Consider the following 72,089-nt stretch of genomic DNA (forward strand, 5'->3'; position numbering starts at 1 on the left):
TCACCCTGAGGACTACACCTGCTCACATGTTCTAATAGGTCATGAGTTGTTTTAATGATGATTTGACTTTAAAGAGGACCATTCTCCAACTTCCAACATATCTGTTTTACTAAATAATTGTATTTCCCATGAAAACTCTGGAGCTTCTGTTCTCATGGCTCTATGTTTTGTAATTTTTGTTATTCCTATAAAGTTTATGGATACATTAAAGTGATATGTACAAAAAACTGACATATCAACAGTGACAAAAGGGAAAATGTCCTGTAACCATGTTCTGGGCAGTGGTTTCCTTTCCCACCAGGCCTTTGAAGGCTGAGGTGGAGGCTGAGCATCAGAAGGAGATTCCCAAACTCTCCACCTAAATAAGAGGCAGGGTTATATATTTCTGGGCTGTTGTGTAATCTGCCCCCACCCTAAATCCACCCACATTGTTATAAAACCATGTACTTACAACACTGGGTATACTGGTCGGATACTATAGACCATATTTACTACGACATGTTACTGGTGCTCTTTAGAAACTGGAGTAAATGAAGTGAAGTTGCCCGTAGCAACCAATCAGGTGGCTTTAAAGAGATAAGAGCTGGAATCTGATTGGTTGCTATCGGCAGCTCCTCCACTATTCATTCCACCAGTTTTGATATTTCTCACGATATCTCTATGACTTGATCCCTATGGGATGCTTTTGTCAGTAACATGGGGTACTATGACAAAAAGGTACACGATGTCCTCCTACCTGTGCTGTCCACCATATTGATGTGGCTGGGTCCCGGGAGTTCATCTAAACTTCTCTTTTCTTGGATGGAAGTTCTTCTCCTCCTATGCCCAGCAATCCTTGCCCAGGTTTTCTGCAGGCGCGCTAAGAACCGGTTCTTTCTTGGTTTCTCAGCTTTACCTGGCTTCTCCTGGACATCATCACCACCATTCTTTTCTTCCTCCTTCTTCTCTCCTTCATCTAAATGTTTTCTCTTCTTTTTTGCCTTCATTTTTTGGCAAAGGCAAAAGAATCGAAGATAAAATCCGCAAGGGATGGCGCTCACAAGTGTCTCCGCTGGCTGCAGCAAGTGAATGCAAAGATTCTTACCTGTGCAGCTGCCTAGGTAGCCACTGTGATGTCACCAGCCATTGTGATGTCATCGACCAAATATGGTGCCTTTTCTGAACACACCATCAGCCTTTGTGATGTCATCGACCAAATATGGTGCCTTTTCTAAACACATCACCAGCAATTGTGATGTCATCAACCATATAAGGCACTTCTTCTAAACACATTTAGGGTCATTTATTAAACTGGTGTAAAGTACAACTGGCTTAGTTGCCCATAGCAACCAATCAGATTCTACCTTTCATTTTCCAAAGAAGCTGTCAAAAATGAAAGGAAGCATTTTATTGGTTGCTATGGGCAACTAAGCCAGTTCTACTTTACACCAGTTTGATAAATGACCCTAATAATTTCTCATTATAGTTCCACTAAACAACTGTCCTGAATACATTGATACATCTCCATTATACAGCTATAAACTTTCTGATTCCCTTAACACATCACATGATAATACTGGCTATCTTCAGTCACCACTAGAGGGCCCTCCATATGAATTTATACACTTTCTACTTTATATGATACAGTTTATTACAGTGTAATGATAGTACAGTAGTAATCATGGTGATACCAATTTGTATGGGACAAGCCAGCGCTGTACGGGAATGATGATTTTAAGTAGCTGTACTATCATGAATGTTGGATTCCTTTTTAAGTTGCAAAACTACATAATTTATTAATAAAGTGTATCACAAAAAATATTTTGGGGCTATTTAGAAGAGTTTAAAAGCAACTTTTATAAAAGTTTAGTTACTCTTCAGTTATTTCATTTCAAGTCAAGACATTGAACAAAGGGGGTCATTTATTAAACAGAAATACGCCAGTCTTAATAAATGTGCCTCAAAGTCTTTATTTCAAGTCAGGACACTGAACAAATTCCAAAAATCATCTATATCAGAAAGAAAAAGGAAAAATGCCAATATTCTACACACCAATATTTTTATTGCAAAGTCGGCCAGGAGAGAGAACATATCCAGCAACCCCATATGTTCGCCCATTGTTATAACCAATCTGTTAGAGGTCTGGGTGAGGTCAGCATACAATTGTCTCTGGATTTGACCATTTTTGGTCTGGAACAGTCTGAATTTGCTGTGATTGTCTCTGTAAATTAGAGACAGATCCTGTAAATTTGGAACTGTTGGTTACTATGTACCACCACTGACACTGCCATACAATGAACATCCTGTCATCAGTTATGTCCGGACTCTGCTAGCACCTCCTTGTCAACTCTCCCAGAACATCCTGGAGGTTCCTGGAAGAGGAAGATCTCTTGGACTTCTGGAAGGGTTGGAAAATCTCCCGGGACAATCATGGAGGACTGCTTTCTCCCAAAAAGACAGCCATCCATGTATTGTAACTGCATGTCTCCCAACTGTCCCAGAAATGGCGGGACACTTGACAGTCCTGGATTTTAGTCACTATCTCCCATCTCTGGACGGCTGTGGCCTAATCCCACAGTTCAACTGTATCTGTATCCTGAGATAAAGCAGAAAACTGTCAGCTCCCTGGTTTAACCATTAGCCCAGCAGGCAGGCAGTATACAGTGAGGCAATACTTCTATAAGGAAGAGGGGGGGGGGGGGGGGCTAAGGGGGCAGCCCTAGTAAGGGGGCACTAATGGGGCAGTACTACTGTTAAGGGATACCAAAGGGGCAGCACTTACTGTGAAGGGGCATTAAGGGGCAGCACTTTTATAAGGGCAGTACTAAGGGGGCAGCATTATTGTGATTGGGGCACTAAAGGGGCTTTCCACTGTGATGGGGCACTAAAGGGGAAATAACCACTGTGTGGGAGCATATAGGTTACAGGGCCATGATAGGCATGTATAGATAGACATGGGGAGGTTAGAGGCGTTTTTACTTAAAGGGAACCTGTCACCAGTTTTATGGTCTCCTAACTAAGGGCAATATAAAAAAGTGACTGATTCTCTTAGCAAAATGCTGGCTCGCTTTCTTTAATTGACGCAGTCAATCTGCCATCATCTTGTATTGAAAAGCTCCAGCTGATAATGATGAGTCATGAATATTCATGAGCTCCTGACTCTCCCCGCCCACCTGCTGCTGAATGACAGCGTCAAACGTCTAACAATCATACTTTTCTATTAGTCGGCTGCGGACCATCCACCAATGTGATTGGTCGGGGCGAAATGGGCCACATCCAGTGGCGTACACACAATCCATGAGGCTCCTGTGCGAAACTGATCCATGGGCCCCCCCCGCCGCCCCCCAGTGGCGGATCCAGAGCCTGGTCTCGGGAGGGGCACTTTCCCGGGCAATAGGAGATTTTGGGGCCCCTGTGTCCTCGCCCAGTCGCCCACCCTCAAGCCACACCCACGCACAGCCCTACCTATATATCCCGCCTATACCTCTTACATCCCGTGACGTCTCCTTTGATGTACAGTAGATGTTCTCTTTCTTCATCTTCTCCATTCAGACCGGACCACCATGATGATTTCTTTCAGCCATCTCTCATCTCTGCAGAGTTTGACAGACAGACATCTTAGTTTCCTACCCCATCAGACCTCAGATCAGCCCAAAGACCCCCAGTCAGCCCCCATCAGACTTCAGATCAGCCCAAAGACCCCCATCAGACCCCCAGTCAACCCCCATCAGACCTCAGATCAGCCCAAAGACCCCCATCAGACCCCCAGTCCACCCCCATCAGACCTCAGATCAGCCCAAAGACCCCTAGTCAGCCCCGATCAGACCTCAGATCAGCCCAGACCCCCATCAGACCCACAGTCAGCCCCCATCAGACCTCAGATTAGCCCAAAGACCCCCACTTAGACCCCATGCCCATCAGACCTTAGATCAGCCTAAAGACCCCCCATCAGCCACCAGATCAATTATCAGGCCAAAGCCCCCCAGCCCCCCATGCCCATCAGCCCAAAGACCCCCCCCCATCAGCCACTAGATCAATCATCAGCCGAAAGCAAATCCCCCCCTTAGATGGTCAGATCAGCCCAGGCCCCAAAGACCCCAATCTGGCAATCCCATCAATAAATTCAGCCCCCCAGGGCCCCACTGCTGCTGGTCATTATTCTCAGGACCACTACTCGAGTCAGTGCCCTGAGGCGGGCTTTTCCTGCCAGAGTGCCAGTGCAAACCCTCCCCCCCCCCCCCGGTCATCTGCCAGGGGCCAGGGGGGAGGCCTGGGCTGGGGGCCCTCTCTACTACTTCAACAACTCCAGTCCAGTGTGACTCTCAGGCCAGGGCCCCCACTACTCGAGTAGTCAGACTCAGTGCCCTGAGGTGGGTTTTTCCTGACAGAGTGCCACTGCCAGTGTGCAAACCTTTCCCCCCCCCCCGGTTATCTGCCAGGGGCCAGGGGGGAGGCCTGGGCTGGGGGCCCTCTCTACTACTTCAACAACTCCAGTCCAGTGTGAGTGACTAAGTCCACTATTCAGTCAGTGCGGCGCACGGCTTTTCCTTTTACTTACCGAGTCGTCTTCTGGTGCAGCAGGAACTTCTGTCTTCTGGTCGGTCGGCGCACGGTCCTCACTTTACGTCTATCCTCTCTCACGTCCGGATCCCGTCTGCTGCGTGAGTTCAGGCGCACGCGCATGTTCCTGCGAGACCTGCAACAGGAGTTCACAGGTCTCGCGCGATTGACGCCGTGCTCGCTCCTGCCCGGGCCCGGCGCTGACCGCAAGGGGGGAAGTGTGTGGACTGGAACTGATAAATAGAGTCAGATGCAGCTGAAGCAGCAGGGCCAGGGGTCCGCAGGCGGCCGGGCCCCCTTGGGTGCCGGGCCCGGTCGCAACTGCGACCCCTGCGACCCCTATATGTACGCCACTGGCCACATCCCGGAAATGTAAGCTTGTTCAGCAGTTGACAAGGGAAGCTTTATTTGTGTTTGGGTTGTGGCTAAATACTATACTTCGTAAGGGCCTGGTCCTTACCAGTGATAGTAAATAGCCGACTCAGTGTGAGCTGGCTATTTCCTATCACCGGTAAGGACCTTTTTGCCCCCTAGTGGTCAGGTCCTGAACTGAAATAGTATATAGCCGGTTCACAGTGAGTTGGTTAAATACTATACTCCGTAAGGACCTGGTCCTTACCAGTAATAGGAAATAGCCGACTCTAGAGGAGCTGTCCATTTCCCATCATTTGTAGGGACCTCTTCTGCCTCGTTGATTTGGTTACTGAAATGTGTTAGGATTTAGTTAATAACTTTGCTAAATCCCCTTTGTCTATTAGGGCCTGGTCATTAACTATGTCCAGTAACACATCTTCTACATGGATACAGTGTTATAGCATACAATAAAGTTATATAGGTGACTATTGTAAAATAAGCCTCTTTTATGTTTATTTTTATTTCTGAAAAATCTTTACAATAAACAATAAAAAAAACTATCATGTGACTTCTGAGTACTTGTATCTGCAGAAATGTCCGGTCCTGTGATATTCATGGTAAAGCACTTTGCAGAAACATCTGGTCATGTGATCTCTGTACTTTCATAGAAGTTAAAGGGGTTATCCGATATTGAAAATATCCGCGCAAATGCCCGGGCACCTTGTATGGATTATACTTACCTGCTCAGTGGCACCCGCATCGCTTCGGATCCCTGCATGACCGCTGCTGCATCTCCCAGTCGCTCAGATCAAAACATCCAGTGACGGGGGCATTTGGTGACGGAGGAACAGCCAATAGCAGGCCTCAATGGTGACCAGACCCAAGGGGGCTCGTCCCAGTCCCGGCCTGCTATTGCCTGATCTCCCTGGCGCCGGATATTTTGATCCGAGTGACGGGGAGATGCAGTGGTGGCCATGCAGGGATACGGAGCGACGCCGGTGCCCTGAGCATGTACAGTTGTGTTCAAAATAATAGCAGTCAGACATCACTAACCTGATCAATCACTGTTTTTGGTCGAAATTATATTTATACACAGCAAATAATTTACTAGCAGGTGTAGTACAGTGCTGCTGATTCTGTGTAATTGAATGATTAATTGAAAGGGCCATGTTCAAAATAATAGCAGTGTGGAGTTCAATGAGTGAGGTCATTCATTCTATGAAAAACAGGTGGTAATTATTGCCCTTATTTAAGTAAGGAAGGCAGCAAATGTTGTACATGCTGGTTACAGTGCATTTCTCTCTGAAATTCTGAGGAAAATGGGTCGTTCCAGACATTGTTCAGAAGAACAGCGTACCTTGATTAAGAAGTTCATTGGAGAGGGGAACACATATTAAGAAGTGCAGAAAATGATAGGCTGCTCAGCTAAAATTATCACAAATGCTTTAAAATGGCAACCAAAACCTGAAAGATGTGGAAGAAAGCAAAAAACTACCATTCGAATGGACAGAAGAATAGCCAAAATGGCAAGGACTCAGCCAACAATCAGCTCCAGGAAGATGTAAAGTTACCTGTGAGTACTGTTACAATTAGAAGATGCCTATGTGAAGCCAAGCTATCTGCAAGAAGCCCCCGCAAAGTCCCACTGCTGAAAAACAGACATGTGCTGAAGAGGTTACAATTTGCCAAAGAGAACATTGACGGCCTAAAGAGAAATGGCGCAACATTTTGTGGACTGATGTAAGATTGTTTTTTTTGGGTCTAGTGGCCGGAAACATTTTGTCAGACGACCCCCAAACACTGAATTCAAGCCACAGTACACTGTGAAGACAGTGAAGCATGGTGGCGCAAGCATCATGATATGGGGATGCTTCTCATACTACGGTGTTGGGTCTATTTATCGCATACCAGGGATCATGGATCAGTATGAATACATCAGAATACTTGAAGAGGTCATGCTGCCTTATGCTGAAGAGAAAATGCCCTTGAAATGGGTGTTCCAACAAGACAACGACACAAACACACCAGTAAACGGGCAACATCTTGGTTCCAGACTAACAAGATTGACGTTATGGAGTGGCCAGCCCAATCCCCGGATATAAATCCAATCAAAACTTGTGGGGTGACATCAAAAATGCAGTTTCTGAGGCAAAAACCAAGAAATAGAGAAGAACTGTGGAATGTGGTCCAATCCTCCTGGGCTGGAATACCTGTCCACAGGGGCCAGAAGTTGGTTGACTCCATGCAGCACAGATGTCCCGCAGTTCTCAGAAACAGCGGTTATACAACTAAATATTAGTGAAGTGATTCAAAGGAAAGCAAAATCTTCAAACATTTTTCAGTTTATATAGTGAATGTTTGAGTTTGTAAAGAAGAATACAAACACTGCTATTTTTTTGAACAGTCTAATATTCACTTTTCTTAATTTTTTTTAGAGGAACAACACAAATTTGATATATTTTTCCTGATGTTTTGATTTGGAATATAATGTGTAGTGTTCCCAATGCATTTGTATGTATGGAAATAAAAGCTATTAGAAGGATTTTGAGCTTTATTCACTTTTTTAAACACACTGCTATTATTTTGAACATAACTGTTAAATCCATACAAGGGGCCTGGGCATTGGCGGGGATACTTTTGATATCCGATAACCCCTTTAACATTATTTGTTTAAAAAACAACTTAGAAATTTCCTATATTCTCAAAAGGACCTTTTCTATCTATTATATACTAGGAAGGATTCATACTTCTGAGGTCCTTTTCAGGGATAGGACTAAGGCTACTTTCACACTAGCGTTCGGGGCTCCGCTTGTGAGTTCCGTTTAAGGCTACTTTCACACTTGCGTTCAGAGCGGATCGGTCTGGTGTCTGCACAGACGGATCCGCTCCTATAATGCAGACGATGGGATCCATTCAGAACGGATCCGTCTGCATTATATTGTAGAAAAAATTCTAAGTGTGAAAGTAGCCTCAGACGGATCCGTCCAGACTTTACATTGAAAGTCAATGGGGGACGGATCCGTTTGAAAATTGAGCCATATTGTGTCAAATTCAAACGGATCCGTCCCTATTGACTTACATTGTAAGTCTGGACGGATCCGTTTGCCTCCGCACGGCCAGGCGGACACCCGAACGCTGCAAGCAGCGTTCAGGTGTCCGCCTGCTGAGCGGAGCGGAGGCCAAACGGTGCCAGACTGATGCATTCTGAGCGGATCAGCATCCACTCAGAATGCACAAGGGCCGTACGGATGCGTTCGGGGCCGCTTGTGAGAGCCTTCAAACGGAACTCACAAGCGGAGCCCCGAACGCTAGTATGAAAGTAGCCTAAAGGCTCTCACAAGCGGCCCCGAACGCATCCGTCCAGCCCTTGTGCATTCTGAGTGGATGCGGATCCGCTCAGAATGCATCAGTCTGGCAGCGTTTGGCCTCCGCTCCGCTCAGCAGTCACTCTCAGTGTTCTTTTGCACAGATAGATTGTGTGTTACAGTGTAAATGACTGCCTCCCTGAACACACTATATTTTCACTATCCCTTAATCTATCCAGCTATTATTTAAATCAATATTCGCACACACTAAATTGCAAACACTATCAACACCACTCACTTGGCTTGTGGGTGAAATATCAAGATGAACCTAAAATGCACTCTAACCTTTACTGGTGAACTTGATGTGACCTTCTCTAAACCTTTAAATGCACATGTCCAACTGTTCAGTGTTTTCAGGACTTTTTGCACAACTTGCTGTTCTCTAACAAGGAGCTTAAAGGCAAAAATCACAACAGGTGTTTGATCCATGAATAAATTTCCTGGTTCAATAAGCATTAGTATTTAATTAGTCCTCCTCATCATGCTGTTCACATTATACTATCATGAGACCAAGACGACACCTAACAATTCATGAGCAGTACTTCGCCATTGCCAGGCTTTAAGCAGGATGTTCTCAGATTGAAGTGGCCACTGAGCTTAGAGTGTCACAGAGTGTCATCAGCAGGTTCCAAAAGCGATACAGAGAGACTGGAAAAGTCACAGAAAGGCAGAGAAGTGGAAGGCCTTTGGCCACATCCCACACTGATGACCACTTTATTGTGAGCAATGCCCTGTGGAACCAGATGATGAATGCCATACAACTTCAGGCACAAGGGAGGTGAGAAGCACCCAAGTGTCACGTCAGACCATTGGAAACCGTTAACATCAGAGAGGTTTGCGTGCTAGATGACCTGCAAGGGTACCTGACCACACCACCAGGCAAAGGCGTCATCGTCTTGCATGGGCCAGGGAGCATCTATGCTGGAAGAGGGACAAGTGGGCCTCAGCGCTGTTCACTGATGAAAGTTGATTCACACTGAGCAGAAATGATGGCCGCCAACCATGTTGGAGATGTCAAGGGGAGCGCTATGCATCAGCCACTGTTGTCACCAGACGAGCCTTTGGTGGTGGTGATACAGTGTAGGCAGATGTATATATCTAGTCAATACAGAACCTCCTGACACTTTGTGAATGGCCCATACTACTTGAAGAACATCATTAATCCAGTCATTGTGCCTCTGCAGGAACAACACAGGCCTAATGTCATCTCCATGGTGGACAATGCGCCAACTCATCATTAGGGAACGACTGCTGGAGACTGGGGGACCATGAAGAGGCTCGTACTCCAGAACCTCAATGTCCTACGGGGCGCCCTTCAAGACGAGAGGGATGCCATGCCTCAGCAGACAATAAGTCGACTTGTGAACAGCAGGAGACATCGTTGTCAAGCTGTAATTGATGCTTAAGGCCACATGACAAGTTCTGGAGACACTGACATTTTGTGGCGGTATACCCACCACTGGTGTTCGCTTTTGTTTCAATAAATTGTTTGAGATGAGGAAATCGCCATTGCTGCTTCTACTTAAATGCCCGACTTTCATGATATAATATCACTGGAGCCGGAGCATTTACATTTTCCATAAGTTTCACCCGAAAGCCAACTTTTTGTTAGTTGTGTATGTTTTTATTCTTTTTTTTTTAATACTTTGCTGGCAGATTAGCACATATATGATGCTGTCTGGTCTCTTTTTTCTTCCCCACAAAATGGCACCCGTCCCATCCGGAAAACGCATTAAATGCTGCAACCAAACATGTTTAAAAAGGTTATCCGAGAACAAAATAGTCCCGCACTGGTGGTGATACTCACCTGGTCCCCGCAGCTGGATTCGGTCTGTATGACGTCACACATGACAGGGGAAGACGTCAGCGCCGAAGCCTGTGATTGGTGATGACATATGTTGATGCTGAAGCAGAAGTGCCATTTCGGGAGCCACACAGGCCGAATTCAGCAGCGGGGACCAGGTGAGTATAATCGCCAGTGCGGGTATGCCAGATCTAGGAGGTCTGTTTTTGTCTTGGATAACCCCTTCAGGACAGGGCCATTTTAGTTTTTTACTGTCAGCCTTAACTTTTTTTTTTTTTCACATAGCCATGTTGTACTTTCTAGTAATTTTATATTGCATATGATGTAGTGGGAAGCTGACAAATTCCAATTCCAATGTTCTCTTCATTTTCCGGGTCAGTACAATTACAGTGATTTATATCGTTTTACTTTATTTTTAATCTAAAAAAAATAAAAAAAATTTACATCGCCATATTATGGACCCCCCCCCCCATATTTTTATACATACGGAGCAGTTTTTACTGATACCATACAATTTTTTTTATTGCTTTTTATAAAAGATTGGGGAGGGGAAATGACAAAATAGTGACAAATCAGCGATTTTGATGTTTTTTTCACCCCCATTATGCCATTCGCTGCATATGTTTTTATATTTTAATAGTGCAGGCGGTTTCACATGCGTCAATCATTAGACTGTGCCTCTCATAGACTCCAATGCACAGGCAGGGTCTTCATAGGAACATAGCTGTGGCTTGGCTCATTCAGGAGGACTGAGGCTGCTGCACACACAATCTGGCTCCCCTGATCCTCGCTAGGGGAAGCCAATGCTCATGGCGGGGAGCACGTTTTCATGGTTTTTCAGCTCCTAGATGCCATGGTCACATTTGACCACAGCATCTGAGGGGGTTAAATGTGTGCAATCGATGTTGTTATCAATTGCATACATTAGTCCTGGGTGCCTGTCGTTTAAAACACCAGGCACCGGGGATATGGTGCTCACAAGCAGGCGCCATCTCTGAATATCAAACTGCCAACGTATATTTACGTTGGGCGGCTGGGAAGGGGTTAAGGCACTGTACAATGCAGGGAGGCCCCTTGTAGCAGTAAATGCTGGCCTCAGGCGGTTTAGTGTGGAGGTCTGTGGGGTCATTGTAGACGTCTGTGCCGATCTCTATCCACAGCTACGAGCAGACAGAAGAACGCCAGCGGAGAGTGGGGGAAAAAAGTTTATTTTTAAAAATTGGATAAAACTATTAGTTTTTATTGATGACAAGAAAACCGGTAGATTTCACCTCTACATGTACAGTAGGAGACATCAGAGAGGGGGGGCATGATAACTGGGATTGTATGGAGGGGGGGCTGCTGTGTGAGACTGTATGGAGGGGGCCTGCTGTGTGAGACTGTATGGAGGGGGGCTGCTGTGTGAGACTGTATGGAGGGGGGGCTGCTGTGTGAGACTGTATGGAGGGGGGGCTGCTGTGTGAGACTGTATGGAGGGGGGGCTGCTGTGTGAGACTGTATAGAGGGTGAGACTGTATGGAGGGGGGGCTGCTGTGTCAGACTGTATAAAGGGGGGCTGCTGTGTGAGACTGTATGGAGGGGGGCTGCTGTGTGAGACTGTATGGAGGGGGGGCTGCTGTGTGAGACTGTATGGAGGGGGGCTGCTGTGTGAGACTGTATGGAGGGGGCTGCTGTGTGAGACTGTATAGAGGGGGGCTGCTGTGTGAGACTGTATGGAGGGGGGGCTGCTGTGTGAGACTGTATAGAGGGGGGCTGCTGTGTGAGACTGTATGGAGGGGGGGCTGCTGTGTGAGACTGTATGGAGGGGGGGCTGCTGTGTGAGACTGTATGGAGGGGGGCTGCTGTGTGAGACTGTATGGAGGGGGCTGCTGTGTGAGACTGTATAGAGGGGGGCTGCTGTGTGAGACTGTATGGAGGGGGGGCTGCTGTGTGAGACTGTATAGAGGGGGCTGCTGTGTGAGACTGTATAGAGGGGGGGCTGCTGTGTGAGACTGTATAGAGGGGGGGCTGCTGTGTGAGACTGTATGGAGGGGGGCTGCTGTGTGAGACTGTATGGAGGGGGGCTGCTGTGTGAGACTGTATGGAGGGGGGCTGCTGTGTGAGACTGTATGGAGGGGGGCTGCTGTGTGAGACACTATGGAGGGGGGGCTGCTGTGTGAGACTGTATGGAGGGGGGGCTGCTGTGTGAGACTGTATGGAGGGGGGGCTGCTGTGTGAGACTGTATGGAGGGGGGGCTGCTGTGTGAGACTGTATGGAGGGGGGCTGCTGTGTGAGACTGTATGGAGGGGGGCTGCTGTGTGAGACTGTATAGAGGGGGGCTGCTGTGTGAGACTGTATGGAGGGGGCTGCTGTGTGAGACTGTATGGAGGGGGCTGCTGTGTGAGACTGTACAGAGGGGGGCTGCTGTGTGAGACTGTATGGAGGGGGGGCTGCTGTGTGAGATTGTATGGAGGGGGGCTGCTGTGTGAGACTGTATGGAGGGGGGGCTGCTGTGTGAGACTGTACAGAGGGGGGCTGCTGTGTGAGACTGTACAGAGGGGGACTGCTGTGTGAGACTGTACAGAGGGGGACTGCTGTGTGAGACTGTATGGAGGGGGGCTGCTGTGTGAGACTGTATGGAGGGGGGCTGCTGTGTGAGACTGTATGGAGGGGGGCTGCTGTGTGAGACTGTATGGAGGGGGGGCTGCTGTGTGAGATTGTATAGAGGGGGGGCTGCTGTGTGAGACTGTATGGAGGGGGGCTGCTGTGTGAGATTGTATAGAGGGGGGGCTGCTGTGTCAGACTGTACAGAGGGGGGCTGCTGTGTCAGACTGTACAGAGGGGGGCTGCTGTGTGAGACTGTATAGAGGGGGGCTGCTGTGTGAGACTGTATAGAGGGGGGCTGCTGTGTGAGACTGTATGGAGGGGGGGCTGCTGTGTGAGACTGTATGGAGGGGGGCTGCTGTGTGAGACTGTATGAAGGGGGGCTGCTGTGTGAGACTGTATGGAGGGGGGGCTGCTGTGTGAGACTGTATGGAGGGGGGGCTGCTGTGTGAGACTGTATGGAGGGGGGGCTGCTGTGTGAGACTGTATGGAGGGGGGCTGCTGTGTGAGACTGTATGGAGGGGGGCTGCTGTGTGAGACTGTATGGAGGGGGGGCTGCTGTGTGAGACTGTATGGAGGGGGGACTGCTGTGTGAGACTGTATGGAGGGGGACTGCTGTGTGAGACTGTATGGAGGGGGCTGCTGTGTGAGACTGTATGGAGGGGGGCTGCTGTGTGAGACTGTATGGAGGGGGGCTGCTGTGTGAGACTGTATGGAGGGGGGCTGCTGTGTGAGACTGTATGGAGGGGGGCTGCTGTGTGAGACTGTATGGAAGGGGGGCTGCTGTGTGAGACTGTATGGAGGGGGGCTGCTGTGTGAGACTGTATGGAGGGGGGCTGCTGTGTGAGACTGTATGGAGGGGGGCTGCTGTGTGAGACTGTATGGAGGGGGGGCTGACGTGTGAGATTGCATGAGGGGGGGAGGGGTGTCTTGTGGATTTATGCTGAGAGGGGGGTGGAGGGGAGTTGTGTGTGGGATTGTATGCTGGGACTCATTTGCATATTTATAAAATGCTGGATTTCTGTGCATCCAATCTGTGTAGTTAGTTTACTATGGGTAAGAGGACATTCACACAGCTGCCCCCCCCCCCAGCATATAATCTCACATAGCCGTCCCCCTTAGCATACAATACCAGACAGCAGCCCCCCCCCCCCCACAATCCACAATCCCACACGGCAGCCCCCCTCACCCATACAATCTCACGCGGCGGCGGCCGCCGCCGCCCCCAGTATATAATCTCACACAGCAGCCCCCCCCCCCCCCCCCCCAGTATATAATCTCACACAGCATCCCCCCCCCCAGTATATAATCTCACACAGCATCCCCCCCCCAGTATATAATCTCACACAGCATCCCCCCCCCAGTATATAATCTCACACAGCATCCCCCCCCCAGTATATAATCTCACACAGCAGCCCTCCCAGTATATAATCTCACACAGCAGCCCTCCCAGTATATATTCTCACACAGCAGCTCCCCAGTATATAATCTCACACAGCAGCCCCCCAGTATATAATCTCACACAGCAGCCCCCCAGTATATAATCTCACACAGCAGCCCCCCAGTATATAATCTCACACAGCAGCCCCCCCAGTATATAATCTCACACAGCAGCCCCCCCCCCAGTATATAATCTCACACAGCAGCCCCCACCAGTATATAATCTCACACAGCAGCCCCCCCAGTATATAATCTCACACAGCAGCCCCCCCAGTATATAATCTCACACAGCAGCCCCCCCCCCAGTATATAATCTCACACAGCAGCCCCCCCCAGTATATAATCTCACACAGCAGCCCCCCCCAGTATATAATCTCACACAGCAGCCCCCCTCAGTATATAATCTCACACAGCAGCCCCCCCAGTATATAATCTCACACAGCAGCCCCCCTCAGTATATAATCTCACACAGCAGCCCCCCCAGTATATAATCTCACACAGCAGCCCCCCCAGTATATAATCTCACACAGCAGCCCCCCCAGTATATAATCTCACACAGCAGCCCTACCAGTATATAATCTCACACAGCAGCCCCCCTCAGTATATAATCTCACACAGCAGCCCCCCCCAGTATATAATCTCACACAGCAGCCCCCCCAGTATATAATCTCACACAGCAGCCCCCCCAGTATATAATCTCACACAGCAGCCCCCCTCAGTATATAATCTCACACAGCACACACCCCCACCCCCAGCAGTCACATCCCCCTCTCCTGCACTGTCTTTCTCCCCTCTCAGTGCTACAGACGCTGCTGACCTTCCTACTTTGCAAACAGTAGAAATAGAAGAGCCACCCACGTGACCTAGGGATGTCACGTGATATCGTGACGTCAGGAGGTCCTCATGGAGTATAGTATTTAGCAAATAGTCCAAATCTTTATTACACTCTTCCCTAATGTCCCTCATTCATAGCGTCACTGGCATGAGAATCGCTTCCAGGTCACGTGATGCAAAGTCCAACCACTCTTTGTTGCCGTGGAGACGAGTAACGTCGAACGTCTAACGAACAGCCTTTTCTATTGGTCGGCTGCGGACCATCCACCAATGTGATTGGTCGGGGCGAAATGGGCCACATCCCGGAACTGAAAGCTTGTTCAGCAGTTGACAAGGGAAGCTTTATTTGTGTTTGGCCGGTGGAGAGTCTGTACGTCTGCGGGGCAGTTAACACGTATGTAATCACTTGTCTTCCTATTATGGGGTCCCTTCCGTCTGTCTGTGCATGAAATGCATACAATGTCTACCTGTGCTGAGGGACAGAGCCTCACGTCAGCAGCATGGGTGCATAGTTATCAGGGCAGTCACCCCTATGTGGGTAGTAATTGCAAGAATAATGGGGGGAGCTTTGTTAAAATCGGTGAAAAGGGAAAACTGGCTTATTTGCCCGTAGCTACCAATCAGATCGATCCTTTCATTTTCCAAATCAACTCTGAAAAATGAAAGGTGGAATCTGATTGGTTGCTATGGACAACTAAGCCTCTTTGCCATTTGCACCCGTTTTGATCAGTCTCCCCATAGTGTTCATACTGAGCGCCCTATTTATGAAAACCGGTTTAAAAAAAAGCCTGTATGTGTCGCCTCTTAGCATCCAATCACATGGCAGTTTTCATTTTACAATGGCCAGGAAGCTGCGATGTGATTGGTTGCTATGGGCAACACCGTTTTTTATGGTTATGTTCAAACTATAGAAAATACATCCCCACAGGTTTTTGGTCCACATTTAGCCCTATGTAGTGATGCTAATTTGAGCACGCTCCTTTTTATTTAGATTCTGAATCGGAGCATCGTTCATTTTAATCCATGGGCGGTGATGTTAGGAGTTTTTTTATTATTATTATTATTATTTTGCAGAGCTTTTCAAAAAAGGGTTTGTTCATGAAAAATATTAGCAATTTTTCAAACCAGCACCTGGATCTGAATACTTCTGTAATTGCATGTAATTAAAAATGTATTTGTAATCTACCTGTGTAGCGCCACCTGCTGTTTGCTCGTTTTCTAATTTGTCTGTCCTGCTCCCTGAGAGGGACGCACATGCTCAGTTGCATCCTTTCACTGCCGTCGGCCGCAGCAAAAAATTGAATGGGGAGATTTCTGGATCCATGTGAGGTACTGGGCTGGTTCTAGCTTTGTTAGAAAGAGGTTGTCCTGTACTGTAATATTTTTATGTCTTGCATTAATCATGGGACAACCCCTTTAAGGAAATATCCCCTAGATCAGGGGTAGGCGACCTCCGGCGCGCCAGCTGTTGTGGAACTACAATTCCCAGCATGCATTCTTGCTCTGCTCTTCCAAGTACTCTCATACAAATGAATGGAGCATGCTGGGAATTGTAGTTTCACAGAAGGTTTCCACCCCCGACCTCGATTATAATCCGGGCTGTATCAACGTTATAACTGGAATAGGTTCATTCTTTGGAAGATGCGATGACGTTTGGCAGTTTGACTGGCACAGTCCATGGTCCGTAAAGTCTTTCTGCTCAATGGGAAATATACAAAGATGTAGAGAACCTGACATCATCTCTGTCTGTTCGTATAGTCATTTTCTTCTCTTCCCATTCACAGATTTAGTCCGTCTAATATGGAGGACCTGGAAGAAGAGAATTTTACCCTGTCAATGTAAGTCCATAAAGGACGGGCACAGTTTGGTATTTTTAGAATATTAGGGAATGGGATACAGTGGTGTTTGCACATGCAGCCTTATTAAAAGGGCTCTCCGGGCTTTTAATATTGATGACCTATCCTCAGGATAGGTTGGCGGTGGTCCGACACCTGGCACCCCCGCCGATCAGGTGTATGAGGAGACGGCGCGCACAGTGCCATCTCCCTTCTCTTCTCCTGCTCGCCATAGACATAGCAGCAGCTATCAGGAAGAGAGAAGGGAAACAGCACGTGTGCACGGCGCGCGCCTCCTCTTCACACAGCTGATCAGCGGGGGTGTCGGACCCTCGCCAATCTGATATTGATGACCTATCCTGAGGATAGGTCATCAATATTAAAAGCCAGGAGGACCTCTTTTTAAAGGGGTTCGCTGGGATTTTTATACTGATGGACTGTCCTCAGGATAGACCATCGGGATTCCATCACCTCGTACCCCGCTGATCAGCTGTGTTTCAGTAGCTCTGTTGCCGAAGCTACACAGCTCCATCCACTGTGTATGGACCAAGCTGAGCGGCTCCCACCGAAATGAATGGAAGCTCTGATATAGTAACCAGCTCCATCCACTACACCAGGGATCTGCAACCTCCGGCACTCCAGCTGTTCTGAAACTACAACTCCCAGAATCCTCCTTTCACTTGAGAGTTACAAGAACTGCTAAATAGTTGTGCATGCTGGGAGTTGTAGTTTCACAGCAGCTGGAGCGCCGAAGGTTGCTGATCTCTGCACTAGGGATCGACCGATATTGATTTTTAAGGGCCGATACCGATACCGATAATTTGTGAACTTTCAGGCCGATAGCCGATAATTTATACCGATATTCTGGGAATTTTCATTTTTGAAAAAAAAAATAAAATTCCCACAAATCTGCTGAAAATTAATGTTTATTGTTAATGTGTATTTTTTTTTTTTGTAAATCTTTCTTTCTTTTATATTTAATATTTTGGTGTTTTTATTTTTTTTTGTAACTTTTTTTTTTAACTAACTTTTAGCCCCCTTAGGGACTAGAACCCTTGTCCTATTCACCCTGATAGATCTCTATCAGGGTGAATAGGAGCTCACACTGTCCCTGCTGCTGTGTGCTTTGTGCACACAGCAGCATGGAGCTTATCATGGCAGCCAGGGCTTCAACAGCGTCCTGGCTGCCATGGTAACCGATCGGAGCCCCAGCATTACACTGCTGGGGCTCCGATCGGAGGAGCAAGGGAGGAGGGGATCCTGTGGAGGGGCGCACTGCGACTGGGGTGGGGGGGCCCTATGCGCCACCACTGCTTAATACTGGGGGGGAGGGGGGCGCACTGCGCCACCAATGCTTAATACTGGGGGGGCTTGGGGGGGGGCGCACTGCGCCACCAATGAAGCTTAATCTCACATTTATTCATATACAGGAGGCGGGAGCTAGCTGCAGGATCACATAGCCGGCTCCCGACCTCTATGAGCTGTAGCTGCGATCCGCGGCACCTGAGGAGTTAACTACCGCAGATCGCAGCTACAGCTCATAGAGGTCGGGAGCCGGCTATGTGATACTGCAGCTCCCGCCTCCTGTATATGAATAAATGTGAGATTAAGCTTCATTGGTGGCGCAGTGGCCATAGCTCCTCCCCTCCTCCTGTCCCCTGTCCTTACATTGGCGGCAGCAGCAGCAGCACAGGGGGAGGAGACACTGCTCCTTCTCCCCTGTGCTGCTAAGGGGAACACGGAGAGCGCTGTCAGCAGCGCGATCTGTGTTCCCCATACACTATCGGAATATCGGCAAAATAGATGCCGATACCGATAGTGTTCAAAATCCTGAATATCGGCCGATAATATCGGTAAATCCGATAATCGGTCGATCCCTACTCTGCACTACACATTTGACTGTGTGGTTCCAGTGACCGCTACTAAAAAAAAGAGCAGATCGCCGGGGTGTCGAAAGCATGCCCGTGTGATAATAATGGCCGATCCTGAGGATAGTCAGCACCATATATTAGATATATTATATAACCAAGAAACCACAGATATAACATATAGGCCTGTGATGGCTAACCTCCGGCACTCCAGCTGTGGTAAAACTACAGCTCCCAAGATGTACACTTGCTTGGCTGTTCTCAGAACTCCATAGAAATGAATGGAGCATGCTGGGAGTTGTAGTTTCACCACAACTGGAGTGCCGGAGGTTAGCCATCACTGATATAGGCTATATACAGTTGCAAGAAAAAGTATGTGAACCCTTTGGAGTGATATGAATTTCTGCACAAATTGGTCATAAAATGTGATCTGATTTTCATCTAAGTCACAACAATAGACAATCACAGTCTGCTTAACCTAATAACACACAAAGAATTAAATGTTACCATGTTTTTATTGAACACACCATGTAAACATTCACAGTGCAGGTGGAAAAAGTATGTGAACCCTTGGATTCAATAACTGGTTGAACCTCCTTTGGCAGCAAGAACTTCAACCAAACGTTTCCTGTAGTTGCAGATCAGACGTGCACAACGGTCAGGAGTAATTCTTGACCATTCCTCTTTACAGAACTGTTTCAGTTCAGCAATATTCTTGGGATGTCTGGTGTGAATCGCTTTCTTGAGGTCATGCCACAGCATCTCAATCGGGTTGAGGTCAGGACTCTGACTGGGCCACTCCAGAAGGCGCATCTTCTTCTGTTTAAGCCATTCTGTTGTTGATTTACTTCTATGCTTTGGGTCGTTGTCCTGTTGCAACACCCATCTTCTGTTGAGCTTCAGCTGGTGGACAGATGGCCTTAAGTTCTCCTGAAAAATGTCTTGATAAACTTGGGAATTCATTTTTCCTTCGATGATAGCAATCCGTCCAGGCCCTGACGCAGCAAAGCAGCCCCAAACCATAATGCCCCCACCACCATACTTCACAGTTGGGATGAGGTTTTGATGTTGGTGTGCTGTGCCTCTTTTTCTCCACACATAGTGTTGTGTGTTTCTTCCAAACAACTCAACTTTGGTTTCATCTGTCCACAGAATATTTTGCCAGTACTGCTGTGGAACATCCAGGTGCTCTTGTGCAAACTGTCAACTTGCAGCAATGTTTTTTTTGGGACAGCAGTGGCTTCCTCTGTGGTATCCTCCCATGAAATCCATTCTTGTTTAGTGCTTTACGTATCGTAGATTCGCTAACAGGGATGTTGGCATATGCCAGAGACTTTTGTAAGTCTTTAGCTGACACTCTAGGATTCTTCTTCACCTCATTGAGCAGTCTGCGCTGTGCTCTTGCAGTCATCTTTACAGGACGGCCACTCCTAGGGAGAGTAGCAGCAGTGCTGGACTTTCTCCATTTATAGACAATTTGTCTTACCGTGGACTGATGAACAGCAAGACTTTTGGAGATACTTTTATAACCCTTTCCAGCTTTATGCAAGTCAACAATTCTTAATCGTAGGTCTTCTGAGAGCTCTTTTGTGCGAGGCATCATTCACATCAGGCAATGCTTCTTGTGAAAAGCAAACCCAGAACTGGTGTGTGTTTTTTATAGGGCAGCTGTAACCAACACCTCCAATCTCATCTCATTGATTGGACTCCAGTTGGCCGACACCTCACTCCAATTAGCTCTTGGAGATGTCATTAGTCTAGGGGTTCACATACTTTTTCCACCTGCACTGTGAATGTTTACATGATGTGTTCAATAAAAACATGGTAACATTTAATTCTTTGTGCGTTATTAGTTTAAGCCGACTGTGATTGTCTATTGTTATGACTTAGATGAAGATCAGATCATATTTTATGACCAATTTGTGCAGAAATCCATCATTCCAAAGGGTTCACATACTTTTTCTTGCAACTGTATTTCCTTGCTGTACATGCAATAAACCATTATAAATACCAAAGTACAAATTAAATCTTTATTTGCTATCATAATTACACACATCAAAGCTTGACAGAAAGGTTACTGCGCTGCCTCTGGAGGTACAAATCTAATTCGGGCTATGGATGGATATTAGATGTATATTGTATGACACTGTGCTTCCAAATAAAGTATAAATATCACCAAACCAGCGATGCCAACCGGATAATTATATGTACCAACACAGTGGGGGACATTTATCATCTCCCTTACACCAGAAAAGTGGCATTTTAAATGCAACTTAAAATAAATAAATCTTTTTACAGAACCCTTGCCATTTTTTAAATGCTCCCACTAGCGCCACGGCCTTCTCTCAGCTTTTTCTAGGCAATGTGTGGTGATGTCACCGTACGTTGGTCACGTGGCCTAGGAGCAGCTCAGCCACATAGAAGTGAATGGGGCTGAGCTGCAATACCAAGCACAGCCACTATACAATGTACGGCGCTGTGCTTGGTGAGCACAGAAAAGGCCGTGGCGCTCATTCTCAAAACAGTTGACCGGGTGTCGGACCCCAACCGATCACATAGTGATGACCTGTCCTGAGGAAAGGGGATCAGTATAAAAGTCTCAGAATAACCCTTTTAAATTTAGCTTGTTACTAATGGTGACTCATAGACTGTTGTAGTCAGAAAGGTAATCAGTTATTGGCAAGTTTTTCTTTGCATTTCAGATCATCCCCCAAGGATGCAGAATTTGACTGTGTGGTCGGGCACCTGGAGGATATCATAATGGGTAAATATGAAAATACCCACACACAGCACAGACATATTAAAGGGGTATTCTAGAAAAAAAAAAAAAAAAAATATATATATATATATATATATATATATACATATATACACACACACACACACACACACACACACACACACACACACACACACACACACACACACACACACACACACACACACACACGGGAAAAAAAGGCAGCACAGCCCGCAGGGAAAAGCCTATCCCAAAACTACAAGCAGGAAAAAAGGGCAGCGCTCCAAAAAATAAAAATGAAGAACACTCTTTACTCACCTCAGTGCCAATGGCGACGTTTCGGCTCTGCACTAGAGCCTTTCTCAAGCCAAAACCTTTGTGTGCTGCCCTTGCCCATCCCCCACCACTTCTGTTCTGATGGGGCCGGGGTCACGCTGCATTACACACTTGTCTCGACACGTTGGGAAATGGCTGTGAAAGCTGCTCAGCCAATCACAAGCTGCAACGATGACCGGCCTCAGCCAATGATTGACCGAGCAGCAATCTCCTGCCATCTCGGGGACAGCAGCAGGAAGTGGAGTGAAGCAGGGGCCACCGCTCTGTTGGAGCAGCCGCGGAGGGGGATAGGCGAGGTGAGTGTATTATGTTTGTTTTTGTTTTTTTGCAGTGGTATACTCTTTCAGATTAATTTCCTGTCTTGTATTATTTCACTATAAAAAAAGTTTTTTTTCTAATACATGGATTGCAATAGTTTTAGTATGTGTTTTTTTTGGGTGGGTGATGACAGCCATTGCCAGGAGGAGAGAGAATGGTGCAATCTTATGAATGAATAATACAAAATTGTCATTAGTCTGACCTTTATTTTTGTTTTATGTACAGATGACGAGTTCCAGGTTCTACAGAGAAATTTTATGGAAAAGTATTACCAAGAATTTGAAGACACTGAAGAGAATAAGCTTACATACACACCCATATTTAATGAATATGTGAGTAAATTTGTAACCTGCCTAATAACACAGAATGGTCATAGTTTAAGCAGATGCATGCGTCTAGGGGGGCGCTGATGTGCCCGCATGTCATCTGTTGGTTGTAGGGTCCTCCTGTTTTGGCGTATGTTGTGATCTTTGACTATGGCACAGTTTGCTTTTCTTTAGCAGTAAACCGCTGACCGTTCCCGCCAAATAAGTGCTAGTGACAAGTGAGCGGCCTTCTGATAAGAGGGGATCCGGCCTGTTGTTGGCACTGGTATGGGGCACTTTTGCTGTAATCAGGAGCCGAGCAGGGCACTCATTATATTGGCATGTTCTGTGGATCGCCTCCCACACACACCTAAAGGGATGGACAGTCTTGTTTTACTGTGAAGCAAATACCTAGTCCCTCTAATAAAATGGGTAAATGGGCACTCTATCTACCCCATTACTTTCTCCATATGTATTAAGGGGCAAATCATGATGGTCATGTCCTATGCAGCCATAAACATTGCCATATGCTGTCACGGACTGGCAGCACCTTTACCCTATACTTGTACAGTACAGGTGAAAGTCGAAAAATTAGAAAATTGTGACTTTGTGGTTTCATAAGCTGTAAGCCATAATCATCCAAATTATACCAAATAACGGCTTGAAATATCTCGCTTTGCCTGTAATGAGGCTCATGTGTTAGTTTCACCTTTTAGGTTGCATTACTGAAATAAATGAACTTGGCACAATATTCAAATTTTTAGAGTTTCACCTGTATACCAGCAGTTTTAGGCTCCATTCACACGTCCGCAAAATGGGTCTGCATCCGTTCCGGAACTGGTGTTGACCCATTTATTTTCAAGGGTGCCACAAAAGAACTTCTGTTCCGCAAAAAAAGAACATGTCCTATTCTTGTCCGCAGACACGGACAAGAAAAGGCATTTCTATTCTAGTGCCAGCAATGTGCGGAACGCAGATATATATTATTTTGAGCCGCGCACGCGCGGCTCTGTTTTAGCTGCGGCACTAAGGAATAAACATCAGCGCATGCGCGGCCACCCTGCGCCGTGCTCGTTTGCGATGACATGGAGAGGCCGGGCACTGGATGGAGCTAGTTCTTCTGCGCAAGCGTGGCCCATGGATGCGGCAGCAAAGTGGTGGCCGTATCCATGGGATACCAAACATATACAATGAGGTAGGAGGCAACAAATTGTAGGGGGAACGCTTGGAAATTTTTAATAAGATAGATTTACAAAAATGCTCAACGGGACATATTTATTAACTTAAACTATGGTCACTGAGATGGGAACACCCCTTTAAGGAATAACATTGTATAATATTTGTTTTGCAGATCAGTTTAGTGGAGAAATTTATTGAAGAGCAGTTGATGGAGCGGATTCCAACATTTAACATGAACGCCTTTATCTCCTCGCTGCAGTAAGTGCTTCTGTGGATCACATGGAGCCTGAACGTTGCTGTATACAGAGCCTGTGCCCACTCTTTGCCTCCCCCACAGTCTTCAGTACCAGCTACTGCTGTTCATCTTCCACTTTGTTCGACACTTGCCTGTTGTTCAGCTTTTTTTCCCACGGCTGGTTTAGTTGCTTGTAGTTTTTAAAGGGATTGTTCATCTTTTGTGAAGCTTTTCTACAAACCCCATAGCATGGCCGGACCCACGGTGGTAATCCTACTTGCCTAATAGCCGTTAATGCCTAGGCAAAGTGTTCACGTGTCACCTGTGCATCATGACACTGGGTCACGTGAAGCATGGGTGACATGTCACCATTGTGGCTAGTCATTGGCTGCTGCACCAATGCATAAACTGGATGTTGACTCCAGGAAGATCCGGGACCTGCGGGGCAGCAAGGGAGTAGGAGGGATTAGGTAAGTACTATTACCACCATGTGGGGTCTGTAAAAAAACTACCCATGTAATTATTGTATCCTTGTTGACATGGATATAAGCTTTTTGGTATTATACAATGTGGATCCGAATAGGTAAACTGCAGTGTAAAGCATGGGGGACAGACAGTGCTGCCAATCCTGGTGTGAAAGTAGATCTCTGACTACTTCTGACATCCATCAGTCAATGACGGATGGTACCTTGACTTACATATGTTAAATACTACAAATCGATGTCCTCCTTATCATTTGAACGGTCTCTGTATTCCTGGATAATATTAGCTTTTTGTGCTCTCTTGGCAGATCCCATCGTCAGGAAATGGCAGGGGACATATTTGACATACTGCTGACTTTCACAGATTTCCTGGCTTTCAAGGAAATGTTCCTCGACTACAAAGCTGTAAGTACCATGATTGTCACCGGGTGTTGAAGGGTTGTCTCAGATAATTAAAAATCTTGGTCAAGCCCTGCAATAGTCTAAAATAAAAAATCCTCTTTATAGTCGCCTCTTTCTCAGGTGCCATTTTCTGCAGTGCTGATCCAGTCCTCCTGCTGCGTTTATAAACTGCAGCCAGTCCCTGTCCGCAGTGGTCTAAGGCCTTGTGCTCACAACCGTATGTGTTTAGCTGTCCGCGAAACACAGATCTGCAAAAGACGTATCCCTGCCTTATGCATGCTGCTGCTACTTTTTTTTTTTTTTAAACCCCTGTAGAAATGTTTTTCTGCAAAACTGACAAGAATAGCACATGTTCAGTTTTTTTTTTGCGAGCTGGCAGAACAAACGGATGCAGACAGCACATAGTGTGCTGCCACATCTTTTGCGGCCCCATTGAAACAAATGGTGCCGCAACCGATTCACAAAAAATGTGGATCGGATGCCGAGCGAAAATACGGTCATGTGCATGGGGCCTAACTCTAAGGCCAGTAATTGGCTGCTGTGGTGACTATCCATACACCTGAACATCACGGTGAATGTACCGCAGTAGCTAGTCACTGTTCTCAGAGTTACAGTGAATCACTGTCCTCAGTGTAAGGCCTCTTTCACACTTGCGTTGTCCGGATCCGGCGTGTACTCCACTTGCCGGAATTACACGCCGGATCCGGAAAAACGCAAGTGTACTGAAAGCATTTGAAGACGGATCCGTCTTCAAAATGCTTTCAGTGTTACTATGGCACCCAGGACGCTATTAAAGTCCTGGTTGCCATAGTAGGAGTGGGGAGCGGTATACTTACAGTCCGCGCGGCTCCCAGGGCGCTCCAGAGTGACGTCATGCGCATGGATGACGTGCCATGCGATCACGTGATCCATGCGCTTGGGGCGCCCTGACGTCACTCTGGAGCGTCCCGGGAGCCGCACGGATGGTAAGTATGCTGCTCCCCCGCTCCCCGCTACACTTTACCATGGCTGCCAGGACTTTAGCGTCCCGGCAGCCATGGTAACCATTCATAAAAAGCTAAACGACGATTAGCTTAAGGCCGGATCCGGATCAATGCCTTTAAATGGGCATTCATTCCGGATCCGGCCTTGCGGCAAGTCTTCAGGATTTTTGGCCGGAGCAAAAAGCGCAGCATGCTGCGGTATTTTCTCCGGCCAAAAAACGTTCCGGTCCTGAACTGAAGACATCCTGATGCATCCTGAACGGATTTCTCTCCATTCAGAATGCATTAGGATAAAACTGATCAGGATTCTTCCGGCAGAGAGCCCCGACGACGGAACTCTATGCTGGAAGAAAAGAACGCAGGTGTGAAAGAGCCCTAACTCCATAGTTACACTGCAGAGTTGCACTGAGGACAGTGATTTGCTGTAGCTGTCACATGCCATATACCGGCACCGGAGGAGGACTGGAGCAGCGCTGCAGAGAACACCACTGAAGAAACAAGGGAGTATAAGATGATTTTATATTTTAGACTATTGCAGGGCTTGATCGAGATTTTTACTTATCTTAAAGAGGACCTTTCACCTGAAAATGAAAGTAAAACTAAAGATATAGCCTTACTTACATGCCCCCGGTGATGCTTATTCAGTCATTCATTTTTCAATCAGTGCCCCTGTTCGTCCGCGCTGCCCCCTGGAATATTTGCCGCCTTGTATGCCAATGAGCCGTTCGGCTCAACTGGGCGGGCCTTCAAAAGTCCTCCCGGGCGTGTCATTCTTCTCCCTGGCACAGAGCGCATCCAATCAGCGCGCTCCGCTCTTAGCCAGGGAGAAGATTCGCGAGAACTGGAGCGATTGCATGCATCCGGAGCCGGTGCTATCTCGCGAGAACTGGAGCGTCTTCTCCCTGGCTAAGAGCAGAGCGCGCTGATTGGATGCGCTCCGTGCCAGGGAGAAGAATGACACGCCCGGGAGAACTTTTGAAGGCCTGCCCAGTTGAGCCGAATGGCTCGTTAGCATAGAAGGCGGCAAATATTCCGGGGGGCAGCGCGGACAAACGGGGGCACTGATTGAAAAATGAATGATTGAATAAGCAATACCGGGGGCATGTAAGTAAGGCTATATATCTTTAGTTCATTTTCAGGTGAAAGGTCCTCTTTAAGGCTGCAAGCTGTGACCCAACCAGAACCCACACCTGTACATATAACCGGAGTTTCAATTGACCTTGCAACCCATTTGTCTAGCTCCTGTGTGAGCCTGCAACAGACAGAGTGTCATGGGTTCGCACACTATCACTTACCACAGCGACCAGCCAATACTCATTGAGATAGGAAGACTCTACAAATTCAGCTATCAGCAAACACTATTACTGCTGCCAACGGGCTAGTGTGTGAGTAGTACCACAAAGCCCAGCATTCCTATCTACCAGCAGGAAGACATTTCTATAAAACTGACTGCCTACAAAATAACTATCTCTACTGGAAACTCTACTACTTTGTTGAATAACTTTTATCTGACTTTTTTTTTTTTTTCACGCCCCCACTACCCAGTAATCAGCAGCAAACTGACACGCCCTTAGTTTCACAAGACATTTAGCTAGAGAATTGATAGCAACAGGCTGATGCCATGGTAATTTATGAGGAAACACAGTGGGTAGCAGAGGAAAACTACTTTCTCGTTAATGGCATTGGGGGACACAGCACCATGGGTATATGCCATGCCCAGCTGACACTAGCAAAAGAAAAGTGTTGGCTCCGCCCAGGTGGGCGATACCGTCTCCACAGCCACTAGGCTAATAAGTTTTAGTCTAGTGTCCGTAGGAGGCAGACATGACCTGCTCTTATTTGCAGGTCTTGCTGTTTTGTTTTATTTTTATTCCTTTTTCTTTTTTCTTTCTTCTGCAGGTCTCGACCTGCCGCAGGATGGGGCTCCATCGTGGATTACCACTTTAGTTGCACCCCCTGAGGGTGCGTACTCCGGTACCTCGCCGGTCACCTAGTCCCCATGACTGCATCCACAGTGGCATGCCGACATTCCCACGCAAGTGAGTCTGCTGAAGGGGTGACCCTGCGGCATCCGAAGACGTTGGACGGTAAGTATCTTCCTCTTCGTCCCTGCCCCATGGTTAGTTCCCCTTCTCCTTCACGAGGGGTCCTGGGTTAGCTCCCCTCTCATGTCCAGGGGGTGGTATCCACTTTAGTCTGGGGTCCTGGGAGGTCCCCTTCTCCCCCTGTTCTCCAAGGTATGGAGGAAATTCTCTCTCTGGAAGGGGGAGGGAGGACTCCTTTCCCCCCCATCGGGTTCTTTCTCACCTCCCTGGCCACTTTGCTTCCTCCCCGGCCTTCCCCACTCCCTCCCCGGCCTCTGCCGGGACTAGGCCGCATTTTTCCCCGGGCCCCAGGTGCTCCATTTGCCCCGATCCGCCCCTTCCCGGGCATCGCTTCTTCCATTCTACCCTCCTCACCTAGTTTTTTCCTCCTGGAGGGCCCCTGGTTTTCGTGATCCGCCCCGCCGACGGCGCTCTGTTTCTAGCCGCCTCATAAATCGAGGCCCTGGCTTCTGGGGTTGCTAGGCTGGGTTCTCTCCCTTTCCCCTCCCGGGCTTTTCCTTGGCCCATTCCCTCTCCTCTCGGCATCTGGGAGGGGATCTCTTCACCTCCTATCTCAACAAAAGCGCAGGTTTTTACCCTGTGGGCAGAGCTGGCACTTAACCCTTGCTTCTCCCAGAAAAGGGCATCCATTTTGCCAGGATCTCTTCTGCAGCCCCACATCCATCCCTTGGTTCTTTTGCGGCTGCTGCTGCAGCACCTCTTTGAAACACAGCACCTGGGGTCAAGTAGGACAGCCTCTGGAGACTCCCAGTCCAAGCCTCTCCTCGGGGTCGCCACGTACTTCGAGCGCCCGTTGCCACGCGGTTAGCCTGACCCTGTTTGTATGCAGTGCTTTTTTCTCAATGGGCTCCTTCCCCGTCACAGACCTTCGGGAGTCTATCCTTGCTCCCCCCCCCCCTCTTCAGGGTGGAGTTTTTTGGTCCGCTTACCTGCCCAAATGCGTCCACCTCTGCCCCCCAGGCTCCCCCCTGTTGACTAGGTACTCTCACGCTCAGACTCCAGGTTCCCTAGTCGACCTCAGGTGGCCTCCGTTAAGTCCTGCTCCCCTTTTGTGTCCTCGGGTCACTCCCAGACAGGTCTGAGGCTGGCCAAGACTCCTCTCCTGTGGTGAGGGTACTATGCATTCGCCGCCTCGGGGGACACCTACCTCAGATTACCATTCTTGGCAGAGCACGATCCTGTCTGCGACCATACGGCCTAGGGCAAGGGTGCCATTATGCCTTAGACTCAGTGCAGGGCACACTAGGAACGGCACAGGCGTGGGGGGGGAGGCAGGCTCTAATAGCCTACTTATAAAGTACATGGCAAATTTCCTCTGCATCCTGGTTCCTGTAGAACAGAACTAGATCTGAGGGAATCTCCTCTGGTTTCTTTCGCCTCATCAGGGGACTCCTCTGCATCGATTCTGTCTCGGAGCAGAGCACCAGGCTGTCTTCCATCATACAGCAGTATCTGGGTGGTCAGAGACAAACGTCCACTGGGGGTCCCCTCCTCCGGCCTTTCTATGGGCTGGCGTCCTGTGATGGGTTCCCCCCTTTAGTGAATCCTTTGTGGAACCCCTCTGGTTGTACTTCCACTGTGGTACGCCAGTGTGTATTAATGCCCTCGTCGGTCCATTAGCACGCCGATGTGCCTATGTGGTGCCCCAGGTACGTACGCCTTCCTCCTCTGGGGGAGGATTTCATACCACTTCTAGATGTATCCGTGTGGGCTGACGTTGGGCTGCTCCTTGCAGACCTTTCTGGTTGCTAGTTTTCTCTGTATGGGAACGCTTCCTCCTTTGGCTGTTCAGAGTCTTCTCTACTCCAATAGCCTTTTGGCGAGTATGCCTCTATTCGTATTTCCAAGGCTTCGTTTTTCCTGGCCCTTCTTGTGGTAAGGGTTCCCGCTGGCCTTATATTCCCGTTTTCCTGGGGATTGATTCTCCTCTTTTTTCTGAAAGCATGCCTTCACGTGCCCTAGTCTTAGCCATTGTCATGTTTTCCCTCCTTCCCAAGGGGGTGGCTGCATTCCGGGGTGGGATAGTGTCTCACCTTCCCCTTCTCATTGGGTGTTTCTCTCCTCTCGCCTGTTTCGGGTGTAAGGAGGCTTACTCTCTTCCTATGGTGACTGTTGAGATTCCTTCTTTGGAGCATTCAGCCACTTGTGCTTCCCTGCTTCCATCCTGGCATCTGCTCCTGACCCTTCCCTCGGTATTTCCTTTGTTTCTCGGCCTTCTGGAATTGACTTCCCTTGCTACTTGGGTGTTCATCAGGGCCTTCCTTTTGCTTGCCTCAAGGAGTTTGTTTTCCTTGAGTCAGGACTTCTGTCTTTTCCCAGGTATTTTCTCCTCACAGGTTCCCTTGCTGGCCCTTGGGGACCAATATGTCTTCTTCTAGATCCTTCTGGAGCCGTGGTGGCTGGCCTCCGGCGTTCCAGATGTGGTGGGGCTGTGGATCCCGGGGTGCACACTTGCTTGGCTGTCCGTGAACTCAAAGGAAATTGGTGCGGCATGCTGGGGGTCGCAGTTTTTCCGCGTCTGGTGTGCCGGGGGTTGGTCATCACCGTCCTTGGGCATATATCTAGTCTGGCTAGATCCCTGCCAACGGTCGCTTTCCAGTGGTGATGCGCTCCTATTTACCAATGGAAACAGGGGATCTTCCAGTTCCTCCCTCTTGCTCTCCAGTGGGCAGTTGTTCACCTCTGTTTCTCCGCAGGACATCTGCCCTGCTTCCTCTCCTTCAGGTTTTTCCCCTTGCTTTTTCTTGCATTTGAGATTTTCTCCCAGGCATTTGTCCTGGGATTCTGGCAGGCTTCCACTGCGTATTCCTTGGGTTTTTTCCTGGTCCTGGAGCCTCTTGGCCCATTCCTTGTTTTCCTATCTCCTGTCTGGTCAGATGGTTCTCCTGCACCTGTACACCCAATTGGTTGCATGGCTGTTCTTTTCCCACCCTCGGGAACTGCTTTAGGACATTCCATGGTGCTATGTCCCCCAATGTCATTAACGAGAGAATTAGATTTTTGTACTTACCGTAAAATCCGTTTCTCATTCAATGCATTGGGGAACACAGATCCCACCCTGTTTTTTACTTTCTGTCTGTGTCACCGGGCTGTTCTCTTGTTCTTCCCCAGTCCAGGGCTTGTTGGTTCTTTGTCTCAGTTTCTCTCTCCTACTGGTTTTGGTACAAACTGATTAGCCTAGTGCAGGCATCCTCAAACTGCAGCCCTCCAGCTGTTGCAAAACTACAACTCTCAGCATGCCTGAACAGCCTACAGGTCTCGGCCTACAGCAGAGCATTGTGGGAGTTGTAGTTTCACAACAGCTAGAGGGCCGCAGTTTGAGGATGCCTGGCCTAGTGGCTGTGGAGAGGGTATAGCCAACACTTTTCTTTTGCTAGTGTCAGCTGGGCATATACCCCCCAATGCATTGAACGAGAAACGGATTTTACGGTAAGTTCAAAAATCCAATTTTTCTAACTACAGTACTTTGAACTGTAAATATGTGAAATTTACATTATATTAGGTAATTATTGATGATGAACTAGTCTAAAACATAAGTTATATTTATGGTAACCGGAATATCCCTTTAACTCTTCATGATATCAAGATGTTAAACAACTCTGCACCACTTGGCCTTTGCCTTCTAAATAGTACTACCCACCAGTGTAATAGAAATGTTATACCCACTGGAAATCACAAGCACTTAACACTGTATTTTTTTATCTCTCTATTAAGGAAAAAGAAGGAAGAGGACTCGATCTGAGCGGTGGCTTAGTGGTGACGCCACTATTCAACTCTTCAGTATCTTCATCGTAGAGACACTATGTGGTCTCGTATATTTATCTACCTTTTACACCAGGCACCATTTGTTCTTTTGTCCATCTTTTAACTGTTTTCCCTCAAATTTACCAGGAACCAATTACTGTCATCGTATGGAGTATTAAGAGCATTACAATACGCGCCCCCTAAGGGTACCGTGTCTAAACCTTTTCCTTCGAATGGTACTCTTTCTGGAAATGTTACACATAATGCGTTGCTGTTGTTTGTATGTTCGTTCAGATACAGTATTGATTTTATCATTTGCATCAAATGTACAGTAAAATTCTCCCAGTATGTAAATGTTTTTTTCAAGCCGACCATAGAAGTGAAATGGGAACTAACCATTAATAACAGTTAAATAGAAAATGCGCAACAAAAAACACATAAAAATGCAGATTTTCTGCATACAACTATGCAGCGTGTGTAGGTAGTCTAAGAAAGAATTTGGGTGTCCTATCTCCTTGACCCCCCCCCCTTCCTTCCAGAGCCACAGTCTGCCTATTAAACTGTACATCTGGTGTATCTTGAATTACGTCCCTTGTGTGTTGTTATATTTAAAATGTTTTTGTTTTCCTTTTTTTAAATAAAATATCAAGTTCAAATCCAATCTGTTTGATTGTAAAATGTTACTTTTTATGTGCATACGGTGACCTAAACTTAATATTCACTAAAGGAAGGGACGTTTGGTATGTAGTTTCTTGTTGCTGGTCTTTAGGTCACACCTCGCTCTTGGTGCTTGTCTCCTGTCTTCTTGCTCCTTTCTTCAGTACTCTTGTGTTGCAGATTTAAAAAAAAAAAAAAAAGGCACCGCACACAAAGTAGAAAAAATAGGATTTTTGGTGCTTACCTGTAAAATCCTTTTCTCGCCAAGTTCATTGTGGCACACAGAAGACCATGAGTATAGCTGCTGCCACAAGGAGGCGACACTAAGCTTAAGTGTGAGAGACCTCCTCTCAGCTATATCCCTCCTGCAGACATTGAGCTAACCAGTTTGTACAACTGCAGTAGGAGAGGCCAACACCTGGTGGAACTTCACTATTTGTGCTATAACTTCCCTCTAGGGTGCTGTTGTACGTGAGTGCACCAGCCTCTGGTCACCGATTGTTTGGCTACAAGGTGGATTAACCTGAACATTGGAAAGAAGGGTCTGAGATTGGAACTCTACACTCATAAGGCAGCACGATCAACATTTTCTAGAGCTAGATCACGCGTGCCGGCGGAGGTCCGCTCCGGCTGGAATTACTATAATGGGGGCGGGCTGGCGTTCCGGCGGCAGCACGGCAAACATGCCGAGAGGCGGACGGAATAAAACTAAGACATGTCAGGAGAAGGCTGAAGCCAGTGTGAAAGTAGCCTAACACCAGTGAGCAGATAAAGAGGTTCTGTACATATGGCACAGTACATGTTGCTAAAGAAAAAGAGAACATGGATCGCACATCTATTTCTTAGTATAATTAATAGTATACAACCCCATATTTCTATACAAGGCCATATGTATAAATTTTAGTCGAAATACATAAGGCCACTCACAATATCCAAGATGGCCTCTTTCAAATGGGTCCCTACTAGGGTTGAGCGAACTTGTGTTTTAAGTTCAGCGTCTAAAGTTCGGGTTCTCGAAGTATCCCGTTATGGATTCCGCTACCATGGACCATAACGGAATTTAGAATCCATAACGGGATACTTCGATAATCTGAACTTGAACTTTAGACGCCGAACTTAAAAAGGAGATTTTTGTGAAACTCACCTGTAAAATCTTTTTCTCGTCTTTTCCATTGGGGGACACAGACCATGGGTATAGCTTAGAGGTATTAGTAGGAGGGACACTATGCAAATGAAAGAGCTCCTCCTCGGGCTATACCCCCCGACTCCACCAGGAGGAACTCAGGCGTTGCACAAGCAGTAGGAGAAGGAGCAAGAAAAAAAATCATGGAAACCATCGGACCAAGCCATAAGGTCCAACCAGAAACAGAAAACTGAACTAAAGACCCCTCCTGCAACAGGAATAATGGGTGGGAGCTGTGTCCCCCAATGGAAAAGACGAGAAAAAGATTTTACAGGTGAGTTTCACAAAAATCTCCTTTTCTCGTACTTTTTTCCATTGGGGGACACAGACCATGGGACGTCCAAAAGCAGTCCATGGGGTGGGAAAAAATATCAGCACCGCCAGGAGGAACGCCCAACGGTCAAACAGGAACCACAGCCTGCAAAACCCTGCGGCCAAAGCCGCATCAGCCGAAGCCAGTGAATGCAACTGACAAAAATTTGCAAAGGTATGCAAGGACGACCAGGTGGCCGCCGTACACAGCTGAGACGCAGAGGCACGATTGCGTCTTGCCCAGGAAGCCCCCACCGCCCTAGTGGAGTGAGCGGCAATCCTAGCCGGGGGAACTCCACCACAAGCGCGACAAGCCGCGGAAATAGCCAAGCAGATCCAGAGCGCCATGAACGGCGGACGGAAGCAGTAGCCGCGAGATACACCTTCAGGACCCGTACAACATCCAGGGAATGCAGAGTGCGTTCCTTGGGGTTAGCCGGAGAAGGACAAAAGGAAGGCAGGACAAGATCCTCATCAAGGTGGAAGGGAGAGACCACCCTGGGCAAAAAGAAGGGGACTGGACGGAGCACAACTTAAACCTGGTGGAAAACCAGAAAAGCTCCTGACAGGAAAGAGCGGACAGCTTCGACCCCAGTCTGACTTAAAAGCTCGTGATGGGATGTGAACTCACAGCCACTGCATAATAGCCCAGAACTTTAATCACTACGCCATGTAGCTGTATCAGAAGCTATGGTCACAAGGAAGACCACTTTCCAGATGAGAACAGTCAGAGAGACCCTCCTCAAAGGCTCGAAGGGGGCCGACTGCAGAGCGCGCAGAACCAAATTGAGATCCCAAGGAGACATAGGGGGAACATACGGGGAACCGAATGCGCCACCCCCTGAAGAAAGGTCACCACCGGACCCTGAAGAGCAAGGGACCCCTGACGGCCCGCGCCGAAACCTGACCTTACAGGGAACTAAGCGACAGTCCCTGCACAAGCCCAGACTGAAGAAAAGACAGTACCATCAAGATGGAAAAACGAAGGGGAGGGAACCCCGAACCCTCACAAAAGGACAGGAAGGCCATCCAGGTACGATAGTAAATCCGGGAGGAAGAAGACTTCCCCGGACTGATCATGGTCCTAACCACTGAATCCGAGAACCCCATCTTCATCAGGATGGCGGTTTCAACAGTCACGCTGGTAAACGAAGAGACCGTAAATTCTGGTGGAAGAACGGGCCCTGAGACAGTAGGTCCTGTCTGTCGGGAAGAGGCCATGGGGCGTCCGCCAGCAACCGAGCCACGTCCGAAAAACCACGCACGGCGAGGCCACTCTGGGGCGATGAGAACGGTCGGATTCCCTTCCGCCTCGAACTGGCGTAGACCCTTTGGTAGGAGAGGAAAACAGAGGAGGCTGAAGTCCTGCCACGGAGACACCTGCGCATCCATCCGTACGCCTTCGGATCTCGGGCGCGAGCCAGGACCACTGGGATCTTGTTGTTGAACCCGGACGCCATTAAGTCCACATCCGGACGGTCCCATCTGTGGCAGATTTCTTCGAACACTTCTGGATGCAGAGACCACTCGCTTGGATCCACCTTGTTGTGGCTTAGAAAGTCCGCTGTCCAGTTGTCCACTCCTGGAATGTAAACTGCTGCCAACACCGGAACGTGCGTCTCCGCCCACGTCAGAATTCTCTTCACCTCCTGCATCACCATCCGGCTGCGGGTCCCGCCCTGATGGTCGATATAGGCCACGGCCGCGGCATTGCCCGTTTGAACCCGCACTGGGAGGCCCGCAAGGAGAGAGGTCCAATAGGAGAGAGAAAGCGGAAAAAAATCGCCCTCAGTTCCAGAAAGTTGATTGGAAGGCGAGACTCTGCCGCCGACCAAATCCCTTGAACCGTGCGAGACTGGAAAACGCCCCCCCAACCCAGGATGCTGGCATCGGTGGTGGCGATCGTCCAGGAGAATGCGAGAAAGGAACTCCCCGACCTCAGGTTCATCGGGAACAGCCACCAAGGGAGAGCTGCCCGAACCCGCTGAAAGGTAAAGGATCTCCTGTTGCGCCAGGCGAGTGTGAAACTGGGCATATGGAAGGCCTCGAAAGAGGCTACCATAAGACCCAGGACCTGCAAGTATTCCCAAATGGAGAGGCACGGGGAGCGCAGCAGATGCGACACTGCCCCCTGGATCTGGGAGGACTTGAAGGCTGGCAGAATACTTTGGCAGCCGAGGTGTCCAAAATCATCCTCCGGAAGGAGAGCCTCTGGGACGGGAAGAGGCAGGAGTTTGGGAAAGTTACCAGCCAGCCGAACCGTTCCAGAGCCTGAACAGTGATCCGGACGCTGTCCTTGGTCTGCGGTAGAGAGGGGGGCCTCTATCCGGATATCGTCCCGATAGGGCAGCAAAGGAATGCCCCTGGTACGAAGAAGCGCCATGAGCGGTCCAGGACCGTGGCAAGGACCTGCGGGGTGGTCGCCAACCCGAAGGAAGGGCGACAAACTGACAGTGTCGACCCATAATGGCGAAGCGATGGTGGGATTCCGCAATCGGGACATGTGATAGGCCGAGAAGCAGCAGGGCGGGCTGACTGGGCCCTCCAGTGCCGGGAAGGCTGGTGTAAAAGAAGGCCTCTTTGCGGGCGACCTGAGACCCCCGGCAGAGGAAGCAGGCGACGGCCTACCAGATGAGAAACGGCAAAAGGCATGCAGAGATGAACTCGTCCAGCTGATCCCCATAAGGTCTGGAAACCCCAAAGGGGAGATTAGCAAGGGAACGCTTGGTGGAGGCGTCAGCGTCCCACACCTTCAATCAGATCTCTTCGCACTGAGTGACAGATGGCCAACCTGCGGGCAAAGAGGGAAACAATGGGGAAGAGCCGGAGCCATCCGAGGAGGGATGCTGCTGCTCACGCTCCCTGTTAGTAGTCGGGCGTCTTCTGTGGAAAACCACTTAGAGAGGTGGTTGGCGTCACAGGATTTGAAAATGCCCTATAGTCCAAAAAGGACCTGGCTCGTCCGAGCCGGATAATTCCCCTTCGGATTACTCTCCCTAGGTGAGGGGGAAGAGCAGTCCGAAAGCGCCACAGGCGAGGTGAGGGGGGTGGAGAGACGGAGACATCCGAGGTGGGATGCTCCCTTTTCGTAGTCAGGCACCCACTGTGGTGACCACTGAGAGAGATGGAGTCGTTAGCGCCACAGGATTAAAGGACATGGTTGCCTTGGCGACTAAGACCAATTTAGCGGCCGCGCTGGACATGGCAGATGCCCAAGCGGGGACCGCAGGCTCCCAGGGACGTGGAGGAGGGGGGTAAGGCAGGGATGCAGGTAATACTTATCTGCTCCTGCAGATCTTCTCCCTCGACTCCAGGACCAGCAGGGATGCACCACTTCAGGCTTCTGACTCCTTGTCCAGGAGTGCAGTGTTCTGGTGGAGGGTGGCAGCAGGAGACCCAGTAGCTGGTGGGATACCGGAGCTGCAGGTCGAGCCCGGATCCACTTGTCTTCTTTGGGGGGCAATGGAGGCAGCCAGGCAGCGTCCAAGGACGGCGGCGGGCACTCCACGGGGGACCAGGAAGGCGCCATGCCGACCTGTGTCCCCATCTAGAAAGAAAATAACAAAACAGAGTAGAGTGATGAGGAGCTGCACGGCTGTGAGCAAACAGAGTCTCCGGTGTAAGGAGAGTCAGAGCGGCATGTCGAGGCTCCGCCCCCCCGAACGCGTCATTATGGCGCGAAATAAGCGCGCGAAAATATGCGCGAAAATAAGCGCGCGCGCAAAAATATGCACAAAAATAAGCGCACGCGCGCAATTTAAACAATCACCACGACTCCCTTCACGTGGTGCAGCAGGGGTTAACGAGGCCATGGAGGAGCGGCCTGCCGGCAGGCGCTGAGAGAGCGCAGCAGCCAAGGCCCGACGAGAGAAGCGCTGAAGCCCACAGTTTAAGGGGGAAGAGATGCCAGTACTCCAGTGCCAAAATGAAGAAAGTGCCCCCATCAGGATCCTTCTTCAAGCTCACCCAGGTAGCCACAGACAAACAGACACAGAGGGAGGGGGAGGGACTGGGCAATACTTATCTGCTCAGCATGCTCCCTCGATGTCCAGACCAGCAGGGATGTGCCTCTTCAGACTTCTGACTCCAATCCAGGAGAACAGTGCTCTGGAGGAGGGTAGGCAGCAGGCGTCCCAGCAGCTGGTGGGATGCCAGAGCTGACATGTTGAACCTGGATCCACTTTTCTTCTGTGGGGGGATGGGAGGTAGCCAGGACACGTCGAAAGACGGTGGCAGACACTCCACGGGGGCCAGGAAAGCGCAATGCTGACCTGCGTCCCCATCTGAAAACAGAAAAAAATAACAAACAGGAGAAGAGTAAGCGTCACCTCCTTGGACAGACACTAAGCAAAGACTGAGTTCCTCCTGGTGGAGTCGGGGGGTATAGCCCGAGGAGGAGGAGCTCTTTCATTTGCATAGTGTCCCTCCTACTAATACCTCTAAGCTATACCCATGGTCTGTGTCCCCCAATGGAAAAAAGTACGAGAAACACAAGTTCGCTCAACATTAGTCCCTACTCCAATTTGGTGCAGCACCACGTAATGACCACCGATGAAACCCAGTGCCTGCAGGGGGCGTGACACAGCACCCCCTGCTGTCAGACGTAAAGCCACTCTGGGCCCTACCAACCCACAGGTACTGCACCGGGTGAGCAGATGTTAAAACTGGACCTTTCATATGGTCTCAGAAACTAAACTGAGGTCAAGCGGGCTTAGCCTGACACTTTCTCTTTTTCAATAGTACATGCTGCTTCCACCCACTGGCCTTCCAGGACCTTAGGCTACATCCACATCTGCACTTACAGTTCCGGTATATGCCTGAGAGATCCCATTCACTATAAACGTGGCATTCAGTGATATTTTGGCTGGCAGAACGCCAGTATGCACACTGGAAATCTGGCGGGCCCAGCATATGTCCAATACGGCAATACTGGAACAGAATGCCCAAATTAAAAATGCAGAAGTGAACACGGCGTTCAATACACACAGAGCTCTAAAACATGGGATGTCCAATATTACATTTTCACTTCGATTACAGTGTAAATATAAGATTGCATTCCTCATACTGATTATAAATTACAGCCTGTATCCTAGAACATAACTGCAGTTTGGGTCTATTAAACCTGCAATTGGGCCATGACACATCCGAATAAGGGCTCATTCAGACAACCGTATGAATGAGTTCACAGCCGTTCCGCAATTTGTCTAAAAAAGATAATGCCTATTCTTATAGGATATGTGCCATCTATCATTGTGCTGCACATGTGCGGTCGGCAAGTTACGGAACGCACGTGGGCAGGCATCAGTGTTTTGCAGACTGCAAAACACTACGGTCATCTAAATGAGCCCTAATATAGGTCCTTCTCAAAAAATTAGCATATTGTGATAAAGTTCATTATTTTCTGTAATGTACTGATAAACATTAGACTTTCATATATTTTAGATTCATTACACACAACTGAAGTAGTTCAAGCCTTTTATTGTTTTAATATTGATGATTTTGGCATACAGCTCATGAAAACCCCAAATTCCTATCTCAAAAAATTAGCATATCATGAAAATGTTCTCTAAACGAGCTATTAACCTAATCATCTGAATCAACTAATTAACTCTAAACACCTGCAAAAGATTCCTGAGGCTTTTAAAAACTCCCAGCCTGGTTCATTACTCAAAACCGCAATCATAGGTAAGACTGCCGACCTGACTGCTGTCCAGAAGGCCATCATTGACACCCTCAAGCAAGAGGGTAAGACACAGAAAGAAATTTCTGAACGAATAGGCTGTTCCCAGAGTGCTGTATCAAGGCACCTCAGTGGGAAGTCTGTGGGAAGGAAAAAGTGTGGCAGAAAACGCTGCACAACGAGAAGAGGTGACCGGACCCTGAGGAAGATTGTGGAGAAGGACCGATTCCAGACCTTGGGGGACCTGCGGAAGCAGTGGACTGAGTCTGGAGTAGAAACATCCAGAGCCACCGTGTACAGGCGTGTGCAGGAAATGGGCTACAGGTGCCGCATTCCCCAGGTCAAGCCACTTTTGAACCAGAAACAGCGGCAGAAGCGCCTGACCTGGGCTACAGAGAAGCAGCACTGGACTGTTGCATGTCATTCGGAAATCAAGGTGCCAGAGTCTGGAGGAAGACTGGGGAGAGGGAAATGCCAAAATGCCTGAAGTCCAGTGTCAAGTCCCCACAGTCAGTGATGGTCTGGGGTGCCATGGCAGCTGCTGGTGTTGGTCCACTGTGTTTTATCAAGGGCAGGGTCAATGCAGCTAGCTATCAGGAGATTTTGGAGCACTTCATGCTTCCATCTGCTGAAAAGCTTTATGGAGATGAAGATTTCATTTTTCAGCACGACCTGGCACCTGCTCACAGTGCCAAAACCACTGGTAAATGGTTTACTGACCATGGTATTACTGTGCTCAATTGGCCTGCCAACTCTCCTGACCTGAACCCCATAGAGAATCTGTGGGATATTGGGAAGAGAAAGTTGAGAGACGCAAGACCCAACACTCTGGATGAGCTTAAGGCCGCTATCGAAGCATCCTGGGCCTCCATAACACCTCAGCAGTGCCACAGGCTGATTGCCTCCATGCCACGCCGCATTGAAGCAGTCATTTCTGCAAAAGGATTCCCGACCAAGTATTGAGTGCAGAACTGAACATAATTATTTGAAGGTTGACTTTTTTTGTATTAAAAACACTTTTCTTTTATTGGTCGGATGAAATATGCTTATTTTTTGAGATAGGAAATTTGGGTTTTCATGAGCTGTATGCCAAAATCATCAATATTAAAACAATAAAAGGCTTGAACTACTTCAGTTGTGTGTAATGAATCTAAAATATATGAAAGTCTAATGTTTATCAGTACATTACAGAAAATAATGAACTTTATCACAATATGCTAATTTTTTTAGAAGGACCTGTACAGCTGCATAACATGGCTTATGTCAGATGGACGAATGTGATCTTAAATACTTTTGCATTAAAAAAAGACAATGGGTGACAAAAGAAAAAAAAAAAGTTTGCGTTCCAGACTTTGAATATGAATCTGTTTTAAAGGGAACCCGTCATCAACGTTATGCTGCCCATACTAACGGCAGAATAAAGTAGAGACAGGTGAGTTGATTTCAGCGGCCTGTCATTTAGAAGTTAAAAGTAAGTGGTTGCCGAGAACCAACTTCACAATCATTGCAGACTGGGCCTGGAAAAGAGTCAAATCTACCTGAGAAGAGTCCTGGTTATTCATAAATTCTTGCTCTTCTGCCCACCTGCTAATGACTGACCGTCTTCTACCTAGTTTTCTCCCTTTCTCTCTAGGAGAGAACTGCAAATCATCAGCAGATGGGCGAGGAGGAGAGCAGGGGATTATAAATAACCAGGACTCTTCTCAGGTAGAGTTGACTCTTTTCCAGGCCTGGGCTGCAATGATTATGATGCTGGTTCTCGGCAATCATTTACTTTTAGCTCATGAGTGACACACCGCTGAGATCAGCATGTCTGTCACTACTTTATGCTTCCTTCAGTGAGGTCAGCATAAAGTTGATGACAGGCACCCTTTAAAGGTGGGGAGTGGACTGGTGGTGGTCGTGTGCGGTGTTCAAGTTAGGTTGGTCAGTATTTGTTATGTGCTCATGATATTTTGCTGCTCTTATGCCTTAGTCACTTTATGTAGTGTGTTACATCACCCACATGGCAATGCGTCTTCTTTTCATGCATTTGAAGATGAATATTTGATATTATGTCTTATTGAGCTGCATTTGTTTGGTTACACCAAATTTTTTACTAGTGGCCAACCACTAATATTGCACTTTTCAGTACACACCGACAGCCCACCATCGGTCCTCTTGGTTTTTAATGTTTTAAATGTGTTGTGGCTTGTGTAAATCATGATTTTCAATAAAAATTATGGAATTTTGTGATTACTTTGGTTCTACGTGTCTTTTTTGTATATTGAGTGACCCATTATCTTTGATTGGTTCTCTCTTTAAAGAGGACCTTTCATGGGTTTGTAGTAAGTGAGATAAATATCTGTACCTGCGGGGTACCCCTCCGCTGATGATGATGATGATGATGCATCACTTACTACAAACCCATGAAAAGTCCTCTTTAGAATGAACCACTCACTGATGGGGGTCCATGTACTGTCCATATATCCAGCAGACCCAGTCATCTAAATGACAAATATAGAACATATTGCGATTTTCTCTGCACAGACCATCTGGTACATGAACGTACCCATTCCATCAGGGTGCTGTCTGTCTTAGGGCTCTTTCACACTTGCGTTGTTCTTTTCCGGCATAGAGTTCCGTTGTCGGGGCTCTATGCCGGAAAAATCCTGATCAGGATTATCCCCATGCATTCTGAATGGAGAGAAATCCGTTCAGGATGCATCAGGATGTCTTCAGTTCAGGACCGGAACATTTTTTGCTCCGGCCAAAAATCCTGAACACTTGCCGCAAGGCCGGATCCGGAATTAATGCCCATTGAAAGGCATTAATCCGGATCCGGCCTTAAGCTAAACGTTGTTTCGGCGCATTACCGGATCCGACGTTTAGCTTTTTCTGAATGGTTACCATGGCTGCTGGGACGCTAAAGTCCTGGCAGCCATGGTAAAGTGTAGCGGGGAGCGGGGGAGCAGCATACTTACCATCCGTGCGGCTCCCGGGGCGCTTCAGAGTGACGTCAGGGCGCCCCACGCGCATGGATGACGTGATCGCATGGATGACGTGATCCATGTGCATGGGGCGCTCTGACGTCATTCTAGAGCACCCAGGGAGCCGCACGGACGGGGTAAGTATACTGCTCCCCCGCTCCCCACTACTACTATGGCAACCAGGACTTTAATAGCGTCCTGGCTGCCATAGTAACACTGAACACATTGTGAAGACTGATCCATCTTCAAATGCTTTCAGTTCACTTGCGCTTTTCCGGATCCGAAGTGTAATTCCGGCAAATGGAGTACACGACGGATCTGGACAACGCAAGTGTGAAAGAGCCCTTAGATGGAAATATCGCTCCTATAAAAGTATCCTAAGGAGATTAAGATAAGCTCCTTCTAGTCTTTTTGGTTATAGAATTAACGGTTCAGGGAATACTTGAAGACCTTGACTTTGTAAAATCTTTACTTGACATTCGGCCACTTATATTATTAGGGCAGAGCTCGAAAGCTCTGGTACAACAGGTACAAGATTACAACATTAAATTCTGCCACTTCTCCACCTACAGAACGTTTCCTCTGTACAAACTTCCTTTCCTTTATTATCAACAGTTGAGAAACAGAAACTTTAACAATCCAGCTGTGAACAAGCCACTCGCTCTGCCTTCGCAGCATGATGGTGGATGTAGTCGTTTGGAAACAGCTGGCGTGCTGAAGGTCAGTCTCCACGGGACAGAATTGGTCGCGCGGTCAACCTGGTCGTATCAAATTATAAATATAGTAAAAGACTTGCCAATCCTACTGTGCACACGTTACAAAACTCTGTACATTTACATCTGCGTATTGCATGAATCCTGTGTCTTGACCAAATGTTCTTTGGAATATAAATTAAGCCCTAAAAAGGTTGATTTACATCGTCGTAACAAATAACTCGCAGTCCACAGTTTATAAGGAAAATGACTGACCAGCAGAAGGCCACAGGGATAGAAAACAATGGTCAAATACTGTATTTTGTCTGGAAAAAATAGACACTTTGCAGTATGGTACAATTAGTTACAGTTTTTGCAAATACATCGATGCATAACTAGTGCAAACCCTTTTCCAAAAATAAATGGAGCAAAGAAACGTGCCAACATAACATTTCAGGTGCCCGCTGGCGAGATTACATTACTGCGGCCACGGCTATCCAACAAGGGCATGTTTTTCCCCAAAAGTGGATGGTCCAGTCCCACAAGTACCTTTAAAGGATGAATGTAATGTACAAACAGATGCATTTACTGCCTCCTCCGCGCTCCGGTCTAGGTGAGAGCAATATACGGAGCTCCTCGTCATTCGCACATTGCCATTTATAAGATATGGCCATTTTCTCTCATCGGAAGCCAATACAAAAGACTTGCAAATGTTTGCTTTTAGACAGTGTCTCGTTCATTAAAAAAAAAAAAAAAAAAAGTTGCAAAGAATATCTTCCTGCGTTTACTCCACAGTGGTCAGGAGATGTGGGAAATTTGGCGGACGCGAGTCTTTATCTCTTGTCGACACAATGGACAAGTCTCCAGCTGAAGAGCGCACTCCATACAGAGATCACTGGGGACAGAAGACAGAATATTCATTAGTGCCCCATCCCCTATGGGCAGGCAACCTACACATACAATTTAGAGGTAACTCTGTACAGACCACAATGATGGATGGGTATGATGGCCTGCAATGATATCGCTTTATAAGACAATTCTGTTCACTTCAGGGATAAGCTGCGTGGTTAAGGCTATACATGCACACGATTGTATGTGTTTTGCGGTCCGCAAATTGCGGATCCACAAAAAAATAAAAACGGACACTGAAACAAAATACGTTCATGTGCATGTAGCCTAAAGGAAATAGGTCACCAAAAATGTTATCTGCCTGCTGAAAATCAGATGGTAGCCCGTTTCCTTTTTTTCTAATTTCTTCTTATTTTCCGAGTACAGATTTCTTCATTCCATTTGCTCAACTTGATCATGGCGGCGGCTATCTAGCTGTTCTTAGCAGCATTTAGGAATCATTAACCCTGGGTTCACACCTGAGCGTTTTACAGCGCGTTCAAACGCGCTGTAAAACGCTTAAGACATGAAAACCAATGCTTCCCTATGGGAAGGGTTCACACCTGGGCGTTTTACAGCGCGTACGAACGCGCTGTAAAACGCCCGACGCTCAAACAAGTACTTGAGCTTCTTTGGGGCGTTTTGACGCGCGTTTGTGGTCATAGGACACTGCAGTCAATGACACAAACGCGCGTCAAACGCGCGTTTACTATTACAAAAAACGCGCATAAAAACGTGCGACAAAAACGCGCGTTTGCGCAACGCTCAGGTGTGAACCCAGGGTAAAGGGATTCTGACACCAAGTTTTGGGCTATAGAGCTGCGGACATGCACGGCTAGATCGCCGCTAGCATGTCCGCAATATATCTGTCCTATAGCGCTGTGTACTTTTAATTTCTTTAAAAAATTATTTTATAGATATGTAAATGACCCTGGTAAGGAGCCCAAGGGGCTGTACTAACCTTACTGGAGCCCAGCCACGCCCCCTGTGAAGGAGCCCAGCACCACCTGCGTCCTCTGAATCTCCTCCTTTCATCAACCATAGATTGCCGTGAGCTCACGCTTGCGCAGTGCCGGTATAGTGTTCCTTCCCTGTGCTGGCATCAGCCTCAGGGAAAGAACTGTGCATCCGCGAGCTTGCGCATCGCGAGATCACGGCAATCTATAGTTGATGAAAGGAGGAGATTCGGAGGACGCAGGCGGTGCTGGGCTCCTTCACAGGGGGCACGGCTGGGCACCAGGAAGGTTCGTACAGCCCCTTGGGCTCCTTACCAGGGTCATTTACATATCTATAAAATCATTTTTTAAAGAAATTAAAAGCACACAGCCCTATAGGACAGATATATTGCGGACATGCTAGCGGCGATCTAGCCGTGCATGTCCGCAGCTCTATAGCCCAAAACTTGGTGACAGAATCCCTTTAAGAAAATTGCTTTATGGCAGCCCCATGGGCCATAGACACAATGGTCAGGAGAGGACCCTATTGACTTCTATAGGAGAGTTTTTTAGAAGAATAGATGAGCTTTGACAGTCACCTATGAATGGAGGATCCTGTCTTATCTATACACTGAGGTGATATCATTACAGGCAGGATTAGAATGAGTAAAAGTCATCTGTACAAACCATGACATGGTGCCAATTATTAGACATAGTGGCCAGTGTGAAAACTGCAGGATTTTATCTTTTTTTGTTTAAATACACGAAAAATAAAAAACATAAAAAATTTGTTAAAAATAAAAAAAGTGATTAAACAGCAGGTCATGATCTGACGACACATTCCCTTTGAAGCGCCACCAGTGAGACAGATGCAGGCGCCCTCCATACAGTTGCTCGCCCTTCACTCGATTACAGGGGTGATGAGATCTGCTTGCTTGGATTCCAAATTCTGCTGTGAGAAAGAGCCCAAGGCACAGGCCACAAGCCCTTTTCAGGTCAGTAGTTTGGATCAGTGTTTTTATTTTTTATTTTTTAGGCAAAACTATGAGAAGCGCACATTTTTCCCCTTATGCTTTCTCCATTTGATCCATTATTGGGTCACAAATATTGATGCAATATACTGACGTGGCCATAGGAGGAAAGCACTGGAGGGGTAGGTTCACAAGGATTTTTTGAGACCGGTTATTTGGTCAAAGCCAGAAGTGGATTTGAAAAAAAAAAAAAAAAAAGGAAGGACTTGTACGTCTTCTTACTGGATCCACTACTGGCTTTGGCTGGAAAATCTGCTTCAAAACCTCCTCCAAAACACTCCGTCTGAACCTACCCCGAGTCAGCAGGTCTCCTCCAACAAGTAGCCATTCTAGCTCCACTTCCAATACCCAAATACCACTCTACCTTTAGGCCTCAGGGTATGTTTGCATGGGACGAGCCCCTGCGGTTCTGCTGGAGCAACATTCACACAAAATAGTTTGGATTTCCTTGTGAAAATGCTGCAGATTTTACCCTTTGCATTGCAAAGTGTCAGGCATGTCTGGCAGCAGCTTCACGCTCAGCCGAGCCGAGCATGCATGTTTACTGGCTGTGTCGGAAGTGACATCGTGGTCTTTTATAGGCAAAGCAACTGACCTGTGTCCACAAGGCTTCAGTTCTGTGTCTGCCACCTCATCACAGCACAGCGTACAACAGTTCTCCTGAATGCTGACTTGTTTCAACAGTGCTAAGCGTCTGTGCCTGCAGAAAAAGGAGAGAATCATTATGTATTAAGGTCCTTCTCCTACGGTGGCCATAGATAATACCTAACCGTCAGCAGGGCCTGGCCTGTCCTAACAGTAGCTGTCAGGGGAAAGAGGAATGCCTTATTCCAACTTGCCCATTATTTCCCATTGAATAAACAAAAAATAAAAAAATGCTGAATTACAGAGACATCTCTTCTAGGTAGAATATGGTGCTTAATGGGAACTACAGCAAGAGTCCCTACTGCACGACTACCATGAACCGAGTTCACATCTGCATTGAAGTCTCGGTTACAGAATCCACCTTAGGCCTCCTTGCACGCGACCGTATGGCTTTTTCAGTATTTTGCGGTCCGTTTTTCACAAATCCGTTTTTTGTTTCAGTAGGGTTTCTGCTTCCGTTCCGCCTTTCCGTTTGTGATACATTTTTTGCGGATCGGAAGCATACAATAATGTTTAAACAGCAAGAACATAAAAAAAATTGGGCTGGGCATAAAATTCTCAATAGATGGTTCCCCAAAAACAGAACTGATATAGAAGACATACGGATGGATTCCGTATGCATTCAAATTTTCGGGCGGACCTACGGATCGTTATTTGCGGGCAATAATAGGACATGTTGGAACGGAAATACGGAAACTGAAGGCATACGGTGTACCTTCCTTTTTTTGGCGGATCCACTAAAATGAATGGATCCGTCTACAGAACGCAAAAAAAACGGAACGGAATAAAAAAACGTTTGTGCGCAGGAGGCTTTATGGTGCAGCATTATTTTTTCAGATGACATAACGGGCGCCATGACAGGAACTGACAGTCAGTCAATCAGGTGCCGTTGATGTCTGTGATATGACAGATCAAGGTCTTTATAATTTTACGTTTTCTGCTCCTATGAAAGAACGGAAAACCTGAAATGACGACGCAGATGTGATCTCGGGCTTGGAAAAAACATCATCTAACACCATTTTTAGATGCAGGTATTACCTTGGCAGAATGACCTTTTCTTCAGGAGCCAAAACGGCGTATTCGTTAAAAGTGCTAAATTTATTTGCAGGTGGATATTTAAAGGGCTTGGCTCCAAAATTAAACTCGCACTGCTGATAAGACATGAAGCTTGCTGCAGCAAAAAACCCGGACCTAAGGAGAAAAAGGCTCAGTTTTATTACACAGAACTTCATAAAATGGATTGTGCCAAGTGGGTCTGGAAGGGGAGTACCCCCAGTCTCCTGGTAGATATACCATTTTAACCGTCAGAGCAACCACTGTGTAGACCAGTGTTTCCCAACCAGTGTGCCTCCAGCTGTTGCAAAACTACAACTCCCAGCATGCCCGCACAACCAAAAACTGTCCGGGCATGCTAGGAGTTGTAGTTTTGCAACAGCTGGAGGCACACTGGTTGGGAAACACTGGTGTAGACTGTGCACTGGGTGTGTGGCATGCTGGGAAATAAAGTTATGATAATGCAGGTTCTCCTTGTCTTGGCATTAATACCATTCTGTAGAAATCCTTTTAAAGAGGAATTCCCACTATTTATGGCATAAACACAACATATGCCTTGGATGTCTAATGTGTAGTAGACCCTACCTGTCGGCAGAACAAGGTGGCTGCATATAGAAAGAAGCTGAGTGGACATATGCTTTTGCCCACCCTCATTCTCCCAACAGGTGGTAGTCTCGAAGGTGCTTTAAAGGGCTGTTCACCTCCAGGGACCTTTCAGGCAGACACCCCCCCAGTGTGGCTGGACCTAAGGAGGGAATCATTCTTACCTGATCTTCGTCTCTGCAGATCTCGAGTCTTTCCGCGTCATCATCCAGTGGTAGACATTGGATGCAGAAGCCATATAATTGACATCAAACCGGGGAGAACAGAGATCTGCAGTGGGGGATCAGGTCAGTAGGATTTTCTGCACAGGTTTCAGCCACTCTAGGGATGGGAGGTGAACGACCCCTTTAAAGAAGCACTCCAGCAATAGTCTAGCAGTGCCACCCATACCGTTTGAACCATTTCATCATGGGCAGCTGTGTTAGGTGATCCCAGTCTGACCACCAGTCCAGACCTGGTCAGTCTCTCCTGTGAACTACAGGATTACATCACATCTGCAGTGTGAGGGGGCAGAAGATCTAACTCACTGATCCATCACTGGCTGACTGCCCGGGATGTAGAGCACATACAGTGCGATTGCGACTCTGCCCCCTCTGCAAAGCCAGAAGCATGATGGGAAATGTAGGCTGCATCATATCCAAATGGAAAGGAAGGAATCAAGGAGGCAGACAACACATCAACTAAACCAGTTATACACAATAACAGCCTATGTAGCACTATACAGGAAAATAAAAAAATAATAATAATGCTGGAGTGCTACTTTACATGGGGATATCCCTGTAACACCCAAGTTACATGGACATTTATGCCTCTGCATGACCCAGTATACCACTGAATGCATCCATTTATAGCCCAGGCCCTACTGTTAACATGCAATTGACATGTGCCATCATCTGTTCAAAAACAGATACACAATACCAAAACTGGCAGTTTCTTTCCTTGTGAGGAAGAAAACTGTCGAGATGCAAGTGGGACCAGCGATACAAGCACAGTCAGAAAGGAGGGAGCGGAATCTCAAAGCAAAAAATGGAAATATATAAAATGCAAGAGGCATTAAAACTAGATTTTTTGCACTTACCGTAAAATCTGTTTCTATTTTCCCTTCATTCATTGAATAATTATTAATCATGTATGTGGTACTGGCTACTCCAGTACCCAGAAGAACATTTTCCAAAGAGGGTATTAGAACAGAATGTGGCATTTTGTGGAGCACGTGAAGCGCACGGATACAGAGAAAACTATGGCAATTGCGTAGGAGACAAAAATCACTTACGTGGCGGATGAGAAAACTTGCTTCTCGGGTGGAAGTTGGTTCCCGTTAAGAGAAAAGATCATCAACTTTTTATGTAAATCCAGTAAAAAGCCGACAGTGTCTCCTGCAAGACAAACAACATATGGCATTTTCAGAAGAAAAAAAAATAAATAAAGAAAAAAAATGAAGAAACTTTTATTCACCCATGTGGTGCAGCGAAGTGTCAGCTCAGCAATAGAGCCTCTCGGGCAAAGGACAAAGTGCTCAGTTTATATATCAGTCACATACATGATTATTCCATGAATGAAAGGAAAATAGATACACAATAAAAAATAAAAATATATAGCGAGATAAAAAAGGTGAACATGATTGAAACAAATGTGAACTCCTGTGTAGTGGGTGGTTTATTTAGGACAAATATTTATAATATTCACGGTGATCTTATATTTTTTGCTTTTTTTTTATTTTTTATAGATTATATGTTGAAGATTGATGAGAGGAGGAGGAATATGAATTATGAACACACTTGCCAGATGTCTTATATAATGTTAGTTATCTGATCTGCAGCAGTCCCCGGGTTGTGCTATCAATATATGTTATATCACCTGTTTTCTATAATACACAGAGGAGACCCCCCCTCATGGGTTATTTTTGGGCGTGGTAGATTCATGGGGTGGACCTATGGCAGTTGCCCCATAAATATAGGAACATCTGTACGGTCTGATCCTCCGTTGTGTCCCAGATGGTATGCACTCCCGTGTCCCTGTGGATCCCTTTCGCCATAGACCCTTATTTGGACTCTGAGTCGATGTATGTGTACTGGTGGATCTACCAGTGATCAAAATGGCGTAGTGTGCTATTGTTTTTTTTTTAAATCAGATAATTTTTTATTTGCAGTTTTTCAATACAGTACAATAGGTGCCCACACACCCAAACCCCCCCCCCCTCCCTTCCCACCCCCCCCCCCAACATTCCCCTTCAAGGCAAGAGCAGTACACCACGTTTCGTTATCCTGAAAAGCTCAGTTCAGTGTGTAGATTAATCCATGACAGAAAGCATAAAACATGGCAATACGGCTTTGTAGATGTGCATAAACTCCTGGGTACTCATGTACCCAATCATACAAAGAATTTCACATACATTTGGCCCCTTGCAAACATTAATCTCAGACACTTCTTAGACTAGCGTTTCATCCATACCTTCCCAAACCCATTCCCTATTCCCTATTCACCCCTCCACTCCCAAGCCCACTCATACGTTCACACCAACCCTCACACTTGAATATTGTAATGTTGAATCCAGAGTGACCAAATTTTTTCAAATTTTTTTAAACTATTCCTTTTATGGTACACAAATTGTTCAAGGCGTATCAGTAAATGTACTTTGCTCTCCAATTCAGTCACCGATGGCGACAATCTATCCAACCAATGAAATGCTATCACCTTCCTCGCCTGATACAGCACTCTAAGGATTGCTAGTCTTTTCTCCTCCATCCCCTCAGATAATTGCACACACCCCAGAATACAGGACAGAACTGTCATATCTAGACTGACGTCAAATACATTCTTTATTACCTCCTCTACACCCCTCCAATACCTCCGCAGCCTGGGGCAATTCCACATTAGGTGTATAAGATCGGCGTTTGCCACGTCACACCTTGGGCAACAGTCGTCTATTCTGTACCCCATCTTTTTTAACAGGACCGGAGTCTTATATACCCTATGCAGTAACAGGAGTTGAGACACTCTATGGGCTTCGCTCACCGCCACCTTGGTAAAATCCTCTAAGACAGCATCCCACTGCTCCTCTGTAAGATCCGGGACATCCTTCCTCCATTTTTCACATAGTGGGAAATCCTGTTTTTTAAACCGTGCCTCCATAAGGCAAGCATAATTCAGTGATATCACCCCCGTTGTACCCCCACTGGTTTTCGCCAGATCTATCACTGAGTTCTTGTTTGCAGGTCCCACTACCTCTTCCTGTCCTTGAGCCCGTAGTGCATGTCTCAATTGCAGATACAGGTAGAATTGGGACTTCAGCAATCCAAATTCCTGCTGTAATTGACTGAACTCCTTAAGGATATTATTATCGAACAGCTGCCTCATGTAGTTAAGCCCCTTTGCCTTCCACACCTGAACTCCATCCACTTTTGCGTAGTGTGCTATTGTTAACCAGATTGCACTTGCGCCAGCATACTCCGATTGCCGCATCATGTAGCGGCGCCACGGCAACTAGGGGCGGAACCCGGGCATGCGCAGTGGTGATCTCCACATACCGAGTCGCTGTACATATGGTTAGTGTATTTCTAATCCATTACACATGTGTTTCAATCATGTTCACTATTTTTATCTCGCTATATATTTTTTATTGTGTATCTATTTTCCTTTCAGTCATTGAATAATTATTAATCATGTATGTGATTGACTGATATATAAACTGAGCACTTTGTCCTCGAACTTTGCTTGAGAAAGGCTCCATTGTTGAGCTAAAAGTTTCTTCATTTTATTTTTTCTATTTTGGGTAATTGCTTATCCCCCTTGGGCTTGGCACCCGTTGTTACTGTCTTTTTGTCAGTGCTGCCTTAAATGGTTGCATCACGAGAGCAAAAATAAGCAGAGACTGGATATATGTTCAAACGTTTATATTTAATGCGTATATAATAGTCAATCATTTCCGTGCACATTAAAGGGGTTGAACACTCCTAGCGTCATCCGCGATGCTAGGGAGGCTCGTCCCCGTCGCGGCCTGCTATTGGCTGCCCTCTCCATCGCCAGATGTTTTGATCCGCGTGACAGGGAGATGCAGTGGCAGCCGTGCGGGGATCAGAAGAGATGCGGGTGAAGTATAAATACATAGGCTATCAATATTAGATCAGCGGGGGTCTGACACACGGCACCCCTGCCGATCAGCTGTATTAAAGAGGACCTTTCAGGGGTCCAGACATTATGAAATAAGTAGCAGGTTATGTAGGGCACAGTCCATGGATGTAAGATCGCTTACTATTTTTTCTCGGTGCCGCTCCATTCGCCCACTGTGCCCCCGTTCCCTTCTCCCGCCTGGTATGCTAATGAATAGCATCGGTACAGGGAGGAGGAGACTGCCCCGTTTCTCAATGGGCGTCTCCTTCTCCCTGGCTGTAGCGTGGTCCAATCACAAAGGAGAGCGTCACAGCCAGGGAGAAGGTGAGCTTTTTTCTCTCTCTGGCTGTGACACTCTCCGCTGTGATACCGATGCTATTCATTAGCATGCCAGGCGGGAGAAAGGGAACAGGGGCACAGCGGGCGAATGGAGCGGCACCGAGAAAAAAAAATAGTAAGCGATCTTACATCCATGGACTGTGCCCTACATAACCTGCTACTTATTTCACAATGTCTGGACCCATGAAAGGTGCGCACAGTGCACATGCGCCATCTCCCTTCTCAATTCCTGCTCGCCATAGACAAAGCAGCAGTGAACAGGAAAAGAGACCGTACGTGCACACTGCCTTTCCTTCCTACAGCCGACTGGTGGGGGTGTCGGACCCCGATGATTGGATATATATATGACCCATCCTGAGGATAGGTCATCAATATTAAAAGACTTGTTGTATTAAAGGTCTCAGGGTACCTACCTTCTTTCCAGCAAGGATGTTGGTGAGGTTTACTTTTCGCATTATACCAGATCAGCTGCCTGCAGCCATCATACGCACACGAATACTCATCATCCCCAATGCCGTATCCTTCCTGCACATGAAACAGAGTGACTGTCATGTAGCTGGCTATGCTGCAGTCTGGCAGCCCCCTCCTTGATCGCCAAGATGGCTTGCTCTGAATAAGGAATTGCCCAGCTGGGCGCAACCATTTTAACTCCTTAATGACCAGGCTTGTTTTGGACCTTAAAGGGGTTGTCCTAGTGTTTAAAGAGGACCTTTCACCTCTCCTGACATGCCTGTTTGAAAGCTTCATGCATTCCTCATGTAATAAGAATAGATGTCTCTATGTTGAGCCATTCCTGTGTTATTTCTACTAGAAGTTATGAGTGAATTGCTAGCAGTCTGCAGTAAGGGTACAGAGGGGGGTAACCCTGCACCGTCTCACTCAGTCATAACTTCTAGTAGAAATAATAAAGAAATGGCACAACAGAGGCATAAGACTAGATGCTCCAGAATTGTTATTACATGGGGATACATGAAGCTATTAAAAAACAGTCAGGAGTGGTAACAGATCGTCATTAAAGGGGGCATATCGCTAGGATATGCCCCCATTGTCTGATAGATGCGGGTCCCAGCAGTGGGATCCGCACCCATCTCCTGAACGGAGCCACAGACAGTGGTAGAGGATGCACTGCGCATGCGCCTCCAGCCTCCATTCATTTCTATGGGGCTGCCAAAAATAGCCGAGCGCTGACTTGGCCATTTCTGTCAGGCCCGTAGAAGTGAAAGGGATCGGTGGTCGGTCATGGACGGTGCGCTCCCTTTCACTTCTATGGGGAGAGCGATTGGTGGTGGTCAGACCAGAGTCCTCCAGCCACCACGTTGGCCCGCTCCATTCTCGATATAGGTGCGGGTTTCCAGCGGTGGGACCCGTACCCATCAGACAATGGGGGCATATCCTAGTGATGAGCCCCCATTGTCTCAGATGAGACAACCCCTTTAATACAGATTACCTATCCTCAGGACAGGTCAACAGTATGTGATTGGTGGAGGTCCAAAATCCAGCACCCCTGCTGATCAGCTGTTTGAAGAGGCTGCAGCGCTCCAGTGAGCACCATGGCCTCCTAGCCGCTTACCAAGCACAGTGCTGTACATTGTATACCAGCTGTGCTTGGCACCGAGCCGCCCTGAGGTCATGCGACTGATGACCATGAAGTCACTGGTCTATGAAGAGTCTCTTCAAACAGCTGATTGGCGGGGGTGCTGGGAACTGGACCTCCACTGATCACATACTGGTGACCTATCCTGGGGATAAGTAATTTAAATTTTTCATTGTTGCACTTCAACAGCCATACTTTCCCAATTTTCTTTGGGTTTGATTATTTTTTTTTTTTTTGTAGATTAACTAGATTTTTGAATGTAACCAATTTGGCGTACATAACATATAGATGAACTTTTTAACTATTCCGGGGGTTATTTGTGTTTGACATTTTATGCCATTCACCCTGCGGCACAAATAACATGTTACAGCTATTATATGGGTTGGGTTATGGCAAAACCAAATATGTGCAAGTTGTGTTTGTGTCATTTTTTTTTTTTTTTTTTTTATCGTGCAAAATGAGAAACAAAATTTTAAAAAAATATTTGTTTTGTGTCGCCACTTTTTGAGAGCATAATCATTTTTTTACTTTTCCGGTGCGCAAAGGCTTCTTATTTGAGGGGTAAGTTGACTTTTTCATAAGTACCATTTTAGGGTACATGAGTTTTTGATCATTTTTTTTTTACAGCTCTGACTGTGTTGCTTATACAGTGGTTTTCCAGCTTCACTAAGATTTTTAAAGGGGCTATCCGGTAATATATATTGATGACCTAGGATAGGTCATCAATATCAGATCGGGGGAGGGGGTCCAACTTTCCAGACCCCTGCTGATCAGCTGTTCGAAGAGGCCGGCGCTCCTTGAGTGCTGAGGTCTCTTTCTAGGACATGTGATGTCACCGTACATCAGTTTTCACTAGGTTTGTGTCTCCTTGTCAGATGTCTGTGAAGGTTCTCATTTATCCAGGTCATGGTATATCTGTAAAGAATAAATCAAGGCAACTGGACGTACTGTAGATTTCTTGAAAAACGTTTCACTGAATGTTGAAGAACGAGTCAATCGTTTTCAAGAAATCTACAGTACGTCCAGTTGCCTTGATTTATTATTTACAGACATCCTTGTCAAATGTTTCTGTAGTATATTGAAGTACAATTATGAGCATTTCATCAATTTTTAGCCCCATAAAGAATCAATGGTTTTATTGGAAAACAAAAAAAGGGAACCACAGCCACCTTTACATGTGCAAGTCTAATAATTCACGTTTTACATAAGTCAGTGCCTTAGTAACATCTCTGGTCCTTAAAGTGATGCTCCATTAGCCACTACCTCGTCCTGCAGAGTCAAGAAAAAGATGCAGCACTGGTTTCAAAGGGAAGAAGTAGGAGTACTTACATGATTGAGGAATTTGCTGTCTTTAGTCGCCCACCCGATCTGCATAACTCCAGAGGTAATGACAGTTACTTCATAATACCAGACACCAGAGTCTACACAGAATGTGCAGCGAACGCTCTCAAAGGAGGAAGCATCACACCGAGCCTACAGCAAAGTGGAAAAAAGAGAAAAATAACTTAAAAGGGGTGATCAGACTGAAAATCCCCCTAGGGTCCCAACCTACTGTGGGGGAGATTTATCAGCTCCCTCGCTATGCGTTAGCGACACTTTTAATAAAAAGGGTGCGGCAGGGGTGGGAAGGAGGCGTGGGCAGCAGCCGCGACAAATTTATCTTCATTTACGCCAAATGAAACAAGAAATCTATGGTAGCTCTGAGCCTTCAGTAGATTTCTGCAGGAGGATGCGCCAAATGTATGATGCGGACTGAGCCTCGTCATAAATGTGGTGCCTCCTCCGGCAGCACAGGGGATATTAAGACCAGCATAGACAGTACCGGTCTTGGTAAATCTCCCCCTGTATACTTACCGCTATTAAAATAATAGTTACTTGTTCAATGTTAATAATGGTCAGATTATTCTCACGCTAGGGTCCTTACTTCTAATCCATACGGGGAAATCTTGAGGTACTCGCTCACATCATTGCTGTTCAGCATGGCGTTAATGGGCGTCAAATCCGCTTTCTCATAGGTCAGCTGCCTCCCTTCTTTTATGACTGCAAAGGAAACAGGAGGAATTAGTTGGTGGAATTACATAAATTAGGTTATCCCTTAGGCCCCTTACAGACGAGCGAGTGTCTCACTGCGGAATCGCACGGAGGAACCCGTCCTGACCGCTGAGCACTGCCGGGGTCGCCACCATTATATCGATTTAAGATGCTATGTAACCCTTACGGTTCTGAAATGAATTGGAGAACACTGACAGCATTATGTCAGTGTCATCTAATACATTCCAGAACTGTAAGGCCTCGTGCAGTCGAGCATGAGCGGATTAAGGTGCGGATGCGATCAGTGAAAAATGCGCGATTTCACAAGTACATTCAGTTTTGTTTGCGATCGCGTTCAATCCTTATCGCGCAGGTGCAATGCGATTTAATGCGTTTTTCACGCGTGTGATAAAAAACTGAATGTTTACAAACATCTCTTAGTAACCATCCGTGAAAATTGCATTGCATCCGCACTTACTTGCGGATGTGATGCGATTTTCACGCAGCCCTATTTACTTCTAAGAGGCCAGCGTTGCGTGAAAACCGCAGAATATAGAACAACGCAAAAGTGATGCGTGAAAAACAACGCTCATGTACACAGCCCCATTGCAATGAATGGGTCAGGTCACGCATTGCACCCGCACGGAAAACTCACTCGTGTGAAAGGGGCCTAAGGGTTACATAGCATCATAAAATCAATATAATGCTATGTGACCCCAGCAGTGCTGCGAGTTCAGGACGGGTGCCTCGGTGTGAGTCCGCAAGGGGCCTTAAAGGGGTTTTCCGAGATTTCGATAATGATGGCCTAGCCTCAGAATAGGTCATCAGTATCTGATCAGTGGGGGTCCAACATGCAGGACCCCCACCCATCAGCTGTTTGAGAAGGCAACGGCACTCCTGTCAGCACCACCGTCTTCTCGCAGCTTACCAAGCAGCTGTGCTTGGTATCACGTTCAGCTCCATACACTGCCATGGGGCTGAGTGCAATACCAAGCACAGCCACTATGCGAGAGGACCGGGGCACTCCTAGCAGTGCCAGTGCCTTCTCAAACAGCTGATTGGCAAGGGTCTGGGGTGTCGGACCCCCAAAAGATCAGATACTGAGGATAGGTCATCAGTATAAAATTCTTGGAAAACCCCTTTGAATAACGCCCAAGGGGAGAGCGAGAGGTCATAGACAGGAAAAAGCTCTTACACAAATTGTCTAAACTCCACTGGGCGCAGAAGCCAACCTGACGCTTCAAGAAATCTCCGTTATTGGTCCACGTCTCGAGCAGAAGAAGACGATCGCTGATCTGAGACTCAGAAACAGTCATTTTATTTTCACCTAGAAGTCAGCAGAAAGGAATAAAGGTGAATACGATTAAATATGTAACCAATAATGTATTAATGCTGATAAAGTCCCCCCCCCCACCCAATAAAAAAGTCATCACATTCATCCCCCAGAAGCTCAGCTCTTACTTGTTTGTGAAAACTTCTCCAGTGCAATCAGTGCAAACAGAATGACCATGGGATGGAACCTGAAATTCTAGAGCAGAGAAGACGAGACTTGACAAACTGCATGACAGCAATGTTCTAGAACAGGCATGCTCAACCTGCGGCCCTCCAGATGTTGCAAAACTACAACTCCCATCATTCCCTGACAGCCTACTGCTATCATCCTACAGAAGGGCATTGTGGGAGTTGTAGTTCTACTACAACAGCTGGAGGGCCGCAGGTTGAGCATCCCTGTTCTAGAAAAACCTGGAGTAAAAATTAACCCGATACCTATATTGGCCTCCACAGAGACATAAAACTGAGCCGTCACGTTGATAATAAAGCCGGGTCTGCAGGCGGCACGTTATAGAGCAGGAGGAGCTGAGCAGATGGATATATGGTTTTGTGGGAAAAGATTCAGTATAACTCACCATTCATTTCTATTCATTATGTGCTTAGGAGTCCAGTGGGCGGAGTGACCCAACAATCGCACAGATAGCTGTCAATCACAGAACGGCCCACTCAAGCCAAAAAGGAGTTTTAGATCAATAAATGACGCGTCATACCGAATCTTTTCCCACAAACCTAAATAACGATCCGTTCAGCTCGTCCTGCTCTATAACATGTTACCCGTAGATCGGACATAATACTCAGAAAGGTTCCCTTTAAAGAGCATTACCCCCAAATATCCGCATATAGGATTTCTGGAGAAGCCAGCCGTACTTGTCATCACGCAGATTTTCCAAAAACAGATTTAACAGTCTAAGGCTCAATTCACATGTCCGCAAAACGGGTCCGCATCCGTTCCGCAATTTTGCGGAACAGGTGCGGACCCATTCATTCTCTATGGGGATGGAATGGATGCAGACAGCACACAGTGTGCTGTCTGCATCCGCAATTGCGGAGCGCGGCCCTGATCTTCAGGTCCGCATCTCCGCAAAAGATAGAACATGTCCTATTCTTGTCCGCAGCTGCGGACAAGACTAGGCATTTCTATAGGGGTGCCCGGCGGGTGTGTTGTGGATCTGCAATTTGCGGGTCCGCAACACACCACGGACGTGTGAATAGAGCCTTATTGTCCGCATTACGGACAAGGATAGTGCTGTTCTATCAGAGGCCAGCTGTTCCGTTCCGCAAAATACGGAATTCACATGGATGTCATCCGTATTCTTTGCGGATCCGTTTTTTGCGGTCCTGTGCATGAGGCCTAAGGCATCATGTACACGACCGGGTGTATTTTGCGGTCCGCAAATACGGACAATGTCAGTGTCGCATCCACATTTTTTGTGGGCCCACTGACTTCAATGCGTCCATGGTCCGCATTTTGCGGCCAAGAATAGGACATGTTCTATCTTTTTGCAGAAGGGACATAGCGAGGTGGAAAGGACAGGGATCATCTCTGTGCTTTCTGCATCCGTATTGTCCAGCCCACAAAAAGATAAAAATGCGGACCAAGGACCCATTGAAGTTAATAGGTTAAAAATTTTAAAAAACGTGGACACACACAAAAGACACGATTATGTGCATGAGACCGAACTGAGATAATTCCATGCTATACAGAGAACTTTACGCCAATGTTAGGACTTTAAAAAGGACATTCAAAAGAGATGTCCATAAGGAAAGAATCAGCATACATAGAATATGGCGCGGAACCTAAAAGAATACCTATAAAAATTCCCGTCCCTCATTTCCCCGACAAAGCATTCTTGTGAAACGCAGTGGACGAGTGAGAGACACTGGTGTGTTGCACTTCCGGGCTTCTTACCAGCATCCTCTGCGGCCAATGAGGATGCCGGTAATTGAATTCAGCACCCTGGGTCTCTCTGAAGGTGGCAGGCCAACATAAGAAATGAGCAATTCTGCACAAATAATGGGTCTAAGAGAGCCATGATCGCTAAGAATTTAAATAAATAAAATTGTAGGCTCAAATACGAGCTTCTAAATCATAAAAAAATAAATAAAAAAAAGTTATGGCTCAAGGAAGATAGGGAAGAAAAATGAAACCGCAAAAATAAAAAATAAATAAAAAGCCTTTGCTTTAAAGGACCGATACTGTTTGTCTGGAAAAATCAATCTGTTATTGTGGTGCTCTTATTGTGGACCCGTTATGTACTAACCGTCACCAGTTGTCCCTCACATTCCGGTTTTACCGATTGTTGTGGATTCTATTTCTGCTTTTAAACATTGATGAACTAATAAAGTATATATTTTTATAGTGATATTGAGGTTTATGTATTTATTGGGTAAGAACACGCTCATCTATATGGGTTTTGTTATGGAATTAGTGTGACCCATATAGGTCAGGTTGTTTGGGAGTTTATTACTCAAAATAACCCATTCAAGATGGAGATTAAAATGGAGGCTTTTTTTCTTTTTTTCTGAATGAACAGAAATACAGACGGCACTACAGTGATGTGAACTAGAACCTCATCCTCCCTCCTGGAGATCATTAGCACCCGGCAGACTCACCAAGCTTTCTAACAAATACTCCAAAATCCCGGGACTAAGCAGAGAGATACTAGCAGGACCTAAAAAGAATGGAAAACATGTTATATATCTGAGAAAAATACATTATATCTGAGGCAACGTGCACACTCGCATTCTGAACGGATCCGTATGTATTATCTGTAACATAGCCAAGACGGATCCGTCTTGACCACCATTGAAAAAGTCAATGGAGGACGGATCAGTTTTCTATTGTGCCAGTGAAAACGGATCCGTCCCCATTGACTTACATTGTGTGCCAGGACGGATCCGTTTGGCTCAGTTTCGTCAGACGGACACCAAAACGCTGCAGGCAGTATTTTGGTGTCCGCCTCGATAGCGGAATGGAGACGGAACGGAGGCAAACTGATGCATTCTGAGCGGATCCTTTTCCATTGAGAATGCATTAGGGCAAAACTGATCCATTTTGGACCGCTGGTGAGAGCCCTGAGCGGATCTCATAAACGGAAAGCCAAAACGCCAGTGTGAAAGTAGCCTTAGAAGGGTTCATTCACCTTTAACACGCAGCCTTCAGCGTCAGTCCACTTATTCTGCATTACAATGGTCTGGTTGGCCCCACAGACAGGTTAACGGTGGAGAAGGGGGGAGGACAGCGAGTTAAGGGTCCATTCACATGTCTGCAAGTGTTTTGCGAATCCGCAAAACACGGACACCGGCCAAAACTGCGGAACGGATGCGGACCCATTCATACAGACGTGTGAATGGATAACTAAGGTGGTCACAGAACTTATATTAAGGTGCCCATATACTTTCAACAGCAACCGAATGGCTATCCCATATGCCTGCTTGGTTTGTCCGAGCATGTAGGTGCTGTCAATTTGGAGACAGAAGAAAGTCGCTGCAGACAATTCTGGTGGTGGCTTATCTCTTGGGAGAACAAAAAGCATTCAGTTTGCCCAAAACATCATCTGTCGGGAAGGGGGGGGGGGGGAGAAATCGGGAGTTCTCTATACATATTAGATTGTCAGCTGAACCCGCCATCAGGAAAATAATTGCTCTGAGGGTGGAGCAGAACAATGGAAATCAATAATGGTGATGCAAACAGACTAAGCTGGAAAACATGGCAGCAGTTAAAGGGGTTGTCCAGTTTAAGGATACACCACTGAGTAATGGACGTGACATCCTGCTGCAGATGGAGGACTACAGCCCTACCAGGAGTACCACAGCGGCGGTTCGGGATCTGGCAGGTAAGTGCTTACCCGTTCTTTACTGCAGGTTGATCATTTTGAAACTGGACAACCCCTTTAATGGTTTGTATAATCGTGAACATATTACAAAAAAATTGCAGTGAAGAATTCTAATAAAATTATTCAACGTGTAGGATTTCAGTTTTGCTCATTATGCAATGATCTGTGCCATTAGAACAAACACCTTCTTGCTGTTGGAACCTACCAGTCTGTGAGCGGGGATTTTTTAAGGACACACACCCACCTGCCAGCTTCTCAGCCAAGCATCCCAATACAGCAGTTGTGTTACGGTGTTTGGCGGGATTACTGGAGTCTTGGATCGCTGTGGCCGCACTTAGGTTTAATTTCTCTGTCAGCTTCTGCAGGGCATCCTGGAAAATAGATCAAAGGCTCATTAACCAATTCTAGGCATCTTTTAAAATCATAAGGGGCCACTCCTGGCATCAAGTCACCTCCTCAGGAGATTCACCAGACTATGCAGCTAGCTCCCAGGGCTATAATCAGGCTATTAAGACTCACTTCGGATACAATACATTCTCAGCTACATGCAAAAAATACCTGCAGTACTAGTACGGTGTTTCATAATGCAGACTAAGAAAACTAAGAAGTATTCTGCCCCAGGAGAGCAGCCGCTGCCCTACATCTCACAAAGCACAGATCAGACCTGTCTCAGGCTGGAAGACAACTGGCTGCAGCAGGAGCCCCTCACCACTGCCTCGCCCGCAATACTAGACCAGGCAAACTAATTCTACTCTCACACCGCTTTTGCAGCATATGTGCTGGGAAAGCTCTCGATGCATACATTGACCATGTCCTCAAAGGGAACCTGTCACCAGTTTTATGGTCTCCTAACTAAGGGCAATATAAAAAAGTGACTGATTCTCTTAGCAAAATGCTGGCTCACTTTCTTTAATTGACGCAGTCAATCTGCCAACATCTTGTATTGGAAAGCTCCAGCTGATAATGATGAGTCCTGAATAATCATGAGCTCCTGAGTCTCCCCACCCACCTGTTGCTGATTGACAGTTTTTTTGCATATGAATCAGCAGCAGGTGGGCAGGGGAGTGGCTATAGCTGTTAAATAAACGCTGGACTCACTGACATCACGCTGGACTCAAATTAGCTCATTAGCATGCGGCATCTTTGTGTGTATATTATGAGGTAACCATCTGTCACACCAGTAAGTGAATACATCTAAGGTACTTTATAGTAGTTAATAATTGTATACAATTAGTTAGATTATAATCAAATATCCACATGACAGGTTCCCTTTAAGGCCTCATGCACACGACCGTTTCATTTTTTGCGCTCCGCAAAACACGGAAGAAGCCCGGTGTGCCTTCTGCAATTTGCGGAACGGAACAGGCGGCCCATTGTAGAAATTCCTATTCTTGTCCACAAAACCAACAAGAATAGGACATGCTATTTTTTTTGCGGGAACGGAGCAACGGATGCGGACAGCACACGGAGTGCTGTCCGCATCTTTTGCGGCCCCATTGAAGTGAATGGGTCAGCACACGAGCCGCAAAAACTGCGGCTCAGATGTGGACCACAACAACTGTCGTGTGCATGAGGCCTGCCATTCAAACCAAAAAAAAATAGAAGGGAAAGTAAAGGGGCTGACTGAGATTTTTATAAAGTTGCCTAAGAGCAGGCAATGTGATAAAAAATAAAAAAAGATTAAAATAATAAAATGTTTGCTTACCCATTAAAGGGCTACTGTCAGCCCACTAAACAGTTTTTTTTTTTTGGGGTTAATAATAATCCCTACACTGTGAGCTCCCTATAAATAAGCTAAATATTCATTTTTGTTCAGTAGATTTTGTTAAAAAGCAATTTTTATAATATGTAAATTACCTTGCTACCAGCAAGTAGGGCGGCTACTTGCTGGTAGCAGCCGCATCCTCCTCTCATAATGACGCCCCCTCCGCTGTGTGATTGACAGGGCCAGGGAACAGGATCGTTCTCTGCTGGCCCTGTTTGAATTCAAAATATCGCGCCTGCGCCGTACCTGTCTTTAATCGGCGCAGGCGCACTGAGAGGCGGCCGCTCTATCCTCAATGCGCCTGCGCCGGGTGTAGATGTGACGTCATACTTATGTATAGGGAGCTCGCAGTGTAGGGATTATTATTAACCCCAAAAAAAAAACAAAAAAAAAAACGTTTAGTGGGCTGACAGAAGCCCTTTAAATCCCCCGCAGCAATGATGTCCTCTGCTGCTCCTACAGTGATGACATCACTTTCATCATTCACGTGACTGCTGCAGCCAATCACTGGCCTCAAATGATTAGCTGCAGAGTTCCCATGAACGATCCACGCAACATCATCACTGCTGGACCAGCGGGGAACACATCACTAGAGCAGGACCAGATCCTGGAGGTCTTGGGAGACCAAATCTCCAACTATAACCCAAGTGTCCAGTTCCCGACTTGTGACCATTTAGAAGTTGTTTTTCTTGGCATACAATTTCCCTAGGCTGGAAAATGCAATGATTAAATAAAACCACAACTCAGTTGGAAGTGAAACCTACACAGGAAAATCCCCGACACCGCTGCGGAGGGCCGTCAATTAAACACCCCCCATCTCCCAGCAGGCCTACACTTACACCCCAACCATTAAACTGCTGTGATTTTATAGACTCTTAGGTCACGTGCAGGTTTTATGATCATTACAGGACAAGCGAGGACTGACTCAGAGCCGACAATAACAGGATGGCACGTACTTTTGTTGGCAGCGGACATTCATCCAGTAGCAACGTAATGACAGCTGGACCCAAGGGATCTTCTAATGGAATGACTCTAATGAGGGACTGCACCACATCCAGCCAGCCATTATCTGTCGCGGGAAAGCAGAGTAATTAACACAAACGAGGCACAGGTAATGCACCCGGAGCTGTAAGGCGGCAGAGACAACATTGTCCAGTAAAGCTGCACTCAGGACATCAACCTCCACTGCGTTCAGGGCGTTAGGACAAAGCTGGAAAATACAGCCAGGACTTAAAGGGGTTGTCCCTGCTAGACACCGCTCCCAGGCCCGCCTCGAGACTTTGTATCCTCGCCCCGAGCAATGACAACCCAACATGGATATGTGACTGCTGCAGCCAATTGCCAACAGCAGTTGTGACCACTGCAGTGTTGACAGGTCATGACTACAGACCAGGATTGGCCCAGCAGTCACGTGTCCATCTCAGGAGGTCATTGCTGAAGGCCAGTATACTGGAATTGGCAGGGAACCCCGTAAGCGTTACAATGGGTGAGGCAGAGGATTGTAAGGTGAATTTCACTGTTATTTTTAGTATTTTCAGCAGCTTTTAACATATTTTACAAGGAAGCTGGACAACCCCTTTAAAAAGGTATTTTTTGGGTTTGTCTCTTGCTGGGCAGTGCCTAAATGAGTCAACACCTTGCGACAATCCTTGTAGTCAGCCGGCGACTAGTGGATCCTCCTGGGAACGCCACAGGCAATGGTGGCACATTATTTGGCACTAGAAATGTTATGCCCTGCATTGCATACAGGAAGGCAGCCACGGGTCCCCTGGTACAGCGCACAGCAGGGTTTTTTTTCATATGGGGCATTTTCTGCATCCATCTTTTATTCAATCAAATCTAAAAAGGAGGATGGAAAAAACAACAACTTTTCTTTGCACCAAATCTAGGCCGAGTGCAGGGCCCGGAGGCAGGAGAAACAAGATGGCACACAGCAGAGGGGGTTTTCAAGATCAAACCAGACAACTTATGGGATCAACCTGTAATAAAGAGGACTTACCTACCTGACAGATTCTGCACTGCTGCTCCAGTTCTTCCTGGCTGCACTGCTGAGACCAGCGTATGGCTGCAGCGGTCACGTGTTGTCGACATTACGTCACCGCTACGGCTGGAAAAACAGAGCCCTGCCAGGAGAACTGTAGCCGCTGTGCAAGACCTGTCAGGTAAGTATCCTCTATTCTTTATTACAAGTCGATCCCTTGAGTTTTCTCTTGAACGTGTCCATACACACAAACGCAAAGTCTCCATAACCAACTGGCTGACTTATGTTATGGGGGGGGGGGGGGGGGGGGGGGTGCCGACTCGCACCTTGTAGGTAGATGTTGGATAGGGGTCTGGCAGTGCAATATTCCTCTGTCCCTACTGATAACACACACAAGCTTTGCCGAGCATGCATGTGGCGTCAGCAAAGCCAGTTGTCGTCCGAACGAGCGTCCTGACAACATCTACTGATGGTGTGAGGGCACCTTTAAGAATCCCTGTGTAATGCTCTACCACTTTAGGCCCTGCGCTAGGTATAACAGCGTATCCATTTGTCTGGAGTGATCTTTTAAAGCAGAGATGTCATACTTGTGGCCCTCCAGCTGCTGCAAAACTACAACTTCCTTCATGCCCAGGCAGCCTATAGCCATCAGTGCCTGCTGGGAGTCGTAGTTTTGCAACAGCTGAAGGGCCACAAGTTTGACATCCCTGTTTTAGAAGGTATGTCCCATCATAATGTTTGGATATGAGCCACTCATAGCCTTTCTACTGTGTCCTGCAGGAGACATTACTGTGACATGGTGCTGTACACAGACATATCGTGGATTTCTTTCTGCAGGCAATAAAACATGCATGAAATCCCCTGCACTGTTAACAAATAATGGCCATTTATTGGACACTTTAACCATTGGGTTAATTATTAAAAGGAAAAAAAATAAAAGGAATTTATAGATTTGTATACCATGTTGCTCCACCAGGGGGCAGCACCCATAGTACAGTTCCATTTATTTCAATGGTGCTCTATCGTCGAATGGCTTGAGATATATGTAATGTTATAAGTAGAGATGAGCGAACTTCTGTTTTAAGTTCGGCGTCTAAAGTTCGGGTTTGGATTAGCGGAGAATCCCGATCTGGAACCGGATATGGATTCCGACTTCCGTTGTGGTCCGTGGTAGCGGAATCAATAATCGGCCATTATTGATTCCGCTACCACGGACCACAACGGAAGTCGGAATCCATATCCGGTTCCAGATCGGGATTCTGCGCTAATCCAAACCCGAACTTTAGACGCCGAACTTAAAACAGAGGTTCGCTCATCTCTAGTTATAAGACGAGTCTAACTAGTATTCCTTTTTAAGAAGCCAAGGAGCCAGCGGGAAACAAATGCAAGAACAGAAATAAAATAAAAAGTACCTGTTTCTGCCATTTCATGCAAAGTGATCATAGAATAGGGGGGCTCCTGGTCACTGAAAAGCAATGGGAACAAACAAGGATTGGTCTTTTCCACAAGATGCGTTTAGGAAATGCAGTATCTCAGCAATTCATCAGGCAGCGAGTTATGATTTACGGGGCTTTGGACAAGGCCGATGAATCAGAAGTATCCTGAAGATCACATGAGACCGGATGCTTCATAAAAGTTTTTCTACTTTTCCAAAAACGAAGAGCTAGCTGCATGGTAGGACACAGTTCAGATGGTTTTTGCCATGCAGAAAAGTCAAGACATAGGGATGTACACCCAAACTCATGTTCAACAGAGGTAAGAAGATTTCAGACATATTTTACTCACATTACACATCATTAAGACCCTGTTCACACTTGCGTTGGTGGCTCATTCCTGAGCAAGGTTTACATATCCCATATTTGATGGGAAAAAATAATTCTGCACTGCAGCGCTAGGTTTCTGCCCAACTGACGGGCACTTTAGCATAACCTATCGGCCCCTATCGTAAGTCAAAGGGACTGGTGGTATTCGACGTACAGAGGATAAAGCATGAACGGAAACCATGACACAAGTGTTCACAGACAGGATCAGAACACTTGTGTTGATGGCTCAATCCTGAGCAAGATTTACATAGCCCATTATATTTGACAGGAAAAAATAGCTCTGCACTGCCGCATTATTGTCTCTGCCCAAGTGACGGACGCCCAATTGTCCACAATCGTAAGTCAATGGGACAGGTGGTATTCAACGTACAGAGGATAAAGCATGAACGGAAACCATGACGCAAGTGTTCACAGACAGGATCGAAAGTCATTAGGAAATAACTGTTGAATCCACAATGTATAATATGAACTGCTAAAATGACAACTCCCATTATCTCAGCTACTTCCAATAGCCCGAGGAGCAGTGCAAGGATTACCGATGTTCTCCACGTAATAATGATGGAACTTCTTTTCCTTGTGCTGTTCCGGTTATTGCTCCTAAAAATCTATGGCCAAAATGACAACTGGGTGTTACTAGTCGGGGGGGCGTTCCTCCGCAGTCAATGTCCAATCAGTGACGACAGTATAACTGGGTCAGGAGACAGCCCTTCGATATAAGCAATGGTAACACCGAGTTGCTTATTTATACTTCCATTTTCAGGAGGAATGACAGAGGAACGGCACAGTTATAAGACAAGATGCAACAGAGCACTCATTACAAGTCTTCCCTAAAACAGACATGTCAGGAGTGGTGACCGGCCCGCTTTAATATTGGGCAATGCCAATGTAACCATCCGTCCTTTAATAAAGACAAATCTAGTGCTAATTGTTCTATGCTTTTAAAAAAAAAAAAAAAAAAAAAAAAAAAAAAAACTTAGCTGCAGCCATAAGTGCGGATGCTGCCTTGATTAATATTTTAAGGGGTACTCCGGTTAATAGCATATACACTAGAGAGGAGATAAATGCTAGTTTAGTGGGCTCTTATAGCTGGGACTCTCATGGTCACCTGAATGGGGGATTCCGGCTCCCCGTCCTCTCCCACGGGTTAGAGAATTCAAGTGAAGCGGTGGTCAAGCATGTACCCTGTTGCTCCATTCAAAGTCCATTGCACCGATTGAGAAAGCGGATATTTTTTCGTGCATGCTTGACCATAGCATTCATACTGCACGTGGCCTCGCTTTGCAGCCGGGAGATAATGGGACACTGGTGGGGGGTCAACTCCTCCACAAAGCCAGCATTTATCACCTATCCAGTGGTGAAAGGGGGCAAACATTCAGTATTAGGCCTCTTGCACAAGACCATATGGCTTTTTCAGTATTTTGCGGTCCGCAAAAAACGGATCCGCAAAAAATACAGATGACGTCCGTGTGCATTACGTTTTTTGCGGAATGGAACAGCTGGCTCCTGAGAGAACAGTCCTATCCTTTATAATAGGACATGTTCTGTCTTTGAACGGAACCGAAATGGAATGCATACGGACTACCTTTCATTTTTTTGCGGATCCATTGAAATGAATGGTTCCGTATACGCAACGCAAAAAACGGAAAGTAAACCAAAAAAAAAAAAAAAAAAAGGTTCATGTGCAAGAGGCCTTATAAAGTGGGCAGCATGTGATCCGATACAAAAGATCCTAAACGCAAAAAAAAAAAACAACTTACTTGTCCACAAGAGTCCTGATGACGGCCAAAGTATCCAGCACCAGGCCGTCCACATTCGGCTTTTTCCTCCGTGGCTCGTGTGGTCCCCTTCCCCTCCTAGGAGGTCTTACTGGATCTCTTGGGCGGTTTCTAGATTCACTGGCAGGTGCAATGCGGTTTTCAGTTTGCTGACTGGGGGAGTCTACATTGTCCTCCACGTCACTGTCTTCTCTGCACACACAGTTGTTCCCCATGTTACTGGTCCCCGAATGTTCATTTACATGAACTGTATGGTGCCCAAAGTGCAACAGAAAACCTTGCACGAGGCTTCTGCTAGCGTAAAATGCAACCCAAGCAAGCACAATCATCTAGAACGTTGGACATGTTGCAGCGGCAAGAACAGGAATCCGGCTTCTCTCCATCCTCCTCTTCATGTCCACTGCCGGACATTATCTGGGACAAGGATCCATGTCTCCACTACTGGTCTGGAGAAATCAAGGGGGGGGGGGGGGGGGGTTAGTCCAAGCGCACGTAATAAAACGGACAGAACTAATGCTACTATCAGTTATTACATGAAGTCAGTGCATCGTCCCGTTGTCATTTCTGACCGTGTGCGATGACATCAATGTGTGACTTTGTAACAGACCCCTGAAGGCAACTCCAAAGAAGGTGAAATTAGGCCAAGTCTTACGACTGAAATAACAAATGAGTAGGGTTGAGCGAACTTGTGTTTTAAGTTTGGCGTCATCGAAGTATCGCGTTATGGATTCTAAATTCCGTTATGGTCCGTGGTAGTGGAATCTATAACGGGATACTTTGATAACCAGAACTTTAGACGCCGAACTTAAAACACAAGTTTGCTCAATGCTACAAATGAGCCATTGTGGTCTGAAGAAAACGACTGGGGTGACAGCTGAGGCGTCGCTCATGACCCATGCGCAGTGGTGGTGGCCATTGTTAAGAGTGGTCTAACATTTCTGCAAAAAATTATGGGGTTCATTTACCATCCTGAAATACACCTATATTAGTCGTATGGCTGGCGGAGATTGCTGCGCAATCTGCGACCTTTCCCGTGCCACGTCAAGTCTAAAATAGTGGGCGTGGCACGGGTGGGGAAGGCCCGGCCGGCCCGTCTCATACATCATTTACTAAGCCTGTTTTAGGCGTAGAAAATGGTCTAAATGTAAGACAGCAAGGAAGCCGGCTTAGGTTTAGACCGGCAGTGGACGCGCCAAAGTTATGGAGAGCCCGGCGACTCTTCATAACTTCGGCGGATCCACAACCAGATATAGGGTAATCAAGACTGGTGTCTAAAACGCCGGTGTTCTGCCAAATCTCTATACCTTGCGAAAAGTCTATACCGGAAGTGATGCGGCCGCACAGGAATCGGCTGGAGGAGGTTGTGCGCAACGCTGCGCAAGTACACATCCACCGGCTTAGCAAACCATTATTGCAGCGCCGCTATACTTTGTACACAGCACGTGCGCACTTAGGGGTATAGAGATTTTGTAGCGCTAAATATTTCATCCCTATCCCTGAGTGCGCAGGCGCCCACAAATCATCAGTTGCAGTTCAGCGCTACTATGCATCGACCTCGGTATCCAGCTCTGTGGTAAGGATGAACTGCAACTGATGATTTGTGTGCGCATGCGCACTCAGGGGTAGGGAGATCTGATGAAATATTTTGCGCTGCAAAATCTCTATACCCCTAAGTGCGCACGCGCGGTGTACGAAGTACTTCTATCGCAGTGCTGCAATAATTCTCTGCTAAGCCTCTGGATTGCGCAGCGCCACGCACACCCTCCTCCAGCTGATTGCTGTGCGGCCGCGTCACTTCCAGTATAGACTTTTCGCAAGGTATAGAGATTTGGCAGAACACCGGTCTTAAAAAATGAGCCCCTATGTTTTCTTTGCCCCGAACCACTGTTAAGAAAAAGTCCAGCAGTATGAACAGGGTCTAGACTGACGCAAACAAAGAAGAGACTCCACTGCGCGCTGGAGAGCTGCAGCCTCTATAAAACAGAAGAAGAAGACCCCCGCCGACCTGATACTAAATATTAAAGGGCTTGTCCATGTCAGATTAAAATCTTGTCATCCACAGTAAATGTAATGAAAACTAACAAAAGAAGTGATGCCCACCACTATTGTCCCATCTCTTCCTGTGCCCCACTCTGGTCCTCTCCATCGGTGTTGGTTTTCCTGGCTGCAGCGGTGACACCCCGTACACACCACATCACCGTTACAGCCGATCACTTTATACTGACAAAGCCAGTGATTGGTTGCATAGTAAACGCGATGTGTACAGAGGGTCACCGCTGCAGCCAGGAAGAGGACGTCAGCGCTGCACTCAGATGGGCAACTGGGCATCACTTCTTTCGTTATTTCACCACATCTACTGCTGCTGACAACAGTGGACTTTAACGTGCACAACACCTTTCACCTCAAGAATGGGCCGTCAAATTAAAAAGGCTGAATAACCCCTTTAGATATTAACCTTCACCCCACACAAAGTGCACAAAAAGCAAGTTGAGGTCTAGAAGAAGGCGGCCTCGTTTACTCCACCAGAAACAGCGCCACGTCTTGGCCTGCGCAGGAGATCTCTCTCAAAGTGGAATGCCGCCTTCTTATTGTCACACTGTCCCGGTGAAATGCCCGAAGAGAACACTGGGTGAGGCCTGGGACTCGGTGCCACCCACCATTCCAGAACGACAGGGATGCATAACTTAGGCCCCTTTCACACGAGCGTGACGGATTAGGTCCGGATGCGTTCAGGAAAACTCGCACCATTTTCGCAAGCAGGTTCAGTCAGTTTTGGATGCGATGGCGTTCAGTTTTTATCGCGTGGGTGAAATGCGCATTGATGCGTTTTTCACGCGCGTGATAAAAAAAAAACCTGAACGTTGACAAACCGTCTCCTAGCAACCATCAGTGAAAAAAACGCATCGCATCCGCACTTGCTTGCGTTTTTCACTGAAGCCCCGTTCACTTCTATGGGGCCAGCGTTGCGTGAAAAACGCAGAATATAGAACATGCTGCGATTTTCACGCAACGCACAAGTGATGCGTGAAAAACAACGCTCATGTACACAGACCCATTGAAATGAATGAGTCCGGATTTAGTGCGGGCGCAATGTGTTTGCATCACGCATTGCACCCGTGCGGAAAAACTCGCTCGTCTGAAAGGGGCCTTAGGGTTGTGGCCTGCGATTTCCGCAAACCAGATTGTCCAACAGAGCAATCCTTCAGACACACTATTGCACGCGATCATGCCGTATTAAAGGGGCTGCCCTGGCACACCGTCTAGTCTCATACGCTCGATAGTACATTTGCCAGGTCAACCACCTGACACACAGGACCCGTTCACCCTACTGGCCAGGAGTCTCCTCGACAACCCAGTGTGCAGAAGCAGCAGTTTTGGGCAAGAGAGTGTCTGGACGCCCCCT

At 47.0% G+C, this 72,089-nt stretch overlaps 2 protein-coding genes across 6 annotated transcripts in view; one reads left to right on the plus strand and one right to left on the minus strand.

Moving 5' to 3' along the window:
* The first annotated feature begins 15,214 nt into the window (after positions 1-15,214).
* LOC122921014 (ADP ribosylation factor like GTPase 2 binding protein) lies at positions 15,215-32,107 on the plus strand. Its single transcript, XM_044270886.1, has 7 exons — positions 15,215-15,314; positions 16,705-16,758; positions 21,326-21,387; positions 22,243-22,349; positions 23,674-23,759; positions 24,527-24,623; positions 31,423-32,107. The coding sequence occupies exons 2-7, from the start codon at positions 16,721-16,723 to the stop codon at positions 31,501-31,503; spliced, it is 471 nt and encodes a 156-aa protein (XP_044126821.1). The 5' UTR covers positions 15,215-15,314; positions 16,705-16,720; the 3' UTR covers positions 31,504-32,107.
* Positions 32,108-42,704: 10,597 nt separating this feature from the next.
* Positions 42,705-72,089, minus strand: part of RSPRY1 (ring finger and SPRY domain containing 1) — a 30,943-nt gene continuing 1,558 nt past the window's right edge. For all 5 annotated transcript variants that reach the window (XM_044270733.1, XM_044270732.1, XM_044270729.1 and 2 more), the window contains 14 exons: positions 68,669-69,132; positions 66,501-66,553; positions 64,064-64,176; positions 61,587-61,713; positions 60,120-60,178; positions 57,636-57,702; positions 57,370-57,501; positions 56,068-56,183; positions 55,473-55,616; positions 52,963-53,074; positions 49,374-49,476; positions 47,483-47,635; positions 46,395-46,499; positions 42,705-43,840 (listed from right to left, as the gene is read on the minus strand). In XM_044270733.1, the coding sequence (XP_044126668.1) occupies positions 43,744-43,840; positions 46,395-46,499; positions 47,483-47,635; positions 49,374-49,476; positions 52,963-53,074; positions 55,473-55,616; positions 56,068-56,183; positions 57,370-57,501; positions 57,636-57,702; positions 60,120-60,178; positions 61,587-61,713; positions 64,064-64,176; positions 66,501-66,553; positions 68,669-69,015 (1,728 nt within the window). In that variant the 5' untranslated portion in view covers positions 69,016-69,132 and the 3' untranslated portion in view covers positions 42,705-43,743. The remainder of the gene's footprint in view (positions 43,841-46,394; positions 46,500-47,482; positions 47,636-49,373; positions 49,477-52,962; positions 53,075-55,472; positions 55,617-56,067; positions 56,184-57,369; positions 57,502-57,635; positions 57,703-60,119; positions 60,179-61,586; positions 61,714-64,063; positions 64,177-66,500; positions 66,554-68,668; positions 69,133-72,089) is intronic.

The sequence above is a fragment of the Bufo gargarizans genome, chromosome 10, assembly GCF_014858855.1.
Source record: "Bufo gargarizans isolate SCDJY-AF-19 chromosome 10, ASM1485885v1, whole genome shotgun sequence".
Lineage (NCBI taxonomy): Eukaryota > Metazoa > Chordata > Amphibia > Anura > Bufonidae > Bufo > Bufo gargarizans.

Coding starts and splice junctions, on each gene's coding strand:
- LOC122921014 (XM_044270886.1), top strand. CDS start 16,721: ATGGAGGACCTGGAAGAAGAGAATTTTACCCTGTCAAT. Junction 21,388..22,242: donor CCTGGAGGATATCATAATGG/GTAAATATGAAA, acceptor TTTTATGTACAG/ATGACGAGTTCCAGGTTCTA. Junction 22,350..23,673: donor CACCCATATTTAATGAATAT/GTGAGTAAATTT, acceptor TTTGTTTTGCAG/ATCAGTTTAGTGGAGAAATT.